The following is a 72,089-nucleotide window of genomic DNA, read 5'->3' on the forward strand; positions in this document are numbered from 1 at the left end:
CTCACCCCTGCTGCCTCAAAACTCAACAAGATAGCTGCTAATAAACAAAGCAGCAAGCTCTTTCAGTCTTCCATTGTTCACCAAACAAAACATTCTGCTGCTAACTATGCCACCTTCAGCTCCAATGCATAATTTACATAAACTAATGTCACGGTGTGTGCCTGTGATGGGCAAGCACCCAAATCTATTATTTCCCCTCACTCACTCCCTAGGCTCCCTAGGTAGGCGACACCCCCTTCTACAGGTATGCAAAGGTGGGGGGCCACCTGTTGGGGCTGGCTGGCAATAATTAATGTTAACAGAACCTCGGCTTGCTCTGCATTATAAAAGCAAGGCGCGGAGTTTAGTCCTGGGTCCAAAAAGAATGTAACGAGACGTGTGGTAGAGTAGGAGGGAGTGGCAATCAAACGGGGTGATATGATGCGCCCCCGGGGACTTTCAAGAGGAGCCTGGAATTCTGCCCTTCTGATCTTCATGCTGAGGACACCGCGAGAAAGAACTGCCCTCACTCATGCGGCATCCTCACTGCCGCACCGAGCTTGTGTGCCGTCCGTGCACATAGGGTTGAACCCGAATTAGATATATAAAGAAAACATTTCAACACTCCAATACTGAAATCTCTTAAAGCGAAAAAAAGCACAAAACAACCCTCCCCCCACGTCACATTGTAACTCTAAAAAACAAATTATCATGTAACTCACACGTCATTAAAAATAGACAAAATAATAACAAAAAAATAATGATGAACACTGCACAAGTTTAACACAGTACTCTTACCAGGAAAAACGTAAACATGGCTGTTTAAGTAAAAAAAAAATAATAATAAAAAAGGCTACTTTCCGGGAAACTGAAGTTGTGTATTGAAAAATAAAAAATACAGTGTACTATGTTGTTTTTGGCAAGCTGTCTATTTTACCGTGCCTCTTCTGAGTTCTAAGAGATACAGCAATGTAACAAAGAAAAGCTTGTAAAATGGAGTTTATGTAAAGTAGGATTAAAAGGCACAGAGTAGTTTGCATAAACTGAGTTGCCTGGAGAAAGACAAATAAGCTGGTTTAGCACCAAATGTAAAAGGCCTTTTTTTTTTACTTTTTATACGCTTTTATCTTTGTTTTTTTCTGAAGTGCAAAAATGCTATGCACTAATTACATACAATAGACAGGAATTATTAGACATTGCTAATTCACATGGCAAGTTTAAATACACTGGTTTCATACCACCAGAAATACAATCCTTTGTTTACACCAGCAGCCATCACCACCCCCAGAAAGGCCCAGATGCACCAACCTGAAGTGAACAAGCTGATCCAAGGAGAGCATTTCGGAGAAGTTGTCACAAGCATGGAAAGAGGGGAGGTCTCCATGCTAAGCTAAAAGCTTGCACCAGCTGGCCACTGCTACGCAGACAATTAACGGCCAATATGAGCTCTCTGGAAAACAAACTGGATAAGCTAAGAGCCAGGATTATAACACAGCAGGAAATAAGAGAGTGCTGCACTCTAATTTTCAGCGAGACCTGGCTTTCAGACAAAGTCCCAAAAAAATGCTGTTCAGCTAGAGACTCACTCCGTATATCAGGGAGACCAAACCACAGCCTTCAGTAAGGCTAAAGGAAGAGGACTGTGTGTGCTTATTAATAACTCGTGGTGTAGAGACATACAGACTGTTTATAAGCACTGTTTACCAGATGTGGACTTTCTACTGTTAAAATGTCGTATCTATATCTGAGGGAATTCACTGCTGTGTTTTTAGCCGCTGTTTGGGTAAGGTTTTTTTTTTGGTTTCTTTTTGTTGTGATTATATTTTTCGGACAATTAATTTTTCATTTCCTGAGTGGAGGATTGTGAGTAGGTCCCCGAATTGCAGCTGTGATTCTGTGAATATTAATTTTGAGGATATAAAGCTTGAAATTTTTGTTTTATTTAGAATTGATAGACCTTCTAGAGGAGGTGGAGTTGCTATATATGTTGCTGCTCAGTTGAATTCTGTGTGTGTAACTCCGTTGATATCACCAGTTGAATGTTTATTTAATATTTTTTATAATAATAAACAGTTAACTATACAGTAGGTTGCTTGTATAGACCACCATCTGCCTCTGTTGATTCCACAAAATGTATTTTGTTAACTATTAATTCTTTAGGAAGGCATACTAAACTCATTATCTTGGGTGATTTTAATTGTAACTGGTTGGATCTTGCTTCCTCTAATGATAAACATTTATTTAGTAGTATTAATCTCACTCAGTTAATCGATGAGCCCACTAGAGTTAGTTTAAATTCATCATCTCTGTTGGATTGGATATTGGTCATGAATCCAGATAGATTTATTAAATCAGGTGTAATGTCAGATTGTTTAAGTGATCATTCTGTTATATTCTGTGTTTGGAAAATCAAAATGCCTTGCCTTCCTTCAAAATATATTACAATTAGACAATATAAGAATATTAATTACGATTATTTCATTTATGATTTAGTGTCTATTAATTGGAACAGAGTTAATTCCTTCCGTTGATGATGCCTGGAACTTCTTCTATTCTGAAGTCATCAATGTAATCAATAAGCATGCTCCTCTGGAAACAATAAGAGTTAAAGGCAGGATTAACTTAGATCTGATTAATCTTTTTAAACAAAGGGATAAGGCTTGGACTATATATCGTAAAACTAAATTGTCAGAGGACTGGGAATCTTATAGACAGCTTAGGAATATGTACAAAACCAAGACAAGGAATGCAAAATCTAATTATTACAATGACTGTTTTTCTCAAGATTTTCATAACCACAGACATTTTTGGAACCATTTAAACAACGTCTTAAATAAGAGAAACAAAACCTCTTTAAAAGAGTTAATAAACAATAATGAACATATTTCCGATCCTATTCAGATATTTTTGCATTTAATAATTATTTTACCTCCATAGGTTTTCACCCAGATGAGGATGGGTTCCCTGTTGAGTCTGGTTCCTCTCAAGGTTTCTTTCTAATACCATCTCAGGAAGTTTTTCCTTGCCACTGTCGTCGTCGTCCTAGGCTTGCTCATCAGAGACAATCATATAATTTTGATTCATACACTTTCACATTTCATACAAACTTAATTCTTTTGATTGTGTAAAGCTGCTTTGTGATGATGTAAATCGTTAAAAGCGCTATACAAATAAAATTGAATTGAATTGAATTCTACTATTAAATATTCTAATACTTTCTTTTCTAGTAGTTGTTTTCAGTTATTTTTTTTCAGCAAAATTTCTCCTTCTAATACTTTTAAAGCAATATGTGGGTTAAAAGAATATAGCTCGCCCGGTCCCGATGGTCTGGAAGCTAACTTTGTTAAACTTGCTTCGAGCCATCTGAATTGAACAATTACCGTCTAATTTCTATTATTTGTACTGTAGCAAAGGTTTTTAAAAATAAATTTTTAATCAAATATCTATTTATATTAATCAGTTCAATGTTCTGTCCCCATTTCAGTCAGGTTTTAGACCTAATTTTTCTACCCCTACAGCTTTAATGAAATTCACCAAAGATTTGTTTACTTCTTTTGATACAGTAAATGTCAAACTACCGGTGCTCTCTTTATTGATCTTTCTAAAGCATTTGATATGGTGGACCATTATCTTTTGCTTGATAAGTTATATTCTATAGGTTTTGATCAACAAAACCAAAATGGTTTAATTCTTATCTTCATAATAGACGACATTATGTTTCATTTCAAGGTTTAAACTCGGATTACTTGGTTGTTGATAAAGGTGTTCCTCAACGATCAACACTAGGTCCTTTGCTTTTTTGTTTATTTATTAATGACCTTTCTAAAATCTGTTTAAATTCATCTATTCATCTTTATGCAGATGATACTGTTTTTTATTTTTCTCATTCTGATACTTTATATATTCAGTCCTCCCTGCAGTTAGACTTTAACTCTTTACAGTATTGGTTTTATAAAAATAAACTTATTCTTAATAAAAATAAGTCTTGTAGTATGGTGTTTTCTAGAAGATGTCATCGTCCCTACTCTAATTTAGATATTATTTTTAAGATGGGTCACTTTTATTAAATGTCAATCGATTCAAATATCTTGGTCTTTGGCTTGATCCTGAATGTTCTTTTAAATATCACATTGACTTTATTAAAAAAAAAATTATATGGGTGCCTCAGTTCTCTTTATCGTTCAATAAATTGTTTTTCATTTTAAATTAGGAAAAGATTAATCTCCCAATTAATTTTTTCTATTACTGACAATGTAGATATTATTTATCAAAATACTTCTGATACTAACTTAAAACCTCTAAACATTGTTCACAATTCTTTATGTAGGTTTGTTTTAAAATGTCCTTTTTTATTTTCCTTCTTATTTAAAACAGTTTTTAGTTTCATCTACATCTATTTATTTTTTTCCGTCATACGCAGTATTCACATTTTTCTATTCCTAGAATTTCTACTGAAGTTGGTCGAAGGTCTTTTCAATATAAAGCGCCATATGATTAAAACAATCTACCTCCTTCCCTTAAATCAATCACATCTTTTCATATTTTTAGAATTAACTTAATATCTCATATGAAAACAACCTGTTTCAAATTCGAATTCAAATTTTATTTGTCACAGACACAGTCATACACAGTACAATATGCAGTGAAATGCTTTGACAACTGCTCGTGACCTTATGATAAAAGACCTTAAAATAAAAGACTAAAGAATAGGAAATAAATATAAAAAATGAAAGGAGGGAAATTTAACTAAAAAGATTGAAATAAAATATAAAATTAAGATGAAATAACATAACTGTACAGAAAAATATACAATATAAGAAAAATATGGGAAAAAATAGAAAAATATGAGACAGCTAAACAGAATATACAATATAAGAAAAGTATGTAAAAAATATAAAAAAAATAAGAACAGTTGTACAATAAAGATATATGGAATTTTATGGACTTTTGTGTGGGAATGAAGTTGAATATAGATTGAATATAAATGGAAACGTCACATATGTAAAGTGTTTAAAGTGTCTTGTGCATCCGGGTAACAGAATGTCCAGGGGGTGTGCAAATATGCTTGAAAGTGGCATATTTAAAGTGACCTGTCATAGGGGTAATTGTGTAATTTAACTAATGACCACAAATGGCAGTGGCCACTAGTGGTTATTGTAAGTGAATGTCCAGAATGTCCATAGTGAGTGCAAAAACCATTTGTGTGCATGTGCAAAATGTATCAGTACTGTGTTGAGAGACCGTATCGCCTGCGGGAAGAAGCTCCTCCTCAGTCTCTCTGTGTTGGCCTTCAGGGAGCGGAATCGGGGTGGCTAAGGTCCCTCATAATCTTTGTCAGATCCTTTGTCTAGCTGATGTTCAGGAGAAGGTTGTTCCTTTGGCATCAGTCCTTTAGATTCCTAATCTCCTTCATGTAGGCCGTCTCATCATGGTCCGAGATCAGGCCCTCCACAATGGTGTCATCAGCAAACTTAATGATGGTGGTGGAGTTGGAAGTAGCTACGCAGTCGTAGGTGTAGAAAGAGTACAGCAGGGGGCTCAGAACACAACCCTGGGGGCTCCAGTGCTGTGGTGAGGGAGGCTGAGACATGTCTGCAAATCCTTACTCTTGGTGATCCACTGACACATAGATGGGCTGAGTCCCAGGTATCAATCTCTTCAGGAAATACATAACACCATAGTTGTTGTTACTGATGGATTTAATTATTACTTAGCGCATTTCATGGGTAAAATCCACCGTCAAACTATACAAATACACACATTTGTTGACATAAACAGACTATAAACTGAATATAAATAATAGCTTGCTGGCTGCTATGGGAGTAATTTTTATATAATATAGTATAGTATAGTATAGTATATCATAGGAGTATAGTTTTCTTATGGATCTGGTTCTAGTAACACTAGAAGCGCTGCGCCAGTGTCACCTACTTATAACGCGTTTCAGCGGTCATTTGACCGCCTATTGTTTTGAATGGGAAGCTGTTGCTGACACACAATAATCGCTAGATTGTGCTTTCAACCAAAGCAAATAGTTTAGCTCCAAAATCAACTTGCACTTGGACAATGCACCATTCATTCCCACGTTGATAATCAGCAATATTTTTTTTTATATTCAACTGAGAAAACCTACTACAGCGTCTCTAATGGGACAAAGGAAGAAAAAAAAAGGCAGAAGAAAAAAAAAGTCATGTTTTGCATTATAACCAAAAGTTTTTGGCATGACTTTGTTCTACCGTTTTTTTCTCCTCCTTTGTCCATCTAGGGGATTCATACTATAACAAAAAGGAAAGCTCTACTTAATTTTATATCGTTTGGAAAAACTTATTAGTTTGGCCATTCTATTTGAAGCTTCTGAACTTCTCGGATGGAGCTGGAGCAGCGATTTAGTTCTGAACTCGCTTTCATGAAATTATCGCTAAAACATTATTGGGATTGAATAAATCAGATCTACCACAGCAGATAATAAACTATGCTATGTCATAACCGAAGCAAACACCATGATTATGCCTCGTTTCGTTCAGTGTGTTGCTAGGCAACAGACCACGCGCCTAATTGGCATAAACGTGGTTCACTTGTCCATGGTGTACTATAAACATGCGGAATGTTTAACTGTTTATGCTCACATAAGAATCATGTAATAAAAGCAAGGGAAATGTGGAAATGATGTGTGGCCACTCAATGAAAACTAAACCAAAGATTTGGGTAACTACACTGAGTGTAACATCTGCATAGTGACACTAAACAGCTGAACAACTTCACTTTTCTGTTTACCTCTGGAAAAAAAAGCTGTATTTTGTTTGGTTATATTTAGAATTTTTATAACAGTACAAGTGCAGACACACACACACACACACACACACACACACACCTCCCCTCAGCCCTCGGTCTCCAATCACTGTCTGTATGCAAATGAGTCAAGACGTAGCCTAACGTAGTGTCAGATTTCAGCGGTCACGGAGTGGAAAGACTTTGAAGCAGTTGCAGCATTTTTTCAGTTACAACAAGTACAGCGATGAGTCCACGTTGTTTCACTGTTAATGACATAGTGACACTAAACAGCTGAACAACTTCACTTTTCCGTTTACCTCTGAGAAAAAAAAACTGTGTTTTGTTTGTTTATATTTTAAATTTTTATAACAGTAGAAAAAGGTAACAGTTTGGTCTGTGTATATAGCGCCTTTGTAGAGAATAAATAAATGAATAACACCTTCCAACAACCTCTCATAGTCCATTGTTAGTTTTAGTGACTTGGCAGAAACTAATTATCACTACATAAGTAACCTAACACAATGAATATTAGTTTCAGCTGAAACTAATTTTATACATGTACCAGAAAATGTAGACGCAGATTCCAAATATATAATGATGCATGCTATATAAAAATCACATAATTACTCCCATAGCAGCCGTCTTTGGTTGTAGTGTAACGATGGTCCAATGTCCTTTCACCCCTGGTAGGTCAGGTTATATGCTAATAAAGGTTCGGTGTTGTCAGATAAAATGTCCGAGTGCTGTGTGAGTGCCTCATGCAGCTCGCATAAGGCAGTGTGCATGTCCGCTTTTGGTGGTATATAAACGGTGCTCCAGAGGAATTTAAAGGTCAGTAGCTCCAGGTTGGGTGTGTGAGGAAGAATGCTTACAGTGTTGCACCAGCTGTTGTCCATCACTAAACACATGAAGCCTACCCTTGACTTCCCCGATTCTAGTGTGCTGTCTATGCGGTGAACCAAGAAGAACTTGGCGGGCTGAATGGCGTAGTATGGCACTGCTGGGTTCGGCAAGTAAAGCAGAGGAGATTGCAGTCCCGAATGTCTCTCTGGAACTTTACCCTGGCACTGAGGTCATCGAGCTTGTTTTCGAGTGAATGGACGTTGGCGAACAGAATGCTAGACAGTGGTAAGCGGTGTGCATAGGCTTTCAGCCTGTTCCTGATGCTGGCTTGTTTCCCTCTGGGCTGCCGCTTCGGGTCACGTCATATGTTCTCTCTCAGGGTCTCATTTGGCCAAATTGGATCCAGGGTTAAAAACTTCGAATTGTGAGTAGATTGTAAACCAATAGAAATAAGAGTATCTCTATCATACTTAATGGTAAATGTTTTGCCAATTGTAAGTACTGAAATTAAGGTTAAAAGACAAAAACAAAGAAAAAGAGGTCGGGGCAGTTGCAACGGCAGCCGACCTCACTGGAGGCACCTTGGATACTTATGTGGGGATGGCCCCTTCCTGTTTCAACATGATTGTGCAACAGTCCAAAAAGACATAGATGAGCAAGTTTGATGTGGAAGAACATTCGGCCTGCACAAAGTCCTGACGTCAACCCGATAAAAAAACCTTTGGATGAATTAGAGCGGACTTCTCAACCAACGTCTGACCTCACTAATGCGCTTCTGTAAGAATGTTAAAAAATTCCCATAAATATACTCTTAAACCTCGTGGAAAGCCTTCACAGAAGAGTTGAAGTTGTTATAGCTGCAAAGGGGGTGGGCCAACATTATATTACACCCTATGTATTAAGAATTGGATATTACTCAAGTTCATATGCATGTGAAGGCAGGAGAGTGATACTTTTAGCAATATTGTGTGTGTGTGTGTGTGTGAGCAACATGCTTTTTAATAAACACTTAATTAAAGTCAGGACTAAGTGTCTGATAAGCAAGTCTTGTATGAGTTTAGCTCCAGTATGCAGTATAATGAGATTCCTATGACATACCAGGCTCACCTGGCTTCTTCAAAATTTTTACATTTTGCTTTGCATAAGGAAAGCAGTCAGTCTGCATAATGTAGTTGATGAATTAAATGCATATCTTTTACCATCTTTTTTCATGTTAAAAGAGTTTCTTTTTATTTCACATGATTTACATTCCCCTTTTCAGAAACATTTCAGTGTAGTGTTATGGTCTTGTTTAAAACTGCTTTAGAACTTTTTAGAGTTAATAAACATTATTTTATCTTATCATATGACACTAAGGACTTCAGCAGATTCTGGCCTAAAGTTGCTGAGACACTTTGCACTTTGCTTTTCCTGTGTGATGTGCTTGATGTCCATGATCACTTGGGTATTCGCACACTTAAGACTTTTCTATTTCCTAGATTCATGTGTAAATACATTCCTGTGCAAAAGTCTTTATAATAAATATTATTAATTAATAATTAATAGTTAATTATTAAAGGATACGTGAACAAAAAACTGTGACAGACTGCAAAATACCTAAAGATACGACTCAAAATGGCAATGTCTCGGTTTAAATGGTATTGAAATTAATTTAATTTCCTGATAGTAGGTATCTGATAGTGTTAACTATGTGAATATCCTGATTCGTGAACATGCCAACATATCTTATTTAAAATGTAAAAATGCGTCCCCATCATCAAAAGACATAAATTAACTAATATATATATATATATATATATATATATATATAATTTTATCATATTAAGTAAATATTCTTTCATGAACACAAAGTGCTTCAGGCTTTTTAGAATAATAATAATCATGTTTTTAGCTGTTTGTGTCTGTAAGGGACTGCCCCTAAAGGGCACTGTGGGGGTCATTGAATTTTGTTTGTAGTTTTGTTGGAAGACCCAGTTTCTCAGAAGGCACCTCGGTCAGGTGAGGAAGGAGCTCACCTGCGCCGAGGCAGCCAATTAGAGACGTTATAAAAAGCTGTTAGTTCTGGGAAACTGGGTCGAGCATTAACACTGTCTAGTGGGCTTTTGTTTTGTTTTATTTTATTTATATTCAGATTTATATTGAGCTGGCTCTGAAGGCTTGTGTTCTGTGTACTTGAAAGTATCTTGTGAGTATTGTGGAGTGTGATTAGTGTCTTATTATTTCCAGTTAGTCCTGTTTGTTTCTCACTCGTGTTTCTAGTGTCTCTTCCAGTAGTTAGTCAAAGCTTGTGTGCGTTCTAGGAGCGTGTGTGTGTGAGTGTGTATCGCTCATAGGGGAGCGTGGGTGTGTATCGCTCATAGGAGAGCGTGGGTGTGTATCGCTCATAGGAGAGCGTGGGTGTGTATCGCTTTTAGGAGCGCGTGTGTGTGATCGCTCATAGGAGCGCGTGTGTGTATTGCTCGTAGGCGCATGGGTCTTATCCCATCTTAAAGAGCTTAAAGTTTATGTCAAACGTATGTGAGATGGTATGTTTTCAAGCTAGGGTCACCAAATAGAGCTTGTGTAAAACAAATGTCTAAGGGTATTAGAGCCTGTATGTGTAAAAGCCTGTGTCACAACATAGCGCTTTCGTTAAGTGGCCCAGGTATTAGAGCCTGTCTATGGTCTGTCCAGCCTGTGTTATGACCTTAAGCTTCAGTCCTGTATGTATTATGTTTTTAAAGCCCTCTTTGTGTGTTGTTTCTAGAACTCTCGTACCATGTGTTATACTTGAACTCCTGGACGTGTATGCTGAAAGAGCCAGTGTTTTGTTTATGGTTTTGAGTATGGTTTGTTTGTGTTAAACCCCCCTGCGTTTATGCCTGCCATCCTTATGCCCACGGCGATTACAACAGCCCGTCGCACCCGTCATCGTGACAGTGTCCAGCATTGAATAATTATTTCATCCATTATTTGACCACGGCTGGAAATAATAGCTGGAATGTGGTTGTGAATTTATGACTGAAATAAAGCTGTTCATCGCCGTGCGGAAACCCGCGGCTCATACCTTCACTTTACAAAAGGCAGCGTTTTTATCAAAAGGCTGATAAACGCGTGTTGTACAGTGTATACAACACGACAGCGCGCTCAGTTACTATGATCCCTCTTCTCACCTTTGATGTGAAGTTATCAAACCGGTTTCGCGGATGGAAAAATTGACAGAATTGAGGTGTTTAAAACTATTTAACAAGACCGAGCAGACGTCTCTGCCTAAAATGTATTTCTCCAGCAAAACAAAGAATAAATAGAAATAAAATGTTTAATGTTACTAATCAAATCAGACTTCATATTTACTTTAAATGTAATTTACAAATTTACAAAAAAAATTATGTTTTTATGTGTATACAGTATGTGTTTGTATGTGACTATATTATAAAAGCATGTGTTTGTCCGCGCATCTCATATGTGACATTCATAAAATGCAATTTGTGATAAGTGTATGGTGTTAAAGTATTTGTGGATATGTATGTAACGACGCGGCTTGCGCAGGGGGCAGAGCCGCGCATAAACTGTTCAGAACGAGCCAGGTCGTGATACCGCGACACTCCGTGTGATCATTCGGTCGCACAGGTAAAAGGTGTCAGGGCCAAAGACAAAGCGTGCTAAAGAAGACACAGGCCCAACTCCTATTTCACTGACCCCCTCTAAAGTCTTGCGTCAGGGCTCTTATAATCAGTAAAACATCCCTTGGTGCGGATCTCCACACCGCAGTCCCTAACACTATAATTAGGAGAAAAATATAAATTAAGGATGTCTTCAAACATAATGCAGTAACTCTTTATTCATTTGAACACGGTAAAGGTGTTAATGTTTCGTACATTTCTTCATTTGTTCTTTCTGTTTGTTTCACTGTTTTCCATATACATACAACGTTTGGCCAACAATGTTCCGGAAGGGATATTAAATAAGGAAAATGCAAAATTTTGTTTAAATACACTTTTATTAAATATAGAATATTTTTATGTTTTGCTGACGAAAAACATTTTAGGCAGAGACGTCTACTGGGTCTTGTTAAATCGTTTTAAACCCCCTATTTCTGTGAATTTCCCCATCAGTAAAATCGGTTTAATAACTTTACACCTATGGTGAATAAAAGGTAAGAAGGGGGATTAAAGTAACTGGGGGGTTCTGTGGGTGTCACCTCGGAGCGCACTGCCGCGTTGTATTCAGCAAATAGACAAAAAAAAAAATCATGTTTGCTTCAGCATTGGAAATAATATTGTATTAGGCTAACAATATTTGAAAATTATACACTTTTGTATTCTTTGTATTCATCTTTTTGCACACATGCACGGGCATCTTTAAATTTGAACAGAAAATAATAGTGAACTGGTAGAAATGTTATTTTTCATATAACTTAAACAGCTGAATTAAGTTAAATAAACACAATAAATTAATAAATGTGTTTGCTTTACATTTAAGCACTCGTGTAAATAGCTTTTTCATTGCATATATACTACCATATCATATATTTGTGTCTAATACTGTTTTTTTACAACATTACAAGCACTTTGTAATTTACTTGCCATTGTACTTTTAAAATGTAACTTACGTATCTACAGTATAAGCATATTTAACTGCTTCAGCAGTGAATAAGAAATTTGGTTGGTCTGTCTTTTAGATAAATATCTTATTTAATATAATTTTATTATTTCATTAATTAACTTATTATAAATATTATTTTTATTCTCTATGTTCTTGTCGAGTATAGTCCTTCAGAGCAAGCATTGTGTCAGAAGATTCTGCGAAATCTCTTCTCACCATTTATTCACGATAGGTGTGAATTTATCAAACTGTGTGCGCTGTTGGCAAGTACTGGGGTTTTAGATGAATTAAGAAGACAGAGCAGACGTCTTTGCCTAAAATAGATTTTTTTTTTAATTTAAAAATGTGTAATGATAACAATTGAATTAGACTTAATAGTTGGATTTGATACTTTTCTTTTTATTTACTGTATGGACAGTCGTATTATGCTTTCTCTATGTTATTTCTCTCTATATATATTCTCTAATTATTCTTTAATTATGAGTTTATACACGCCAATGAATGAATTTTAGATGGATTTTAAAGCATCTTTTTAGGCCCATATATTCATTTTTTTTTATGTCCAGGTGTATTACGGAGTGAAGACCTGTTATTCAGTTGTTCTCTGCACGGTGTATCTGCATTGAGAGATTGTGTGTGTGTGCACGGAGAGTTTGTGTGTGTGTGCACAGAGAGCTTGTGTGTGTCCGCGCGCGTCTCATACTGTATTGTAGGTGTGTATGCACGGAGAGTTTGTGTTTGTGTGTGTGTGTGACATTATCTTCGCTTTCAAACATGCTTCCAACCAACCCTGGCCTCCAAACTCAGAAGGCTACGTGTCATACCCTATAACTGCTTTTTTGATCTGCTGGTTACAGCGGGGCATCGACTGCTGATCAACGGATAGTAACCTGTACAAGCCAAGCTCTTCCCCAAAAATAGTGTTAATGTCTGCAGCAATCACTAACCATTAAAATGTTGAATTTGAATTAAAATGCCACTTATATTCGTGTTTAATAAAATTCCTAAATCATTGTGTTCACCCATGGGTTTACTGCATAAACACCGGAACAAAAGCGAGAAAAAGTTTCTTTTTCCCTTTTTTTGCCTTGAGTTTATTCATGCAGCACTTTAAGTATTTATAGCAAAAGCAACCCCACAGTGTGATTAAAGTACCTGAAATAACAGATTTTTGACCCAGCATAAACAACCTAACGATGTGTTTACAGAAACCCAGCATTTTTTTTGTGTACTACTACAGTACTAAAAAATGGACAAAGCGCAGTCAAAGCCCGGGGATTCAGCATTCAGCATCACCAGTATATAAATCAATGGCCTGTTCATCTGTCATTATCTGCCCGCTGTTTCTCAGTGGTTCATGCTTTAAGTTAAATGGTTTTATGCTTGAATGATTCATAGGTCACTGTGTAACTTCAAACCCGCCCCTCAAAAAAGCACATTTTTCTAAAACTACTACCATGGATAATGCATTTGTTTAAGAAAAAACAAACAAACAAACAATCAATAGATTCTGTTAAAACCCACAGCAGACTGATCAGGATCATTGTAAATAAATCAAGAAAAACTGGTGAGAAACAGCAGCAAGGATTTCCTCAGGCATCAATAATAATTACTACGTTCAACTAGAGCACAACAAACAGAGGTACGGTGAGAGAGTAAACATCCCTTTTTGCAAATTAAATGAGCTTACTATTTGCTTCTTTCAGGCAAATTGACTCATGCACACTTCTCTAAAGCTTTCCCTACTTTACATAAAAACTTGGGCACAACAAATCAGAGTTTGGGTGGAAGTGTGTAGTCAAGTTAAGAGATGGCTGCTGTAGCACATCCACATTCAGGATTCCTCCAATGCCTAACATAATAAACAAAACAAAAAAAGAAAACAAAAATGAATACAAACAAAAAATTATAACTTTGCAGCTATACAAACTTTAACCTTCTTTGGATTTTAAGAATGTTTGTATAAATGTTCACACCACAGTCATTATTTTTTAGTCATTAAATTATTCAAATCACTGATAGATAGGATCTGCCACAGATTCTAATGATGCGCGTGTGTCTTAAGTCAGCTCTTCAAATAAGGATGTTAATAATGTACTTGGATGTCTTCTTAACACTCGTAAGCTTGAGTCGAGTGTCTGACAAAAAACATTACTCTGAAACTACTTACATAGTTAATGCCATTTAATGGTTCAGAAAAAAACTAAACAAAATATATTTTGTAAAAACAAATTCCAAAAACCTTAAGAAATACCCAAAGCAGACTGGGCAGGATAATTGTAAAGAAAAAAAAATACTGGTAAACAGCAGGAAGGATTTCCTCAGGCATCAATAATAATTACTAGGTTCAACTACAGCACAACAGGACACTGGTGTCTCAATGGTAGGTGTTTCGTCTGCCATACAGAGGGCATGGGTTTGGTTCGCAGCCAGTGCCCAATCTCCAGCCACTGCATGCAGTGCCTGTCCTAAGCCCGGATAAAATGGGAGGGTTGCGTCAGAAAGGGCATCTGGTGTAAAACCTGTGCTAAGCTTGTATGTGCGGACCAAAAAGTCCTCTGTAGCAACATCAACTAGAGCACCAAAGCACAACTAACAGAGCGAGAGAGTAGACATGTCTTTTTAAAGATAAATGAGCTTACCATTTGCTTCTTTCAGTCAAATTGACTCATGCAAACTTCTCTGAACCTTCCCCTACTTTACATTAAAGCTTAAGCACAACAAATCAGAGTTTGGGATGTAGTATGTATACAGGTTAAGAGACAGCTGTTGTAGCACATCCACATTCAGCATTCCTCCAATTCCTAACAAAATAAACAAACAAACAAAAAACAATGTACTGTATTGTGCTATACAAACTCAATTAAATTTAAACCTTCTTTGGATTGGAAAAAGGTGTGTATAAATGTCATTATTTATAATAGAAGGGATCTGCCATAGAACATGATTATGCGCTTGTGTATTTAGTCAGCTCTTTAAATGATGCAAGAATGAAAACTATATTTTTAGTTAATTTGCACTTTATAGCAGTAAGATTTGGATTTGGCTGTGCAAGCTTTTAGTGACCGAGTTGTATTTGGATGTCTCAAAAAAAAAATTAGTAAGCTTGACTCAATGCCTGAAATGCCCAATAGCTGCCGAGTCTATGACTAGTATTACATGGACTTTTTCACTAGGTATGTCTCAAGCTTGCAATTTGTAGTTATAGGTGGTTACTAGTGTACTAGAAAATTGTGGAAAAGTGGAAAATGGCATTGTAATGCTCGGCTTTTATAAGACACCTAGTTACACTAATTACGGGCTCCCAAATATAACTTCTGGTGTTGCGCATTTATACGGCAAAATATGGGAGAAAGAGAGTTCACAAATGGGAAAATTCATACATTTACACAGGAAAAATCACACTTTTTTAAGGGAAAAACACATTTTCAAGGGACAAAAAGCACATTTATTTTTCCCTTGTAAATGTGTGCTTTTTCCCTTATAAATGTATTTTTCCCTTAAAAAAGTGTGATTTTTCCTGTGTAAGTGTATAAATTTTCCCATTTGAGAACTCTCTTTCTCCCATATTTTGCAAGCTAAAAGCTAAAGCTAATGCGCAAAGAACTATGGGATTAAGGTCAAAACGCAACTGAACACAGAACCTTTTCGGATATCAGCTCCAGGACTCAACATCATGGAATATACAGTGAATTATAGCGTGATAACATTATAGTTTTTCCCAAATTTTCAACTAGACACACTTACCAGGTAATGTTTAATATATAAAATTAATCAGATGTTACTGTTTTAGGCACTAATGATAACTTTGTAGCAGTGTTAAAACTATTGAAGTGTTTGGTGGAAATGCTGCGCCGAGTGTAAATGTCAGTTATTAACAGGAATATAATCTCATTTAAACCATTAAACACTGATGTAAACCATCAGCTCCATAGCATCTCTGTAATATACATCTACATATGGAGTTAAAAGTAAGTTAATATCACTATGCTCACCGCTAGTGCTAAGCATAGGGAAACTAGCTTGTTCATTAATGTATATAAATTTAATAGTGTATTTTGACACATACATGATGTAAATAATTAGCTTGATAGTTTCTGTAAAATGCCTGTCCAAATATGGATCTATAAGCAAGTTTATATAATTATGCTAAGCACAGATGGCGGGGCGGCAGTAGCACGCAGCAGCTGCTCCAGAGCCAAAATGGTGCTATGTTGTTTACGTTTTATGTGTAGCGCATTTCATTTACTATGTGTATGGATATCGTCGCAACTTGTGTCCGTACATACAATAGCCAGACACTTTTCAACCCAAATAACCCGGTTAATGATATCCACGATGAGCTGCGGGAAAAGCTACGCGACCTCGGCTTGCTGCGTGAACCAGGCCTCGAAGACTCGGCGTTGCCTGATGCCGGAGGCCGGAGGTAGGGTCATCGGAAGCGGTGCGCGAGGAAGCGGAAGCGCGGCAAGCGGGCGGGAGTCTGTGCTAGGCTAAAAACAAACCCTAGCCCGCCGGCTCTCCCTTCCATCATCTTATCTAACGTCTGCTCCCTGGACAATAAACTGGACTACATCCGACTCCAGAGGTTAGAGATTGCTGTGTCGTTGTTTTCACGGAGACATGGCTCAGCGACAGAGTCCCGGGCGCCGCTATTCAGCTAGACGGGCTAGCCTTGTTTCGCACCGACAGAAATGCAGCTTTTTGTGGTAAGACTCGCGGTGGTGGGTTGTGTGTTTACATCAACACGAAATGGTGCAAGAACTCTGTGCTAGTTTCTAGTTATTGCTCATCGCTAGTGGAGTTTGTGACTGTTAGATGCAGACCACGTGAATTCACCACTGTTTTCATTATCGGAGTGTACATTCCATCTAGCGCTAATGCTAAGAAAGCGCTATCGGAACTGTATACAAAGATCAGTGAACTGCAAAATACACACCCGGATGGACTGTTTATTGTTGCTGAAGATTTCAACCATGCAAATCTCAAGTCAGTGCTTCCTAGATTCCATCAGTATGTGGACTTTGCAACGAGAGGGGAAAACACGCTGGATCACAAACATCCCCGGCGCATATCGGGCAGAGCGCCGCCCCCACCTCGGCAACTCAGACCACATCTCTGTGACGCTCTGTTGACACTTTAAAACATTTTAATGCCACTTTAAAACATTAAAAAAATTTTATATATATATTCCCCCCATATTCCTATATTCTATATTTTGTGATATTTTTACATGCCCTTATTTGTACAGTTTGTTTATTTTACTAGTTACATTTATTTTCCTTTATAGTTTATTTCTTTTTATTAATATTAATTCCTTATATATAGTTTTTTATTTTCTTTTTAAGGTCACCGGTGGTCGTATAAGCATTTTCGTACTGTGTATGACTGTGTATGTGACAAATAAAATTTGAATTTATGCTAATTCCGGCATACAGACCACTCGTCAGGCGCTCAAAACCGGTTCTGAAGCACGTGAAAACCTGGCCAGCAGGAGCCATCTCTGCTCTTCAGGACTGTTTCAGGTGCACTGAATGGAACATGTTTAGGGAGGCTGCAACTTACGCCGACTTCACTGACTTGGTGGAGTACACGTAATCAGTGACCAGCTACATTAACAAGTGCACCGATGACGTCACTGTCTCCAAGAGCATCATCTCACGACCCGACCAGAAACCGTGGATTACTGCAGAAGTGCGTGCACTTCTGAGGACCAGAGACTCTGCCTACAAAGCGGGAGACAAGGTGGCCCTCAGAACAGCAAGGGCCAAACTTTCTCGAGCCATCAGAGAGGCGAAGCGCGCACACGCCAAGAGAATCCACAATCACTTCAGGGACAGTGGCGACACACGGTGCATGTGGCAGGGCTTACAAGCCATCGCTCTCTACAGGACGACATCACCTGCCTGTGACAATGACGGTGTGAGCACTGAACAACTTCTACGCTCGGTTTGACAGGCAGAACGACGTGGCGGCGAGAAAGACCACCCCTCCTCCGAACGACCAGGTGATGTGTCTCACTACAGCAGAGGTGAGGAAAACACTACGCAGAGTCAACCCACGTAAAGCTGCTGGACCAGACAACATCCCAGGCGTTGTGCTCAGAGAATGTGCTGAACAGCTGGCAGATGTTCTCACCGACATTTTCAACATCTCTCTGAGCAGCGCCGTCGTTCCCACATGCTTCAAGGCCACCACCATCGTCCCCGTGCCCAAGAAGTCTACTGTGTCCTGTCTCAATGGCTACTGTCCCGTTGCACCTACACCCACCATCATGATGTGCTTTGAGCGGCTCGTCATGAGACACATTAAGACCCTGCTGCCCTTCTCACTGGACCCACTGCAATTTTAAACCGTCCTAACCGCTCAACGGACGACGCCATCTCCACTACACTACATCTTGCCCTCACACACTTGGACAAGAAGGCCACATATGTACGAATGCTGTACATAGATTTCAGCTCAACACTATCATCCCTCAACAACTGATTGGGAAGCTGAACCTGTTGGGCCTAAACACCTCCCTTTGCAACTGGATCCTGGACTTTCTGACCGGTAGGCCTTAGTCAGTACAGATCAGGAACTGCACCTCCAGCACCACCACACTGAGCACTGGGGCCTCACAAGGCTGTGTGCTCAGTCCCCTGCTGTTCACACTGCTGACTCACGACTGTGTGGCAACACACAGTTCGAACCACATCATTAAGTTCGTTGATGACACGACTACGGTGGGTCTCATTAGCAAGAACGACGAGTCAGCGTACAGAGAGGAAGTGCAGAGGCTAACGGACTGGTGTAAAGACAACAACCTGTTTCAAAATGTTGACAAGACAAAGGAGATGGTTGTTGACTTTAGGAGGACACGAGGCGACCATTCTCTGCTGCGCATCAACGGCTTCTCTGTGGGAATCATCGAAAGCACCAAATTCCTGGGTGTCCACTTAGAGAAGGACCTCAGCTGGTCCCTTAACACCAGCTCCCTACACAAGAAAGCCCAACAGTGTCTCTTCTTTCTGAGAAGAATAAAGAAGGCCCAGCTTCCACCACTGATCCTGACCACCCACTATAGAGGAACTATCGAGAGCATCCTGAGCAGCTGCATCACTGTTTGGGAATTGTGCCATATCGGACCGCAAAACCCTACAGCGGATAGTGAGGACAGTGGAGAAGATTATCGGGGTCTCTCTCCCCTCTATTGAAGACATCTACACCATGTCCTGGAGGAACGTTGTTTCGTTTCACTGTGTACTAACTGTATATGGTTGTAATGACAATAAAGCCAACTTGAACTTGAACACTAGCTTACTAAAAGAGCTAAGATAGCAGACTGTTAACTATTGCTAATTATCCCTGAGCTGCTCCTGTTATGGGTTAAATGTTACAGATGGTTAATGAATTGTTGTATGTAGTTTATGCGAGCGCCTGAGTGCCATATAATGTATACTGCTGTATAATGTAGTGGTTTTTATCATAGCTAGAGTGTAAAGCTGAATAGTTAGTTTACAGTGCTTACACAGTGTATGTAACAGTTAAGAGAAGAGGCTTTTGTTTGGGTTCTATCTGTTCTATAAAGTCATTAAATATGTGTTTATACTCTTTATAATATGTTTGCTTATTTCTACATCCTGAGCAGAAGGTAAGTGCTCAGAAATATTTACCTCTCTTTTCAGTAACACCACTTTTTTCTTCATGGACATAATGTATGTTTTAATGTATGCCTTAGCGGGCTACAAGTAAATACACAAACACATATTTTAACCTTCGTACTTACATGCGGCCTGACAAAAATATTCCGCATTTGGGTTTATGCAAACATAGTGCTGTTTAGCAGTAGCATCGGTTTTTAGCCTTTAGCATCAGTATTTAGCATCAATATTAGCTTCGGGCTGTGGTATGGTTGCCATTACTTAGGCCCAGTCTCTTTTCCTCTTTTATTAAAATTGCCTAATTAGCGGCCGCAGCGCCTCCGCTGGCCACGAGCTTGTAACTAGGCAACTGCCTGTTACACCCTCTCCCCCTCGGAAAAAGGCGTGACTTCGCCATAGAAGCGTTTCATGTTGGCCACATGGACCGTAAATGGCCTGGCCTGATTAATCGTTTGCACCTGACAGTTCACCTTGTTAAGGACTTTGATAACTTTGGCAGGCCCCTTCTATTTTAGAGCTAGCTTGGCCATGTGAGAATCCTCTGCCCGAGGAAAAGCACAAACCCAGACAAGGTCGCCCTCATGGTATGTGACAGCCCGTCGTCTGAGGTTGTAGTACTTTGCCTGTCGTTCCTGGGCACGGGCCACGTCGCTCCGGACAGCCTGGAACAGTGCTTCCTGCCGCTCCACTGTGGAATAGGCTGGACAGTCAGGTGAGATGTTTTGATGCAGCATTCTTTCCAATGGCCCCTTAAGTTTACGTCCCACTGCTATCTCAGCTGGGGTTTCAGTGCTCAGTGCTTTCCTGCCAGGCTGTGTTGATAGCAAACCGGAACTGAGGAAGCCATTGGTCCCACTGTTTGTGATTTTCTTTGATGAATGCTGCCATCATGAATTTTAATGTCTGGTTAGTACATTCTGTGATGTTGGTTTGGGGATGATATGCGGTGGTGAGCTTCTGGGTGACGCCCACTTCCGGCAGATGGTGTTGAGCAGCTGGACTGTGGACCCCTATCAGAAACCAGGTAAGCTGGTGTGCCTCACCGTGTGAAAATCTCCTTGATTAAAATGTTGGCTATGTTGTGAGCCTTTGCTATTCTCATAGGGAACATCTCGACCCATTTGCAGCAGTAATCTACGATCACCAGCAGATGTTTGTTGGGATGACCGTGGAAAAGGACCCATGAGATCCACTCCCAACATAAAACCAGGTTCCACCACGGGTGTGCTTTGTAGTAGACCTGCCAGCTTACTTATGCGGGGTTTGTACTTCTGACAGGTGGTGCAGTTCTTACAATGTTCCCAGACATTCTGGCGTATTTCAGGCCAGTAGGCGACCTCCAGCAGCCTCCCAGGGGTCTTCATCCGCCCTAGATGACCACTGAGAGGGTTGTCGTGGGCGTACTGCAGATAATGAGGACGTAGAAAAGGAAGCTAAAGGAGATTACACCCAGCCTGTTTGGGGATCTGACGATACAGGAACTGATTAATTATACGATAATGTATTTTTTCCACATCAGGTTCTAACCTTGCCTCTTTCCACAGTGTCTGAAGCGTCTCATCTGCCCTTTGGGCCTTCTCCAGCTCCTCCCAATCACAGGGCAAACCCCACTGCAGATCATTGCCTCTGAACACGGCCAGAGGGGCGTTCGTGGTTTCTCCCTCCCAGCGTCGTGACAGGGAATCAGGTACGATGTTGCATTGGCCATTTCGGTATTGGACTACAAATTCAAATGCTTGTAAAGGCGTGCAAAGGAGCAGCACTCTCTGAGAAGTGGGGTATAAACCGGTGGTACCAACCAGCCAGCCCTAGGAAGCGCTGTAGCTCCTTCAGGTTGCAGGGAACGGGGTAAGTGGTTTGCTGCCACTTTGGCTTCTTCTGTTTTTATGCCTTCTGCTGATATCACGTGGCCCAGAAAGGAGAGAGATGACTGACAGAAGTTGCACTTTTTTAGATTGAGTGTGAGACCAGCAGCCTCGAGGAGTGAGAATATCTGTCGGAGATGATCAAGCTGAGAAATGGTCTCTTTTGAGTAGATAATAATGTCATCTATATAGACAACAGTATTTTCCAATTGCTTCAGCTAAAACTGAGGTAATGAGTCTTTGAAAGGTTGCCCCTGCATTTTTTAGGCCAAAGGGGAGATGAAGGAACTCATACTGATTGCTCTTTGTGATGAAGACTGTCTTGGGGATGCTATCTGGGTGCATTTCCACCTGCCAATAGCCGCTGCGCAGATCCAATGAGCTAAACACCGTAGACCCGTATAGCGCCTCCAAGATTTCGTGGACCTGGGGCATAGGGAAGCCATCCAGTGGTGTCTTGCTGTTGAGGGCTCTAAAGTCCACACAAAAATGAGTTCCACCGTCCCTCTTACCCACCAGCACAACTGGGGCAGCCCACGGCGAGGTGGATGGCCTGATGATACCAGCCTCCAGCATCTTGGTGACCTCCTCCTCTACAATCTGCTGTTTGTGGACAGATACAGGTTAAGCCCTTTTCCTGACTGGTCTCTCATCGGTGGTGTATATATGGTAAGTGATTGCCTTGGTGTGGCCAATTCGGTCGATGCACACTGATGGCCATTCTAATAATTATTCCTGTAACTTACAGATCTGGCCTTTAAAAAAGGGATCCCGCGACTTGTGAAAATGCCCTTCATTACCTGTAGGGGGCAGTCATGTTTCAGGCTGAAGTATTGTGTGTCTATTTAAGCCGAAAATGTGTTGTGTCTCTTTGGCGCCCATTGACAGCAAGCGACAGAGCTCAGAAACGTGTCAAGGTCAAACTGATATGTATTTATTTTTTATTTTCTCCATTCAGAATTATTATTAGTAGTAGTAGTAGTTCTCCTAATCTATTATTATTACTCTTATTATTGTAACGCACCCGTGTGTGTGCAAAAAGACTACAAAGATGTATGATATGTAAGCCTATATATATAGATATAGATAATATACAAGGGCTTCAGTAGGTGATTCGCCTGTAATGCGGAAGACCCGGGTTCGATTCCCAGCCAGTGCTCAAAGTTCTAGTGTTATGCGCTAAAATGCCTCCCTGCCACGATATTGCCATTACATTATCAAGTTATGCTTCAGTACTAAATGCATGTTTGCAATTGAGATTTTTTTTTCTTAAGCTATGAAACACATTTACACTCACGTCACAGTTGCTATAATTTAATGATAATCATAAGCAAAAAGTGTAAAACAAAGGATTCACATTTATTACATTCTCACTGCCCCTGACCTGTTATAGGCAGAATCTGTTCATTTGAAGCATTTCACAGCATTTACCTCTAAAGTGTTTTCTTATTTTTAGTTTACTTTAAACTTTTCTTCTTCCTCCTTTTCATTCATGGAAATTATTATTAATTTGCTCAGAAAATTTGCTGCATCAAGAAAGGATCAATATCTAAAAATTTTAAAATGCCCATGTGTGTGGACAAAAAATACAAAAGTGAAATCTTTAATAAAGTTAGCCTAATACTATATTGTTTCCAATGCTGAAGCAAACATGATTTTGTTTTAGTCTATTCATTAAATACAGGGTGGGAGGGTGGGAACCGCCACTGCCTATTTTCCACCACATCACGTACTTCCCGGACCTCGGACTAAACTCCGCGCCTTGCTTTTATAATGTGAAGCAAGCCCGAGAACATATTAACGTTAATTATCGCCAGCCAGAATGAATAGGCGGCTCCGTCCCTTTGCCACCTATTCAGGGAGCCTATGGAGTGAGCGAGTAGCGATAGTAGATTTGGGCGCACGCCCATCACAGGCGCACGCCGTGAGAGATCATCATAAGTTTCTTTAATAGTAGATAATGACCCCCGTTGCGCTGTACCACTGCTGGCAAAACCTTATGAAATACAAGTTAAACATTAAACGAATTTACAAAACTTTATGGGTGGTTAAGCGCTGATTCTACGTACAGTAGGAAAGCAAAGAGGAGCAGTGGCGGACTGGCCATCTGGAGCACCGGGAGGTAAGTACGCAAATATATGTATATTAAAAAAAATTACGGAAACCGTAATATTGCATCTCTTTTCTACGCATATGGATGCGCAAGTGTGCCGCCGACAAAGAGCTTGTGTTTATGTTACCGCGGATGTATATTTGTAAAACAAAGAAAAAAGGAAAGAACAATGAGACAAACATATAAAACTACTTATAAAAACAATATTTCCAGTATCTAGTAACACCAGTCTTACAGAGACCCAGGAGGCTTATAAACAGTTTGACAGCAAGATGAGACATTTTCGCAGTATTGTGATTTTTTTTTTTTCAAAAGATGCAAGACAATACTGCCAAAATGTATCATTTACATGCTGTTAGAAAATATTCTTTGCATTGTCTCTTATTGAGTCACAAGAGTGGTAAAGAGCATTCATCATTCAAAGTTATTCATATATCAGTGTAGTTAGTATGATTTTGAAAGTGCTATAACTCCACCTGGCACAGTTTAATCCCAGTGGAACAATCTGACTACATGTGCAGTGCCATAAAAAAAAGTATTTGTTTCTTTCTGATTTTTTTTCTTTGCACATTTGTCACCCTTGTATGGGTGGAATTTCACCTAAACACTTTATAAGGAAAAGACAGATTGGCCTTTTTTTGTGAGTTATCATGAACATTTTGCATTTCAGGGGTATCATCTTGATGCATTGTAAGACATACTACTCATCAGTGATGATGAACCAGTGCCTGCTGATGATGACCAACACGTCTCCCCTGATCTACCAGAGCAAAGTAAAGAAAATGGCAATCAAACTGAATAAAGTTAGTAGCAGCATTAACTTGTGCTAGTAATTATTATGGTAGTCAATATTAATTGAAATAATGTTTCTCAGCATTATTTCATATTAATATTGACTACCATAATAGTTAAAATAAGTAACTAGTTTACTAGAGTGAGCTAATGCTGCTACTGATTTTATTTCAGCTTACCTGTTCAGTTTTATTGCCATTCCTTTTAAAATATTGTCTTTATAGATTTATATGTTGTTTGTCTTGATGTTCTTTTCTTTGTTTCTTTGTTTTACTAATATGACCCAATATATGTTCAGTGATACAAATAATAGGCTATGTTTAAATAGCACTGATTTCTGTATTGTGTTATATTTTTATACTAGTAATTGGTGTTAAAAATGTATCTCTACATTAATGAACCAATGTATTATGGTGTGGGCTGCTGTGGGCCAGGAAGTCCAGGGCCACTTTTTGGTCCCAGTCCGCCCCTGTAATAATGAATGGAGAGAGCGCAGTCGAAGCCCGGGGATTCTGCGTTCCCCGGGAGGCCAGTGTGAATAGCTGACGCTCAGTGACAGCCAATGAAATTGAAGCATTTTTGCGGCTTTCCACGTGGTGAGGCGTTGCTTAAATAATAGTATAAAATTGTCCAGACCCTGGTTCGAATCCCGCTCTGGGTGAAAATGTAATAAATGTAAATCCTTTGTTTTACAGTTTTTGCTTATGATTATCATTAAATTATAGCAACTGTGAGGTAAGTGCTAATGTGTTTTATAGCTTAAGGAAAAAAATTTCAATTGCAAACATGCATTTAATACTGAAGCATAACTTGATAATGTAATGGCAATATCGAGGCAGGGGGGCATTTAACGCATAACACCGGAACTTTGAGCACTGACTAAAATCGAACCCAGGCCTTCTGCATGACAGTGCTCTTGTATATTCGAAGCGCATAAAAACAATAAAAGAATATATTTAGTCCTTTTGCACAGTCGCGCGGGTGCGTTACAATAATAATAAATTCGGAGAACTACTACTAATAATAGATAAATTAATATACTTCTGAATTGAGAAAACGCAGTCAAAGAAGTACCATCATTGAAGGAGAGAAGAAAATGAAGAATAAATACATATCAGTTTGAGCTTGACACGTTTATGAGCTCTGTCGCTTGCTGTCAATGGGCGCCTAAGAGACACAACACATTTTCGGCTTCAGTAGACACACAATACTTTAGACTGAAACACGACTGCCCCCTACAGGTAATGAAGGGCATTTTCACCACCTTGCCGCGCATAGCTGCGGCAAGTCGCGGGATCCCTTTTCTCAAAACGTGCGTTTTTAAAGGCCAGATCTGTACACCTGTTATTTTACAACTATATCATACCACTCATAACAGAAATACCTTTTATTTGGGGTTAAGTGACTGATGTGCCTTACAGTTTCCTGTAGATCATATATTTTAGCAGTATTGTCTTGCATCTTTTGAAATAAATAAATAAATAAAAAACACAATACTGCGAAAATATCTCATTTTGCTGTCAAACTGTTTATAAGCCTCTTGGGTCTCTGTCAGTCTGGTGCTACTTGACACTGAAAATATTGTCTTCATACGTAGTTTTATATGTTGTTTGTCTTAATGTTCTTTTCTTTGTTTCTTTGTTTTACAAATATGACCAAATATATGTTCAGTACTTTTTTTTTTTTTTCTTTACATCCGCATACGCGGTAACATTAACACGCACTCTTTGTCGTCTGCGCATTTCCGCATCCATATGCGTAGAAAAGAGATGCAATATTATGAAAAGCGGCATGTGAGTGGGGCGATGTGACGTGCCCCAGGGACTTTAAACAAGGATACTGGAATTCCACCCTTTGATCTGCGCGATGTGTATAAATTAATGTGTGTGTTTGTGTGTGTGTATAATATTCAATTTTATTTGATATAGGTATATATTAACTCATGCTAGGGTACTTTTACTATGCTAAATTCATGAATTACACTCAAAGTATCAAATCTAACTAGGAAGTCTGATTTAATTATTACCATTAAACATTTTATATCTACTTATGTTTATTATTTTTTTTATGTTTATGTTTTGCTGGCGAAATACATTTTAGGCAGAGACGTCTGCTCGGTCTTGTTAATTTGTTTTAAAAACCCCAATTCTGTGAATTCCCCCAGTAGCTAAACCGGTTTGATAACTTCACACCTATCGTAAATGAAAGGTAAGATGGGGGATTACGGTAACTGTGTGGATGCGTTTCACCTTGGAGCGCGCTGTCTCGTTGTATTCAAAGAATAAATTAAAACAAAATCACATTTGCTTTCGCATTGGAAACAATACTGTATAAGGCTAACTTTATTAAAGATTATACACTTTTGTATTCTTTGTAAAATTCGTCCTTTTGCGCACACGCGGGCATCTTTAAATTTGAACAGAAAATAATAGTAGGCTGGAACATTATTTTTCCTATACCTTAAACGACTGAATAAAGTTAAATTTACACAATAAATTAATGATTGCGTTTGCTTTACATTTGAGCACTCATGTGTAAATAGCTTTTTAATTGCATATATACTACCATATCATATATTTGTGTCTAATACTGTTTTATTCATATTTTACAACATTACTTGCGATTGTACTTTTAAAATGTAACCTACGTAACGCTGCCTTTTGTTAAGGCTGCCAGTTTATACATGCCGAGTAATGAATTTTAGATACATTTTAAAGCATTTTTTTAGGCCTAAATATTCATGTTTATTTATGGCCAGGTGTATTACGAAGTGAAGACATTAGCTTTACCTCTCCCCCAAAATTGTGTGAATGTCTGCAACAATCACTAACCATTAAAAGGTTAAGAATTTAATTGAACACAAATACATAAATTATATTTTCTTTATACATAATATTTTTGTTATATTGTTGCATTTTTCACTGAGTACAAACGTTTTCAAACCAATATATATATAAATATATATATAAATATATATATTTGTGTTTATTCATATTCTAAAATCATTGTGTTCACCCATGGGGTTACTGCATAAACACCGGAACAAAAGGTCTAGGGACATAACAGAGAAGTTTCATTTTCCGTTTTTTTGCATTGAGTTTAATCATGCAGCACTTTAAGTATTTACAGCAAAAGCAACATAACATTTGTGATTAAAGTACAAGAAATAACAGATTCTGACCCAGCATAAACAACCCAACGATGTGTTTACAGAAACCCAGCATTTTTTTAGCGTACTACTACAGTACTAACGAATGGAGGAAGCGCAGTCAAAGCCCGGGGATTCTGCATGCTGTCGCGTTGTATTCAGAGAGTAGCATATATTTTTATAGTAGCACATGTGTTTTTTTTTATATCATGTCTGTTGTTTTATCAATAAATCTGCTCATATCTGCGCACGCGTTTACCAGCCTTTTAATCAAAAATCCGCACGCGCAACTCACTTTCACTTTGCACAAGGCAGTGCTTAATGTTTAGTGTATATTTAAAGCACATAAACACAATAAAACAATAATGTTTTAGGCTAACATATCATACATCTTTGTAGTCTTTTTGCATTGAATTCAGCTAAATTATTTTGCCTTACATTTTTTACCATTTGGTCATGATAGTTTTTTCTTCTTTTTTTTGTTAATGGAAGACACATGGATGAAAATATGTATCTGTATAAGGCACGGTAGCTTGGTGGTTAGAACTGTTGCCTTGTACTTCCAGGTTCCGGGTTCGATTCCCACTCAGGTCTGTGCGCATGGAGTTTGCATGTTCCCCCTGTGTTTGGGGTTTTCTTCCAAAGACATGCAGATTAGGCTAATTGGTGTTCCCAAATTGTCCAAAGTGTGTGAATGAGTGTGCAAGTGCATGTACTGTATATGTGTGTGCCTTGGATGGATTAGCACCCTAGGACAATAGAGGGTCTTGATTACATTTGTAATACATCATTTTTTAATAATTACACTAATTAATTACAAAAATCTTTTTAAAATAAATAATTTGAGAATTAATTGTATATCAATACAGTAATTCAAAATAGCTCAATAAACAATTCTGGTCCACTTTTTTTTCTGTCTTGCCCCATAATTTCCTGATTTACATCCAATCTGTATTGTAAAGTAGAAAAAGGAGGAGGATGAAGTGGTGGTTTGCATCAAATCAACAAGTCAACAAAATGGAAAAGTTGTTACTCAGTTACAGCAGAGCATCCCTAAAGGACACTAAGATCTTTAAACTGGACAACACTGACAGTCTACCTCCTTCACATTTCAGGTATGTTTCAGTATTTTTATGATTGTAGAGTTATTATATATTTAACTTATTTCCTAAGCGTTGACGTGAAATAATTCATGTGCTTAGTGTATTTATGTAGTTTAGCACAGGACTGTTGGATCAGCTTCATAAACACAGACTACAGCATCAGAATCAGATTCATCAATTTATTTACATTAGACTGATGATAATGTGTGCACTTCTTAATTTGAGTGTTACATTTTAAAGTTTTTATATCATAAATATTAGAAAGTGAAAACAACAAAAACAGTTAATAATAAAGTACAATAAATAACTTATAAACAATGATTTACTGGAACACTATTGCTGAGTTTAGACCTGATTATTATTAATAATAATAATAATAATAATAATAATAAATAAATAAAATTCTACCAACTGAGTCTTAAATGGTTTTAAGTGTGTTAAGCTACACTCTCTTATTCACCAGTATAGTAACAGTCATTAGCACTTTGTTGTTAATTTGTCTATGATGTTAAATCTTTTATCTCATAAACATCATAAAGATGCAAATTTAAAATAGAAACTGAATAATTGAATCACTAGTTCTTATAAGCAGGGCTTGATTTGAGGTGGGATGTGGGAGGATGACATCATGAAAACTGTCATGAAAATAAAATATTAGAACTGTGTATGATCATCTATGAACAATAAATATCGGTGATTAGCCGATCAAAATTCAATATTGTAACGCGCTGCTAGTTCATGTCATTTTTTGCACTGTTCTCATTTTCGAATCGCCCAAGAGAAAATATAATTTTTTTCTCAAATTGTTTATCAATACAATAAATCAAGTTAATTCATGGCTTGATAAACAATTCTGTTAAATTTTTTTTCAGTCTCACCCCATCCATTTCTGATTTACATCTAATCTGTTTTGTAAAGTAGAAAAAAGGTAGGAGGGTGAGGTGGTGGTTTGCATTCAATTAACAAGTCAACAAAATGGAAAAGTAGCTACTCAGTTACAGCAGAACGTCTCTGAAAGACACGAAGATCTTTAAACTCCACAACACTGACTGTCTACCTCCTTCACGCATTGCTTTTAACATATATTAAAAAGAAGAGAATCAAAGGTATGATACATAAGCACAAATCCTCTCAGCAGAGACGTGATGAAAATGAATGGGTGATGGGTGATCTTTGACTGACAGCTTTAATGATTATAAAAGACAAGTTTTAGCCCAAAATTGTGTAATTTCATTCTCAATTTAAAGAAGAGGTTTGGTTTTTTCATTAGTTTTTGTGGCTTCACCTAAATGCTTGGGTGCAAAAGGATCAAATATAGATTTTTTAAATGCCAAAATAAAATTTAATGATTTGTGTATGTGTGTGTGTGTGTGTGTGTGTGTGTGTGAGAGAGAGAGAGAGAAAGAGAGAGAGAGAGACTGGTTTATTGTCATACAATAAACTACAATAACCTAAAATTTAATTATTTCATTATTAATGTAGATTTTTATTCTACTCATTTAATCCTCCCCAAATAAAAGCTGTGGAAAGGATCAAATGTTAGTTTTAACAATGCATGCTTAAATTTATGTGGTTTGTTTTGATGGCTCCAAGTTGATCTAGTTAAGCTTATATTTTGTTATTAAAACTGTTCTTAAAAAAGTGACATATATTGCAATCATGTTGTATAATTAGTTTGTAGAAAAAATACTTAGCCACACCATCCCCCTTTGGTTTTTTTATGTACAATTCGACCACTGATTATAAGTATATCATTATTATTATACTACAGTATATATTATATTCCTCTGTTGTACACCTCTGTCAAGTAGTGAGGCAAAGCTCAGAAGGTGAGCAAGTCAAGACCGTATTAAAGTAAAGTTTTTTTTTCATAAAGAAGAGCGAATATAAAGTGAAAAACAAAACCACATTAAATATGGCTACAGCATGGCTATAGGCTACAAATCTAATGCTAAAACTAACACAAGAATCCTGAGACATGACGTAAAACACAAAAGAAAAAAGAAACAGGGGGCGCAATCCAGTGTCTTCTTGTGCCAGCCCCAAGTCTGGATAAATGCAGAGGGTTGTGTCAGGAAGGGCATCCGATGTAAAACATTTGCCAAATCAATGATGCGAATCACAAGTATAATTCCCATACCGGATCGGCCGTGGACCGGGTTAACAACGACGGCCAGTGGTGCCGTTTACCTACAGGGTGCTGGTGGAAATTGGGCTACTGTTGGTCTAAGAAGGAGAGGAGGAAGGGAACAGAGGTGATGAAAATGTGATGGGCAGGTTTGGTCTTCAGGACAGGAATGTTGAAAGACAGATGTTGGTGGACTTTGCAAAGAGGATGGAAATGGTGGTAGTAGTAGTAAATACTTTCTTCAAGAAAAAGCAGGAAGATAGGGTGACATAAGAATTCAAAATTCAAATTCAAATTTTATTTGTCACATACACAGTCATACACAGTACGATATGCAGTGAAATGCTTACATGACTGCCAGTGACCTTAAAAAATTAAAAGCTTATACATAAGAAAATAAATATGAACAAAAGAAATACGTTAAGAACAAAATTAACTAGTAAAATATGCTGTACAAAAAATATACTGTAATAAAAGAAATATGGTAGAAAATAAGATTAACTAGTAAAATGAGAACAAAATATCAATATAACAGATATAGAAATAGAAATTTGTCAAACAGAAATTTAGAAGTATAGAAGTTTGAAATGGCTCTGGTGTGCAAATATGCAAAAAGAGTGACTTTATAAGTGTCTTATTTAAAGTGATTTGTGCAGTGGTCCATAGATGAAAATATAAATATGATAAATATGATAAATTTGTGCAGTGATCCATAGATGAAAATTTAAAAGTATAAATATATAAATATAAAAATATAAATATGAAAATATGAATGAAAATATAAATGAGAATATAAATATGTAGTGCAAAGTGTGCATAAATGTGTTCAGAGTGGCCATGGATGCCCAGTCAGTGTTAGATGTTGCAAAAAGATGTTATTATTGCTATGTTGTGTTGTGGTTGAGAGACCTTATCGCCTGCAGGAAGAAGCTCCTCCTCAGTCTCTCTGTGTTGGCCTTCAGAGTGGCCATGGATGCCCAGTCAGTGTTAGATGTTGCAAAAAGATGTTATTAGATGTTATTATTGCTATGTTCCTAGCTCCTCCTCAGTCTCTCTGTGTTGGCCTTCAGGGAGCAGAAGCGCTTTCCAGACCGCAACAGAGAGAACTGTCCATTGTTGGGATGGCTGAGGTCCTTCGCTATCTTCCTGGCCTTGGTCCAGGTAGATTAAGTGCAGGTCAGGGAGCTTGGTGCAGATGATTCGCTCAGCTGATTGCACCACCCTCTGTAGAGCTTGCCTGTCCTGCATGGTTGTGATGTTTCCCGTCAGGATGCTCTCTATGGTGCGGGAGTAGAAATTCCTGAGCACCTTAGAGGGCAGTCTGAAGTATCTCAAGCGTCTTAGGTGGTAGAGAGGATGCCGGGCCTTTTTTACCACGGTGACCATGATAGGTTCTGCGTGATATGTACACTGAGGTATCGAAAGCTGTCCACTGTCTCCACTGGGCTCCTGTTGATGATGGGGGTCTGGTAGTTCCTCTCCTGCTTTGTACAAAAGTCCACTATCAGCTCCTTTGTCTTGCTGATGTTCAGAAGGAGATCGTTTCTCTGGCATCAGTTCTCCAGATTTCTAATCTCCTCTAGGTAGGCCGACTCATCGTTGTTCGTGATCAGGCCCACCACGACAGTGTCGTCAGCAAACTTGATGACGGTGGTGGAGTTGGTAGTGGCCACAGTTGTAGGTGTACAGAGAGTACAGCAGAGGGTTCAGAACACACCCCTGGGGGGCTCCAGTGCTGAGAGTGAGGAAGGCTGAGACATGTCCGCCCATCCTTACTGACTCGATGAGCTGAGTCCCAGGTGCTCCAGCTTGGTGGTGAGTGTGGAGGGAATTATGGTTTTAAATGCAGAGCTGTAGTCGATGAAGAGCATTTTCACATAATTCCCCCTTCTAGTGTCCAGGTGAGTGAGTGATGTATGAAGGAGATGAGAGATAGCGTCATCCGTAGAGCGGTTTGGACGGTAAGCGAACTGTAGAGGGTCCAGTGTGTCTGGGAGTGAAGAAATGATGAAGTCTCAGTCCAGGCATTCAAAGCACTTCATCACTACTGAGGTGAGGGCTACAGGGTGATAATCGTTGAGGGAAGCAGGATGTGGTTTCTTCGGGACCTTTGAAGCATGTGGGGATCACTGACTCTGAGAATACGACCTGAGATGCTGTCTGGTCCTGCTGCTTTCCTGGTGTTCACTCTCTTGAAGGCTCTCCTCACGTCATGCTCGGTGATGATGAACGTGCTTCCGGTGCTGGCAGTGTCTTCCTGTCTGCAGCCTCAAAGCGAGCATAGAAAGTGTTCAGCTTGCCTGCAAAGTCAGGTCTGCGTTCGTCATACCGGTTGTTGTCGCTTTATAATCCGTTATTGTCCTTAGTCCCTGCCACAGGCTCCTAGAGTCTAGAGTTGTGACTCTAGTTTCCTCCCGTGGCGCTGTTTCGCCTCTTTCACCGCCTTCAGGACATTATATGATGCAGTCTTGTATGGTTCCATGTCCCCCGACGCAAGTCCCGTGTTGTAGCGACGGTGCGAGATCTCAAAGCGTCGCAGATGGTTTCATTCACCCACGGCTTCTGGTTGGGAAATGTTCTAATAGTCCTTTTCTCCACGGTATCATCCGCCAGTTTCCCAATGAATCCCACAACCGCTTCCGTAAACATGCTGACATCATCATCGGAGCTGTTCCTGAACATGTCCCAGGTTCAGCCATGTCTCGGTGAAGCAGAGGAGATTGCAGTCCCGAATGTCTCTCTGGAACTTTATCCTGGCCCTGAGGTCATCGAGCTTGTTCTCCAGTGACTGGACGTTGGCGAGCAGGATGCTAGGCAGAGGTGTGCGGTGTGCACGGGCTCTCAGCCTGTTCCTGACGCCGGCTCATTTCCCTCGGAGCCGCCGCTTCGCGTCACGTCCATTGTTCCCCCTCAGGATCTCACTCGGCCAGCCCGGATCCGGAGTTAAAAACGTTGAATTGTGAGTACATTTTATACCAATAGAAATAAGGGTGTCTCTATCATAACTAATGTACTCCATGGTGGTAATTTGACTGGTTTTAAAACGCAAAAAATTAACTTAAAAAACAAAAACAAAGAAAAGGTGGTCGGAGCAGTCGTTACGGCAGCGACCTCACCGGCGCCATCTTGGAGAAGTGAAGGGGCTCTTGTCAGAAGTGGAGGCAGAAGCACTCAGGTGGACTACATCTTGTGTCGACATTGTAATCTGAGAGAGATCAGTGACTGCAAAGTTTTGGTAGGTGAGAGTGTAGCCAGACAACCAGAATGGTGGTGTGTAAAATTCAATTCAATTTTATTTGTATAGCGCTTTTAACGATTTACATCATCACAAAGCAGCTTTACACAATCAAAAGAATTAAGTTTGTATGAAATGTGAATGTGTATGAATCAAAGTTATATGATTGTCCCTGATGAGCAAGCCTAGGACGACGGCGACAGTGGCAAGGAAAAACTCCCTGAGATGGTAATAGGAAGAAACCTTGAGACGAACCAGACTCAACAGGGAACCCATCCTCATCTGGGTGAAAACAGATAGCAGGGATTGATGTGCATAATAATATGCGAGACTGGAAGTTCAGTATAAGAGGAGATGTGTAAGATTAAAGTCCAGTTTGTTCCTGGAGGCTCAGGTAGACTGGGAGAAATTCCAGTCCTGAACTATTGAGCGACTGAAGTCACAGGTCCTCAGAGAACAGCTGTCTGCATCAGTCGAGGACAGGACCACCTTCATGGAAAAGTGGAACCAACCCCAGTCACCACACGCATTCCAGGCAGACCACACAGGGCCATCCATGTGATGAGATCTCCAACCAGAAGCAGGAATCCAGGATGAGTTAGAGAGGTCCAGCGGGCAGAGGGGGTCTGGATTACTGGCAGCTCAGGAGCGACATGTATAGCTCAACAGAGATAGGTAGAGGAAAAAGGAGAGAGGGAGAGAGAGAGAGAGGGGAGAGAGAAGAAAAGGGGAGAGCAAAGAGATGGAGAAATAACAGTTAGGTATGGTCACAGTCGAACAATGTAAAAAGTGAATGTATATTTAGTGCAGAGTGCAAGCAGAGACTCCGGCAGGACTAACTATGACAGCATAACTAAAAAGGGAGAGCCAAAAGGAAACACAAACAGGAGGGCTTCCAGAGATGTAAGGCAACCAATCACCTCACCATCAACAAACCTAAGTGATCAATGAGAGTGGGGAAGACAGCATCCAAACATACCAGTTCACCTAATACTCTACGTCCATGAGTCCCCCAGATCTGCTCCTTTACCTAAGGCTAATCTATTTATAAAAATGCTTGGCTAAATAAATAGCCTGGACTTAAACACTGAGACTGTGTCTGAGTCCCGAACACTATTTGGAAGACTATTTTATAACTTTGGGGCTTTGTAAGAAAAAGCTCTGCCCCCTGCTGTAGTTTTAATAATATGCGGTACTGACAAGCAGCCTGCATCCTTTGATTGAAGTAGGCGTGGCGGATTGTAAGACACTAGCAGTTCACTCAGATACTGCGGCGCGAGACCATTTAATGCTTTATACGTCAAGAGTAGTATTTTTAAATCGATGCGAAATTTCACAGGAAGCCAATGCAATGTGGATAAGATAGGGGTGATGTGCTCATATCTTCTGGTTCGAGTGAGGACTCTCGCTGCTGCATTCTGGACTAATTGAAGCTTGTTTAAGCACCTAGTTGAACAACCAGACAGTAAGGCGTTACAATAATCCAACCTAGACGTGATAAAAGCATGAACTAGTTTTTCTGCATCGTTTAGTGACAATATATTTCTTATCTTGGCAATATTTCTGAGGTGAATGAGAATGCTATCCAGGTAATATTATCTACATGTGCTTTAAATGAAAGGCTTGAATCTATAATCACACCGAGGTCTTTTACTGTTGCACTTGATGGAACAGAAAGGCCATTTAAAATTACAGTGTGATCAGAAAGCTTACTTCTAGCTGCTTGTGGTCCTATCACTAAAATAACTCTGGTGGTGAGGAAGGTGAAGAGGACAAAGGCAGAGCAGAGGACAAAGTGGTGGAAGCTGAGAAAGGAAGAATGTTACTTGAGTACTTGAGGAGTTGATGAATGAGGAAAAAGAGAAAATGAGTAGAAGAGGTGACTGTTGTGAAACAGGAAGTAGCAAATATTAGTAAAAGTGAGGTGAGAAGGGCATTGAAGAGGCTGAAGAGTGGAAAGGCTTTTGGTCTTAATGACATACCTGTGGAGGTATGGAAATACCTAGGAGAGGTGGCAGTAGAGTTTCTGACTAGTTTGTTTAACAAGATCTTGGAGAGTGAGAGGATTCCAGAGAAATGGAGGAGAAGTGTATTGGTGCTGATTTTTAAGAACAAGAGAAATGTGCAGAGCTGTGGCAACTACAGAGGCATAAAGCTAATGAGCCAAACAATAAAGCTGTGGGAAAGAGTAGTGGAAGCTAGGTTAAGGGCAGAGGTGAGCATTTGTGAGCAGCAAAATGGTTTTATGCCTAGAAAGAGTACATCAGATGCAGTATTTGCTTTGAGGATGCTGTTGGAGAAGTACAGAGAAAGTAATAAAGAGTTGCATTGTGTCTTTGTAGATTTAGAGAAAGCGTACAACAGGGTGCCAAGAGAGGAGCTGTGGTGTTGTATGAGGAAGTCTGGAGTGGCAGAGAAGGATGTTAGAGTGGTGCAGGATATGTATGAGAGCGCTACTTTCGCTTTACAAAAGGCAGCATTTTGGTCAAAATGCTGCTAATCGCGAACAAGTTATCGATAAAAATGCAGACATTCTCGGCCAAAAATGCACCAAAGACAAATATATGTACTGTATATAGGCTACTTGTGTTGTTTTCACGCGGGAAGGATTGTGTGTGCGTGCACAGAGAGTTTGTGTGTGTCCACATGCGCTTCTCATGTGTATGCATGGAGAGAGTTTGTGTGTGTCCACATGCGCTTCTCATGTGTATGCATGGAGAGAGTTTGTGTGTGCGTGTGCGCGTCTTATATTTGACATTCATATGGACATTCATATGAAATGTGTCATGCACACTCGGTCCACAACCGGCCCTAGGACCCAGGAGTAATTTGGTCGCGAACCAGGAAGCATAAAAAGAGACAAGATGGGGCAGCACATCACTCAGTCATTGAGTTTGCCCATGCTGCTTTGGATTCGTTCGCCGATTTGTAAGTGACTACATCTCCAATCGAGAGGTTTTTTCTCACTTGAAACCATTTTTGACGCTCCTGAAGCAAGGGCAAATATTCCCGCTCCCATCGCTTCCAAAATAGGTCTGCAAGGTACTGAATTTGCTTCCACTTGTGACGTGCATAAATGTCCTCTTTTTTAAAAAGTCCAGGAGGCAGGTTTGGCTGTCTATTCATCAGTAGCAGGTGGTTGGGTGTCAGGGCCTTCAGGTCTGTGGTATCATCCGTAGCAGTGGTAAGGGGTCGGTCATTCATTATTGCTTCCACTTCACACAGAAATGTATGTAAGCTTTCATCATTTAGTGTTTGTTCTTTTAGTATGGATCTCAGGATCTTTTTGACTGCTATTATTTGCCCTTCCCATATTCTACAGAAATGAGACCCAGAAGGTGGATTAAATATTCATTGTATCCCCTTTTGCATGAAAACGCCTTTAATTTTTGACTGATTCCACTGTTGGTTAGCTTTACGCAATTCAATACCAGCACCTATAAAGTTTGTTCCATTATCACTTCTCATAACTGACACCTGGCCTTTTCTGCACACAAAGCGTCGAATTGCATTTAAACAGAAGTCTGTGTCTAGTGACTGTGCGACTTCAATGTGCACAGCTCTTGTAGTTGGACAAGTAAACAATACGTTGCTGCGTAAGGTTGCTGCCTTAGCCAACAAGACTGCTCTGTTAACACCTGCCTTTTTTAGCCAAGCTGAGAATACTGGAGATGTTAAGGACCTTTTGGACGCTGCCGTCACTACGCTTTCGTGCTTGTTAGGAGTGAGCGTCTTAGACGACACCACTGATGCGCTGTCCATTGGGAAAACTTCATCATCGAATGTTTGAGACAACTTAGAGCGGTTCTTAGTTTCCGTAATCCACGACTCTATGTTCTTTGCGAATTCTGTGCAGTACAGCAATTTAAACTTATACAAGTTTGGCAGATCATGTTCGCAATCGTCTTCATTAGACATAATCGCAAGTCTCTATTGCTGTTAACAAATTCTTCTTACAGCACTTTTTAGTCCGTATAATACTTAGTTTCAACGTCAAACAAGTTATCGGCATTGTACATAAGCACCTCTATTTCATCAAATATGCAGTCATTTGATTCCACTTGCCTTCACTGGCGTTCTTTATTTTGTTGTTTAGTTTATGAATCTTTATTGATGAGGGCCCTCTCACGCTCTGTGACAGCAGCATTGTCCTCGCCTTCTGCCATAATGAGTTTTTAAAGCATGCAAATCCTTACTTTCGGTTTCAATTACTTATTAACACTCCCTGCGTGTTCTTCCAAGATCGCAAGCGTGTTCTTCGGTCCACATTCACATGCAGGTATAGTGCACCTTTAAGTAAACTGTCTTCGCTTGAACAACGGAGAAAGCTTTTGACTTTACATGTACGGGCATGTTATTCCACAAGTTCTGATGCGTATCTTACTTTTTACACTTGGTTACTTACGACTCAAGTCCATTGAATTCTTTGTCTCTTGTTTTATTTTCAACATCAAAGTTCAACAGTTCTTGCAGTTTCTTGCATAAATCCACTGTGGTTACGACAAGTCGTTTGCTGTGTCCTGTAGCTTACGGTCTTAAATTATCGTTGCAACAACTTATTTGTTGTATCTTATAGCTTACGGTATTACGGTCAAAAGCTTGTGTTCTCCACACTTCTGTATCTTAACAACAACTAACGTGCGACATAAACATGCAGCTTCACAACTATGGAATGATGTCACAGAACAAATTATAAAGTGTTCACAGTACAACTTACGAGTATCATACTTAGCTTAGCTAAGCTAATAAACTAAATGCTTAACTAATAAACTTAATGCGTAATGCGTAACTAATGAAATAGAAATAAACACAACAACAAATTTATAAAAATGAAATATGGCTCTTACAGTAAGTACTCACTTTCTTGGGTTTGCTTTCAGATTGAGTGTGTGTTTATAGGACGTGGTTTAGGTTGTGTCTATCCCTTGTTCCCCATTTGTGAGAGTCCTTAGATTAAATCGTGTGATTATCCTGTCTACTCATGTCACTCCGCCTTTGGGTTTACCATTCACGCTACAAAGGGCTAACCGCTAAATTCTACTTTTTCTGGTCAACACAGGTTAGTTCATGACAAAATGTACATCTTCGATACTTGTTGATAAGTGTAGGTTGATAAGTTGATAAGTGTATGTTGTCCAAGTATTTGTGGACATATAATTAGACAATTAAGGATGTCTTGAAACATAATGCAGTAACTCTATTTATTTGAACACGGTAAAGGTGTTAATGTTTCGTACATTCCTTTATTCGTCCTTCCTGTTTGTGTTTAGGTTTCACTGTTTTCCATATACATAAAACGTATGGACAACAATGTTCCAGAAAAGCGTTATTAAATATTCAATAAGAAACTAACATACACAATTTAGTTTCAATAAAGTTGTATTAAATATATAATAAAGCAGACAGTATATGACAAATGGTCACTCAAAATCTGTGCATAAGTAAGAGTATTAATTTATTAAAAAAAAAGAGGAAAACTTGATCTTTTTTTTCTAAGGAGTCCAATAATTTAATTAAACATGAATATCGTGTATATATATATTCTACCATTTAAATTAATGGTAAATAAATATTATTTAAAAAATTTATCAACATAAGTAAATACTGTACTACAGAGTAAAACAGGAAGACGTGTTCAAACCCAAGCCCAAACATCCTGTTAAAATTCATGTTTGGGGAGATATTTCCAGACTGGGACCAGGACCTATTGCCATCTTTGAAGGAATAATAGGCAGGTCTTACTTCGAAGAGGTGATTATTAAAGGAACTGCTGCCCCATACATTAAGGAAAACTTGGGTATTTATCACCGTTTTTTCCAGAACAATGACCCAAAGCACACTGCTGCAAGTGATCGCTGAAAAGGGAATTAACTGGGTGAAGACACCCGCCGAATCTCCTGACATGAATCCCATTGAAATGGTGTGGCATGCTCTGAAAGAATATATTTGAAAAGAAGCAAAACCGACTGCAAAATCCGATTTAATTACTGCCATTAATAAACTCTGGTTTGAATGCAACCACGGGGGGGGCGCAATCCAGTGTCTTCTTGTGCCAGTCCCAAGTCTGGATAAATGCAGAGGGTTGTGTCAGGAAGGGCATCCGACGTAAAACATTTGCCAAATCAATGATGCGAATCACGAATATAATTCCCATACCGGATCGGTCGTGGCCCGGGTTAACAACGACCGCCACTGGTGTTGTTGACCTACAGGGTGCTGGTGGAAATTGGGCTACTGTTGGTCGAAGAAGGAGAGGAGGAAGGCGTTTTCGAAAGCAGAGAGAGAAGAGGAAAGACAAGAGTTTAGGAGTGATAGTAGGGACTTTGAATGTTGGGACCATGACAGGGAAGGGAAGAGAGTTAGTCGATATGATGCAGAGAAGGAAGGTGGATATACTGTGTGTCCAGGAGACCAGGTGGAAAGGTTGCAAGGCTAGAAGCTTAGGATCAGGGTTCAAATTGTTTTACCATGGTGTGGATAGGAAAAGAAATGGAGTAGGAGTTATTCTAAAAGAGGAGTTTGTAAGGAATGTTCTAGAGGTGAAGAGAGTATCAGATAGGGTGATGAGTCCGAAGCTGGAAATTGAAGGGATAATGTTTAATGTTGTTAGTGGTTATGCCCCACAGGTAGGATGTGAGTTAAAAGAGAAGGAGAAATTCTGGAGTGAGTTAGATGAAGTGATGCAGAGCATCCCCAGAGGTGAAAGAGTGGTGATTGGTGCAGACTTCAATGGACATGTTGGGGAAGGGAACAGAGGTGATGAAAATGTGATGGGCAGGTTTGGTCTTCAGGACAGGAATGTAGAAGGACAGATGGTGGTGGACTTTGCAAAGAGGATGGAAATGGTAGTAGTAAATACTTTCTTCCAGAAGAGGCAGGAACATAGGGTGACATATAAGAGTGGAGGCAGAAGCACTCAGGTCGACTACATCTTGTGCCGACGTTGTAACCTGAAAGAGATCAGTGACTGCAAAGTGTTGGTAGGGGAGAGTGTAGCCAGACAACACAGAATGGTGGTGTGTAAAATAACCCTGGTGGTGAGGAAGGCGAAGAGGACAAAGGCAGAGCAGAGGACAAAGTGGTGGAAGCTGAGAAAGAAAGAATGTTGTGTAGTCTTCCGGGAGGAGTTAAGACAGGCTATGGGTGGTCAGGAGGGGCTTCCAGTTGACTGGACAACTACAGCCAATGTGATCAGGGAGACAGGTAGGAGGGTACTTGGTGTATCATCAGGTAAGGGGAAAGTGGACAAGGAGACTTGGTGGTGGAATAAGGAAGTCCAGGAGTGTATACAGGGAAAGAGGCTAGCTAAGAAGAAGTGGGACACTGAGAGGACTGAAGAGAGTAGACAGGAGTACAGGGAGATGCAGAGTAAGGTGAAGGTAGAGGTGGCAAAGGCCAAACAAAGAGCATATGAGGACTTGTATGCTAGGCTAGACAATAAGGAGGGAGAGGTGGATCTGTACAGATTGGCAAGGCAGAGAGATAGAGATGGGAAGGATGTGCAGCAGGTTAGAGTGATTAAAGATAGAGATGGAAATGTACTGACAGATGCCAGGAGGGTGATGGGAAGATGGAAGGAGTACTTTAAGGAGTTGATGAATGAGGAAAACGAAAGAGAACAAAGAGTAGAAGAGGTGACTGTTGTGAAACAGGAAGTCGCAAATATTAGTAAAAGTGAGGTGAGAAGGGCGTTAAAAAGGATGAAGAGTGGAAAGGCTGTTGGTCCAGATGACATACCTGTGGAGGTATGGAAGTGCTTAGGAGAGGTGGCAGTAGAGTTTCTGACAAGTTTGTTTAACAAGATCTTGGAGAGTGAGAGGATTCCAAAGGAATGGAGGAGAAGTGTATTGGTGCCAATTTTTAAGAACAAGGGAGATGTGCAAAGCTGTGGCAATTATAGAGGTATAAAGCTAATGAGCCAGACAATGAAGCTGTGGGAAAGAGTAGTGGAAGCTAGGTTAAGGGCAGAGGTGAGCATTTGTGAGCAGCAATATGGTTTTATGCCTAGAAAGAGTACATCAGATGCAGTATTTGTTTTGAGGATGCTGGCGGCGAAGTACAGAGAAGGTAACAGGGAGTTGCATTGTGTCTTTTTAGATTTAGAGAAAGCGTATGACAGGGTGCCAAGAGAGGAGCTGTGGTATTGTATGAGGAAGTCTGGAGTGGCAGAGAAGTATGTTAGAGTGGTGCAGGACATGTATGAGAGCTGTAAGACAGTGGTAAGATGTGCTGTAGGTGTGACAGAAGAGTTCAAGGTGGAGGTGGGTCTGCATCAAGGATCGGCTCTAAGCCCCTTTTTGTTTGCTCTGGTGATGGACAGGATGACAGATGAGGTAAGACAGGAGTCCCCATGGACTATGATGTTTGCAGATGACATTGTGCTCTGTAGCGAGAGCAGGGAACAGGTGGAGGAAAATTTGGAGAGGTGGAGGTATGCTCTGGAAAGCAGAGGAATGAAGGTTAGCCGCAGCAAGACAGAATACATGTGTATAAATGAGAGGGACCCAGGAGGATCGGTGAGGCTACAGGGAGCAGAGGTAAAGAAGGTGCAGGATTTTAAGTACTTAGGGTCAATGGTCCAGAGCAACGGAGAGTGTTTAAAGGAGGTGAAGAGGCGGGTACAGGCAGGTTGGAATGGGTGGAGAAAAGTGTCAGGTGTGTTGTGCGATAAAAGAGTATCAGCGAGAATGAAAGGAAAGGTGTACAGGACAGTGGTGAGACCAGCAATGCTCTACGGCCTAGAGACAGTGGCGCTGAAGAAAAGACAGGAGGCAGAGTTGGAGGTAGCAGAGCTGAAGATGTTGAAGTTCTCTTTGGGAGTGACAAGGATGGATAGAATTAAGAATGAGTTCATCAGAGGGACAACCCATGTTAGATGTTTTGGCGATAAAGTCAGAGAGGCCAGATTGAGGTGGTTTGGACATGTTCAGAGGAGAGATAGTGAGTATATCGGTAAAAGGATGCTGAGGTTGGAACTGCCAGGCAGGAGGTCTAGAGGAAGACCAAAGAGGAGATTTATGGATGCAGTGAGAAAGGACATGAAGTTAGTTGGTGTGAGAGAAGAGGATGCAGAGGATAGGGTTAGATTGAGGCAAATGATTCGCTGTGGCGACCCCTGAAAGGGAACAGCCGAAAGACAAAGAAGAAGAATAAACTCTGGTTTGAGATACTTACAGAAGAGGCATGTAATAAATACATAAATAGGTTGTTTAAAGTCCTTCCAGTCGTGGTTAAAAATCAATGTGGACACACTGGAATGTAACTGAACAATGCATTTATGACTCAAAAAATAAAAGCTTTGAGATGATATATTTCCCGTATGTTGTGTTTATTTGATTAAACTTAAATGTAAATGTAAAATGAATTTTAGAAAATGTTTAATGCACTGTAAACCCAAATAAGTTGGCAAAACTCAAATAAAAATTATAAAATACTCCCCAGGGTCTATTAATTTAAACTAATTGTTTAAGTTAACAGTACTTCATATGTGTCATGCTTCTAGTATTAATCAGAGGACGCAAACGCAGGTTTGTTAGAGTCAACACAGAGTCAGTCTTTATTTCTTTTAGATTACTCTTATTTTTCTTCAAGGGATCAGCTGAACAGTAACTTAACCCAAAAAGGCATAAACAATAAAACAAACAAAACCAAACAAAACTAGCTCCCGGTCACCCTCCTCAGGCCGGATCTGCAGGCGGACTCACACACACGCAGACACAGTAGATTAGTAACAAAGTCACAAGCAGTTTAACACAGGTGTGGCCGGCGTCTCGGCCTGCTCTTGCTCTCTCTCTGCCTGTCCCTTGACAGGCCTTCCCCCAACCCTGCTGACTCCAGTTAGTCCTGAGGAGGAGACATGTGGATATAGCTCGGCTTTAGAAGACATAAAACAAACAGGTGACACCAACAGTGAACGGACAAGCTTGTACGGGTTCGACTGGCTTAAATAGAGACACACAGGGGAGAGACACAGGTGCACATCATTAGTGATGGGGAGACCTACCACCTTACCACACTAGGGGGGGACAAAGCTGCGGCTCAGTATTCCGGAGACCCAGATCTTATTTCCCCGGACCGTGGTGGTACAGATGTGACAATATGTTTAATGATTTTGAGCACTAGGATTTACAGTGTGGTACAGAAGGTCTAGGAAGGAAACAGCTTTAGTTATTTTACACAGTCTGTATAGATTGTGTAAAATATCCAAGATGGCGGCGCGGCAGTAGCACGCAGTGGCCGCTCCGGAGCCAAAATGGTGCTACGTAGTTTACGTTTTGTGTGTAGCGCGTTTATTTTTCTATGTGTATGGATATCTTCACAACTGGTCTCCGTACATACAACAGCCAGACACTTTTCAACCTAAATAACCCGGTTAATAATATCCACGATGAGCTGTGGGAAAAGCTACGCGTCCTCGGCTTGCTGCGTGAACCAGGCCTCGAAGCCTTGGCGTTGCCTAATGCCGGAGGCCGGAGGAAGGGTCATCGGAAGCGGTGCGCGAGGAAGCGGAAGTGCGGCAAGCGGGCGGGAGTCTGTGCTAGGCTAAAAACAAACCCTAGCCGGCCGGCTCTCCCGTCCATCATCTTATCTAACGTCTGCTCCCTGGACAGTAAACTGGACTACATCCGACTCCAGCAGGCTACACAGCGTGAGGTTAGAGACTGCTGTGTCTTTGTTTTCACGGAGACATGGCTCAGCGACAGAGTACCGGACGCCGCTATTCAGCTAGACGGGCAAGCCTCGTTTCGTGCCATCAGAAATGCAGCTCTGTGCGGTAAGACTCGCAGTGGCGGCTTATGTGTTTACATCAACACGAAATGGTGCAAGAACTCTGTGCTAGTTTCTAGGTATTGCTCATTGCTAGTGGAGTTTGCAATTGTCAGATGCAGACCTTTTTATTTACCACGGGAATTCACCACTGTTTTCATTATCGAAGTGTACATTCCACCTAGCGCTAATGCTAAGGAAGCGCTATGGGAACTGTATACAAAGATCAGTGAACTGCGAAATACACACCCGTATGGACTGTTTGTTGTTGCTGGAGATTTCAACCATGCAAATCTCAAGTCAGTGCTTCCTAGATTCCATCAGTATGTGGACTTTGCAACGAGAGGGAAAAACACGCTGGATCTTGTTTATATAAACATCCCCGGCGCATATCGGGCAGAGCCCCACCCCCACCTCGGCTCCTCAGACCACATCTCTGTTATGCTAATTCCAGCATACAGACCACTCGTCAGTCAGGCGCTCAAAACCGGTTCTGAAGCAGGTGAAAACCTGGCCAGCAGGAGCCATCTCTGCTCTTCAGGACTGTTTCGAGAGCACTGACTGGAACATGTTTAGGGAGGCTGCAACTTACGGCGACTTGAAGGAGTACACGTCATCAGTGACCAGCTACATCAACAAGTGCACCGATGACGTCACTGTCTCCAAGAGCATCATCTCATGACCCAACCAGAAACCGTGGATTACTGCGGAAGTAATCTTACGTCTTACTTACTTACGTGTGACCAGAGACTCTGCCTTTAAAGCAGGAAACAAGGTGGCCCTCAGAACAGCAAGGGCCAAACTTTTTTGGGCCATCAGAGAGGCAAAGCGCACACATGCCTAGAGAATCCACAATCACTTCAGGGACAGCGTTGACACACGGCGCATGTGGCAGGGCTTACAAGCCATCACAAACTACAGGACGACATCACCTGCCTGTGACAGTGACGGCTCCCTCCCAGATGCGCTGAACAACTTCTATGCTCGGTTTGACAGGCAGAATGACGTGGCGGCGAGAAACACCACCCCTCCTCCGAACGACCAGGTGCTGTGTCTCACTACAGCTGAGGTGAGGAAAACTCTTCACAGACTCAACCCACATAAAGCTGCTGGACCAGACAACATCCCAGGCAGAGTGCAGAGAGAATGTGCTGAACAGCTGGCAGATGTTCTCACCGACATCTTCAACATCTCTCTGAGCAGTGCCGTCGTTCCCACGTGCTTCAAGGCCACCACCATCGTCCCCGTGCCCAAGAAGTCTACTGTGTCCTGTCTCAATGACTACCGTCCCGTTGCACTCACACCCACCATCATAAAGTGCTTTGAGCGGCTCGTCATGAGACACATCAAGACCCTGCTGCCCTCCTCACTGGACCCACTGTAATTTGCGCACCGTCCTAACCGCTCAACGGACGACACCATCTCCACTACACTACATCTTGCCCTCACACACTTGGACAAGAAGGACACATATGTTTGAATGCTGTACATAGATTTCAGCTCAGCATTCAACACTATCATCCCCCAACAACTGATTGGGAAGCTGAACCTGTTGGGCCTGAACACCTCCCTATTGCAACTGGGCCCTGGACTTTCTGACCGGTAGGCCTCAGTCAGTACGGATCGGGAACTGCACCTCCAGCACCACCACACTGAGCACTGGGGCCCCACAAGGCTGTGTGCTCAGTCCCCTGCTGTTCACACTGCTGACTTACGACTGTGTAGCAACACACAGTTCGAACCACATCATTAAGTTTGCTGATGACACGAAAACCCTACAGCGGATAGTGATTCAAGATTCAAGATTCAAATTACTTTATTAATCCCAGAGGGAACTTGCTTATGCTCGGTTACAGGTGCTCACAGTTGTTAACTAAGAAAGGTAATAAAGAATAAAGGTAATAAATAATAATAATAATAATCTTAAAAAAAAGTCTTAAAACAGTAAGTACCATAAGAATATGACTCAGGGCCACTTGTAAGTATTGCACAGTAATCTAGTATTGTTTATGTAATATTGTATTATTGTGTGTGATCTTGTATTACATATTTTCTCGGGAAGTAGTATAGCAGTAGTTATATTTTTAATATGGTATGTGATAATGTCCTGTTGTGTAACAGGTAGTGAAAAATCCACATACATGTGTGTATGAGTTACAGGTAGGAGTTGTAAATTTTTATGGCTGTTGGGAGAAAGGATCTTCTGTGGCGCTCTGTGGAACACTTGATAGTAATCAGTCTCTGGCTGAAACTGCTCCTCTGTTCAGCAAGGACACTGTGTAGCGGGTGAGAAGGATTGTTCAAAATGGATTGTACTTTGGATAGAATCCTCCTCTTTGCTACTACATCCACAGAGTCAAGCTCCATGCCTAGCACCGATCCGGCCTTTTTGATTGACTTGTCCAGTTTGTTCTTATCAGACACCCTAATGTTACCACCCCAACAGACCACAGCATAAAAAATGACACTCGCCACAACGGTTTCATAGAACATCCGCAGAATGGTGTTACAGACGTTAAAAGACCTGAGCCTTCGAAGAAAATACAACCGACTCTGTCCTTTCTTGTAGAGTGCCATTGTGTTGAGTGACCAGTCAAGTTTGTTGTCCAGATGGACTCCGAGATATTTGTATTCAGAGACCATGTCCACTGTCTCTCCCTTTACAGATATAGGAGTCACAGGGGTCTTGCTTCTCCTAAAGTCTACAACCATCTTCTTTGTTTTCCCCGATGTTTAGTTGTAGGTGGTTACGCTCACACCAGGAAACGAAGTCATCCACCACAGACTGGTACTTAGAGGTGTCACCCTCCTTTACACACCCAACAACCACAGAGTCGTCAGAGAACTTCTGCAGGTGGCATGACTCTGAGTTATATCTAAAGTCAGATGTATATAGGGTGAAAAGAAAAGGAGACAATACCGTCCCCTGTGGAGCTCCAGTGCTGCAGATCAAAGTCTCGGACACACAGTTCTGTAGTCGGACATACTGGGGACGGCAGGTCAGATAGTCCATGATCCAGGAAACCAAGCGGGTGTCAATGTTTATGTTCATTAATTTCTCCCCCAGTACTGCCGGTTGGATGGTGTTGAAGGCACTGGAGAAGTCAAAGAACATCATCCTTACTGTAGAGAGTAGGTACGATGTAGCAGGTGTATTATGGCGTCATCGACTCCCATGAACGGCTGATAGGCAAACTGAAGAGGGTCCAGAGAGGACTTCACCAGGGGACGTAGTGTATCCAGGATCAGTCTCTCGAACACCTTCATAATGTGCGATGTCAAAGCATCGCACATTATGAGGACAGCGGAGAAGATCATCGGGGTCTCTCTCCCCTCTATTGAAGACATCTACACCACACACTGCATCCGCATAGCCACCAGCATTGTGGCTGATCGGACACACCCCTCTCACACACACTTCACACTCCTGCCATCTGGAAAAAGGTACCGAAGCATTCGGGCACTCACATCCAGACTGTGCAACAGTTTTTTTCCACAAGCCATCCGTCTCCTCAACAAAAAGGGACTGGACTGATAAACACAAACACACACACACACACGCACACAAACATTAGCACACAGCTTAACTCAACTACCTCAAAATATTGGAACTGGACTGACTAATCAACACAAGTGCTGACACACTGACCTACACTACCAAACTATCGTACACACCAACCTGTAAATGCTTCACTGTTTATCTTTTTGCACAATGATCATTACTGGACAAATTTTTGCACTAATTCCTCAATTCTTGCTGCTGTTTTTAAAGAATGTTTATGTTTACCCACTACCTCAACACCATATTTTATGTTCTGTTATGTCGTGGTTGCACACTGTCACTTTGTTGTTGCTCTTGTTTGCACATTTGCATGTGCACTTTATGTTGTCTGTAAAAATGTTATACTTAGCTAGTTAGTTTTTCTTAATTTATGTTGTCATTTATGTTAGGTCTCTCTGTCTGGTCTCTGCTAGCCAGCTAACTAGGCCTCTTGGTTAGCTAGTTTAGTGTCTATGTTAATTTATGTTGTAAATTTATGTTGCATGTAGCACCTTGGTCCTGGAGGAACGTGTTTCGTTTCACTGTGTACTAACTGTATATTGTTGTAATGACAATAAAGCCTATTTGTACTTGTACTTGTAGATTCAGTAAATCTATGAATTACACTCAAAGTATCAAATCCAACTATAGAGTCTAATTTAATTGTTACCATTAAACATTTTATATCTACTTATGTTTATTTTTCTATTTATGTTTTGCTGCAAAATACATTTTAGACAAAGACGTCTGCTTGGTCTGCGTCGGTCTTGTTAATTTGTTTTAAACCACCCAATACTGCCAATCAGCGAAACCGGGATTGAAAAGTGAGAAGTGAGTTACTGGGGGGTCTGGCTGTCACCTCGGAGCGCGCTGTCGAGTTGTATTTAGCGAATAGACTAAAACAAAATCATGTTTGCTTCAGCATTGGAAACAATATTGTATTAGGCTAACTTTATTAAATATTATTCACTTTTGTATTCTTTGTTGAACAGAAAATAATAGTAGGCTGGTAGGAACGTTATTTTTCATATAACTTAAACAGCTGAATGGAGTTAAATATACACAATAAATTAATAATTGCGTTGGCTTTACATTTAAGCACTCATGTGTAAATAGATTTTTGAAGACCTGTTGTTCAGTTGTTCTCTGCACTGAGAGATTTTGTGTGTCCGCGCAAGCGTCTCATACTGTACTGTAGGTGTGTATGCACAAAGAATTTGTGTGTGTTTGTGACGTTATCTTCTTCTTCAAACATGCTTCCCCCATCAGCGAAACCGGTTTGATAACTTCACACCTATGGTGAATAAAAGGTGAAAAGAGGCATTACAGTAACTGGTGAGTCTGCGGGTGTTTACCTCAAAGCGCGCAGTTGCGTTGTATTCAGCGAATAGACTATATATTAATTGTTGCATTTCAGGGGGAGTGTGGCTGCAGTTTTATCGATAAATCTGGTCATATTTGTGCGCGCATTTATCAGCTTTTTGATTTAAGGCACTCTCTTTCACTTTGCAAAAGGCAGTGTTTATTGTTTACTGTATATTCAATTCAATTTTATTTGTATAGCGCTTTTAGCAATTTTCATTGCCGCAAAGTAGCTTTACACAATCAAAAGAATTATTTAAGTTTGTATGAAATGTGATTTGGAATGAATCAAAATGGTCAGTTTGTCCCTGGTGAGCAAGCCGAGGGCGACAGTGGCAAGGGAAAACTCCCTGAGATGGTAATAGGAAGAAACCTTAAGAGGAACCAGACTCAACAGGGAACCCATCCTCATTTGGGTGAAACAGAAAGTAGTAAATGATCTGCATTTATACAGTGTGGAGGGTGGGAGGCAGTTCAGCTATAATAATTAATGTTAATATGGAGTCCAGGTAGTTATTGAAGACCCAGGTAGACTTGTAAGAAGTTCCAGTCCTGAACTATCGAACTGTCAAGTCCCCAAAGAAACAGTTGCCAACACTAGTCAAGGCCAGAACCATTTTCTAGGTAGAGAGAATCATCACCATACACCAGACGCATCCCAGAGAGACACACGGGGCATCCATGTGACGAGATCTTCAGCCAGAAGTGGGGCACCAGGATGGGTCAGACAGGTCCGGAGGGCAGACATGTGTAGCTCGACAGAAAGAGAGAAAGAGTGAAAGGGGGAGACAGGAGGAGAGAGGAAAGAGAAAGAGGGGGGAAAAGAGAAGAAGAGGAGAGATGGCAGTTAGGTATGGTCACAGTCACACAGTGTATAATGTGAATGTATATTAACTGTAGAGTGCAAGAAGAGACTCCTATGACAGCATAACTAAAAGGGAAAGCCAGAATGAAACACAAACATAAGGACTTCCTGAGATGTAAATCAAACTGGTATTTTTCATAATACGCAGTACTGACAAGCAGCCTGCATCCTTTGATTGAAGTAGGCGCGGCGGATCATAAGACACTAGCAGTTCGCTCAGGTACTGCGACGCGGGACCATTTAATGCTTTATATGTCCAGAGTAGTATTTTAAAATCAATGCGAAATTTCACAGGGAGCCAATGCAGTGAAGATAAGGGGTGATGTGATCATAACTTCTGGTTCTAGTGAGGACTCTAGCTGCTGCATTCTGGACTAGCTGAAGCTTATTTATGCATCTAGCTGAACAACCAGACAGTAAGGCATTACAATAGTCCAACCTAGAGGTGATAAAAGCATGAACTAGTTTTTCTGCATCGTTTAGCGACAATAAATTTCTTATCCTGGCAATATTTCTGAGGTAAAAAAATGCTATCCAGGTAATATTATCTACATGGGCTTTAAATGAAAGGCTGGAATCAATAATCACACCAAGGTCTTTCACTGTTGCATTTAACCCTAGGATGCACAAGTGGGTCAAAAATGACCCGGAGAGGTCATTTTCTTGCAATATCTTTGTAATGAAAATTTGTTATCTTTTCATATTCCAGGTATTCCTCAAATAACATGTTTTTAAAATCATTCCATTAAAATGTTTAAGTTACCTCTTTTACTTTTTAAGAAATTATAATATTTGTATTACTACCCCAAGTTTCCATAAGTGGGTCAAAAATGACCCACATGCATTTCCCATACAATTTTATGGGAACCTCAAGTCAAGTCAAGTCAAAGTTTATTGTCACAACCATAGTTATACATGCACAACATGTAGTGAAATGTATTGCATACAACCATCAGCCTCATCTAACAATCTGACAATAACAATTATTACATGACCTGTTCCTATAGTCAACTGCAGTCAGCGATTCATTCCCAGTGATTGTGTCACTGTGGATGAACAGCTTGTGCCATTCAGGGGCAGGAGTAAGTTTTTGCAGTACATGCCAAGCAAGCCACCCCCCCCCCCCCCCCCCCCCCCCCAAGTACGGCCTAAAGATCTTCTGGGTTTGTGATGCACACATCCCATATGCGGTAGATGGGATGGTTTACATAGGGAGACAACCAGAAAAATCTGGGGGAGAACATTGTCCGGCAGTTGTGCAGTAGATTAAGAAACACAGGTCACAACATCACCACAGATAATTTTTTCACCAGTGTGCCTCTTGCGCAGCATCTCCTGAAAATGGCTCTCACTATTGTGGGGACTCTACGGCAGAACAAGCCAGATATCCCTCCTCTGATGAAGGGCTCCAAATCCAGGGAGGTTCACAGCACAGAGTTTGGATTCAATGGCAGCATTACTATGGCCAGCTACGTCAGAAAGAAAGGAATGGTTGTTGTCCTTCTGAGCACGATGCACCACAATAAAATGGTGGACGAAAACACCAGAAAGAAAAAACAGAAGTGATCACATTTTATAACAAGACCAAAGGAGGTGTTGACACCATGGACCAGATGGTTGGCACCTACACCTGCAAGCGACAAACACAAAGGTGGCCCATGGTGCTGTGGTACAACATCCTTGACATCGCCACCCTAAATGCCTATACCTTTTTCACGACTCAGCACCCTGAATTCAACAAAGGTATCACCAATGCACGACGACTCTTCCTCAAAGAGCTCTCAAAGGAGCTTGTCACACCACACATGAGGAGTCCACTGGAAGGCTGCCCACAACTGCAAACCCCGATCATTGAAGCAATGGGAAGGTGTGGAGTAACAAAACCCACAACCCAGCCAAAGGACAGAAGCAGACAGGGCCAACTGAAGAGAAAGAGGTGTCAGATCTGCCCAAGTAACAAAGATCGCAAAGTCAGCAATAGGTGTGGGAAGTGCAATGTGCCTGTGTGCAATGATCACAGACAGAAACAGGTAGTCTGTCACAACTGCATGCAGTGAGGACACAAGAAGGCAAAACAGGGACTATCACATCAAACGCTTTAGCAAACACGGAGACTTACCTGCAAGAGAATAGAAAAGAGTGAGGAACTGTCAATGACCAGACATTTACACACATACAAATAATGAATGTTGACATTGATCTATTGCTGTTCTGTATAATATTCGTTTTTTAATTATCAAAATGTTCAAAATCTGTAATAAAGTGAAAAATAATACAATTTCAAACATGAAATCATTTTTGTGTGGTCTAAAATGTAATACAGACTATGTTGCAATTCATTATTCACAACCAAAATGACAAAAATTGCATAAAACACATTGACTTTTATAGGTGGGTCAAAAATGACCCATTTATGGAAGAGTGTAGGGTCATATCACTTGTGCATCCTAGGGTTAATGGAACAGAAAGGCCATCTAAAGTTACGGTGTGATCTAAAATTTTACTCCTAGCAGTATGCTGTCCTATGACTAAAACTTCTGTCTTATCCGGATTAAGCAGAAGGAAGTTAATTAGCATCCAGAATAACAATGAAAACTAATACCATGCTTACGGATTATGTTGCCCAGAGAAAGCATGTAAGGGGAAAAAAGGAGTGGACCTAAAACTGAACCCTGCGGAACGCCAAACTCCACTAGAGAACATGCAGAATAAGGGGAGGACCAACTCTCCGTGTCACACACTTGCTGCAAGGGAATACCTCTTGCTAGTGCAATAGGTGAGGTGATCCCCCTCGTTGAATGAGCCCTGATTCCTAGAGGCAAAGTGAGCCCACGCGCCTCATAGGAGAGGGCAATAGCATCTCTCACGAAGCTTGCGGCTTCAAAACATGTAAAAGCTGCTCTGACTTACGCCACTGGCTAATGCAGTGGACATAAATCTGAAGAGCAAGTACTGGACACAGTAAGTGAAGTCTCTCCTGCTCCGAAACTGTAAAGGCGGAGGACAGAAGGCTTCAAAACAATAGGATGCATGTTGGCAAATGTGTGCGGAGAGGACCAACCCTCCACGTCACACACTTGCTGCAAGGGAATACCTCTTGCTAGTGCAATAGATGAGGCGATTCCCCTGGTTGAATGAGCCCTGATTCATAGCGGCGAAGTGAGCCCACGCGCCTCATAGGAGAGGGCAATAGCATCTCTCATGTAGCTTGTGGCCCCAAAACATGTAAAAGCTGCTCTGACTTATGCCACTGGCTAATGCAGTGAACATAAATCTGAAGAGCACGTACTGGACACAGTAAGTGAAGTCTCTCCTGCTCCAAAGCTGTAAAGGCAGAGGACAGAAGGCTTCAAAAACAATAGGGTGCACGTTGGGAATGGAACTTTTGGAAGATAGTTAGTGAGGATTAAAAATGGCCCTGACTAGCCCAGGGGCAAAGTCTAGGCAGAATGGGGAGACTGACAGATCTCCGATCCTCTTAGAGAGGTAACACCATTTAGAAAAACCATATTGAGGGTCAAAAATCTGATACTCCTAGCTGTATGCAGTCCTATGACTAGAACTTCTGTCTTATCCGGATTTAGCAGAAGGAAGTTAATTATCACCCAATTTCTTATGTCCTGCACACATTGCTCAATTTTAGTAAGCTGTTTTTTCTTATCAGGTTTTGCTGAGACATATAACTGTGTATCGTAGGCATAACAATGAAAACTAATACCATGCTTACGGATTATGTTGCACAGAGGAAGCATGTAAAGGGAAAAAAGCAGTGGACCTAAAACTGAACCCTGCAAAACGCCAAACTCCACTAGAGAACATGCAGAATAATCACCATTTAAGTCTACATACTGATAACGATGGGTCAGATAGGATCTGAGCCAGGAGAGGGCTGTACCCTTAATTCCTACTACATTTTCTAATCTGTGAAGAAGAATAGCGTGATCAACAGTGTCAAAAGCTGCACTGAGGTCAAGTAATACAAGCATAGTTACACAGCCCTGATCAGAGGCCAATAGGATGTCATTTACTACTTTAACGAGCACTGTCTCTGTACTGTGATGAGGCCTAAATCCTGACTGATACAGTTCATGTATGCCATTTCTATGTATATATGAGCATAGCTGCTCCGCTACTATCTTTTCCAGAATCTTAGAGATAAAGGGGAGGTTTGATATTGGCCTGCAACTGGACAGCTGACAGGGGTCGAGGTCAGGTTTCTTAATTATTGGTTTGATAACTGCTAATTTAAAAGATTTTGAAACATAACCAATGCTGAATGAAGAATTAATTATTCTTAACAGGGGTTCTGTTATTGCTGGTACTATCTGTTTAAGAAAATGTGTGGGTACATGATCTAATATACAGGTTGATAAATTTGCAGAAGAGATGAGTGAAATTAGTTCATTCTCTTCAAGGGGAGTAAAGTATTCTAGGTTCTGATCTGTCATGGCTAGATTAACATCTGCATCAATTACATTGTTCGGTTTCAAAGCCTCAATGTTATGCCTAATATTTACAATTTTATTATTAAAAAAGTATATGAAGTCCTCACTATTACATGATGTTGTTGTGGAGATTTCTGCAGTGGTCTTATTTCTGGTTAATTTGGCTACAGCATTAAATAAAAATCTAGGATTATTTTTGTTATTTTCTATAAGAGTGGAGAGATATGTTGATCTAGCTACACTAAGAACTTTTCTGTAGTTTAGGATGCTCTCCTTCCATGCTATTTGAAATACTAACAATTTAGTTTGACACCATTTGCGTTCTAATTTCCGGAGCGGTCTGTTTTAAAGTGCGCGTGTGATCGTTATACCAGGGAGCAAGTTTCTTATCTCTAATAATTTTTCTTTTAACTGGAGCTACATTATCTAAGGTATAGCGAAATGTCGACTCTAAATATTCAGTCGCCTGATCGAGTTCTGTGGGGTCAGACGGTGATCTAATCGAAGTTAGGAACTCTGGGAGATTACTGATAAAACTCTGTTTGGTAGTTGATGTGAATGTACGTTTTATACGGTAGCGCGGCGCTGTGTGTACATTATTATTGTGACACACTTGAATTGAGACAAGATAGTGATCTGAGATAACTTCAGATAGTGGAATTGTGAATAAATTTCTTATACTTAATCCGAATAATATTATTAAATCTAAAGTGTGACCTGCTTTATGAGTGGGTCCTACTACACACTGATTTACTCCTACCGAGTCTAGTATGGACATAAATGCTGTTCTCAGAGGGTCTTCTGGATTTTCAAAATAAATATTAAAATCTCCAGCAATTAACACTTTGTCTACAGAAATGACTAGGTTTGAGAGGAAATCTGCAAATTCACTAAGAAATTCCGAGTACGGCCCTGAAGGTCTGTAAATGACAATTAGCGGAATCGACTGAGCTGACTTAATATAGTTAAATACACTTATGTTACTATAAAGAATTTCAAATGAATTAAATTTGTGTCCGTGTTTTTGTACAATAGTCAAATTATATATATATATATATATATATATATATATAAGCGCTATTAAATTAACACTAAATAAACTCCTTCTTTATGCTGAATAACCTGGACATTTCTGGTGCAAGTGGCATGCTAATCTTGTGGAGAATACTTCCACTAATGGTCCAATTGTTTTTTTTGTTAATCAATCTTATTTTATTTTCACTCAGTTAGGTTTTATGAGCTAAAGGTTTTATTTTGGAACAAAGAAAAAGTGAGACAGAGAGAGAGAGAGAAAGAGAGTTTTACACACACTTTATTGTTACAATTTAAGGAAACAGACATTTTTTTGGATTTTTACTTTATATAAATATTTATATACAAACAAACATACACTCATTCATACATATAAACAAACTCATACATGCGCACACACTCATTACATGTGCACACACACTCACACACATACATTCATACATACACACAAACACACACAATGTATTAACATATTTACAATTTTTTTTTTAAAAAGGTACCATCCACCGCACCAACAACCCCAACCTCAAAGTGAATTTTATTCACTTTATTACATTTCATAGTCTGATTGTTTTTTTTAAATCATGAGTGTGTAGTTATATTGCTCTGATCCAGACTACTGTCGGTGTCCATGTCCTGTGTTTTTCCTTTGCTGGGATCAGGTTTCAGTTTCCTATTAGCTAATAAAAGATTTTTAAGAATTTGTTTTCTGGAAATAATGTGTTGACTACCTGTCTTTTATGTCTTTCGGTTAGCTGTTAAAATTAGTTTCTTTTTTTCCTTGAGGTCTCTTTGCGGTTCTCCCTGTGTGTGCGCTGTACTGCATCCTGCTTCTTCGTGTTCTTGGCTGTGGGTTTTCCATTTTGTGATGGGTTCTGTGGTGGGCATCTCATCTCTTTTTCTCCTAGGTTAAACTCTAGTGCTCTCTTTGGGTGTCAGTGGTAGTGTGCAGATTTGTGGCTCTGTCACACATTTACTGTGTCAATCATCAAATAACTAAATTTCTCAGACTGCCATGCAGCCTACACAGCAGATTCCACAGTATTAACCATTTACCCATGACAAGGTCATGTTAAAAAACTGTTTAATTATGTTACTCTACTCTATCATAAAAAACAAATAAACTCTAAAATGTTCTAATTTTAACCCTAACCCTAAGAAACGTCCCTTTTTCAGGACTGTGTATTTCAACAATAATGTTGTAAAAATCCAAATAACTTAACAGATCTTCATTGTAAACGGTTTAAACGTTTTCCATGCATGTTCAATTAAACATAATCAATTAATTAACATGCACCTGTGGAATGGTCGTTAAGACCTCAACAGCTTACAGAAAGTAGGCATTTAAGGTCACAGTGATAAAAACGCAGGACACTAAAGAGACTTGTCTACCGACTGTGAAAAACACCCAAAGAAAGATGCCGAGGGTCCCTGCTCATCTACGTGAACGTGCATTAGGCATGCTGCAGGGAGGCATGAGGACCGCTGATGTGGATAGGGCGATAAATCGCCATGTCCGCACCGTGAGACACCTAAGAAGACGCTACAGGGAAACCTCACAGTGGAAGACCACGTGTAACAACACCTGCACAGGATCGGTACATCCGAATATCACACCTGCGTGACAGGTACAGGATGGCCACAACAACTGCCCGAGTCACACCAGGAACACACAATCCCTCCATCAGTGCTCAGACTGTCCGCAATAGGCAGTCCATGAGGAGGAGATGCACTGCAGTACTTCAAGCAGCTGGTGGCCACCAGATACTGACTGGTACTTTTGATTTTGAGCCTCCCTTCATTCAGGGACAAATTGTGAAACATTTTTAGTTTATGTCTTATGGTGTTGACTCTTTTAGTGTTCATACAAATATTTACACATTAAGTTTACTGGAAGTAAAAACAGTTGAAAGTCAGAGGACATTTCTTTTTTGCTGAGTGTATACACACACTCTTATGAAATCATGACATATCTTTTAAATGGAAAAAAAATGGTTATTGGAATTTAACCTGGAGAACCTAGTAACACATTTTCAAACTATATGCAAATAATTTTTTTTTTTTGTATTACAGTATTAAGACTCATTTACTGTACTACACAATAAGATAAATTTTTATTTATCAATTACACAGACTTAAATATACATAAGCACTTAGGAGTGGGATGAAACCATTAAAAAGCTACTGGCACTTCTAAAATAAGATCCAGCAAAAAAGTATATTCAATTCAATTCAATTTTATTTGTATAGCGCTTTTAGCAATTTTCATTGCCGCAAAGCAGCTTTACATAGTCAAAAGAATTATTTAAGTTTGTATGAAATGTGAATTTGTATGAATCAAAATGGTCAGTTTGTCCCTGGTGAGCAAGCCGAGGGCGACAGTGGCAAGGAAAAACTCCCTGAGATTGTAATAGGAAGAAACCTTGAGAGGAACCAGACTCAACAGGGAACCCATCCTCATTTGGGTGAAACAGAAAGAGTAAATGATCTGCATTTATACAGTGTGTAGGGTGGGAGGCAGTTCAGCTATAATAGCTGATGTTAATTGATGTTAATATGGAGTCCAGGTAGTTATTGAAGACCCAGGTAGACTTGTAAGAAGTTCCAGTCATGAACTATCGAACTGTCAAGTCCCCAGAGAAACAGTTGCCAACACCAGTCAAGGCCAGAACCATTTTCTAGGTGGAGAGAATCATTCCCAGACACCAGACGCATCCCAGAGAGACACACGGGGCATCCATGTGACGAGATCTTCAGCCAGAAGCGGGGCACCAGGATGGGTCAGACAGGTCCGGAGGGCAGAGGGAGTCTGGATCACTGGCAGCTCAGGAACGACATGTGTAGCTCGACAGAGAGAGAGAGAAAGAGTGAAAGGGGGGGACAGGAGGAGAGAGGAAAAAGAAAGAGGGGGGGAAAGAGAAGAAGAGGAGAGATGGCAGTTAGGTATGGTCACAGTCACACAATGTATAATGTGAATGTATATTAACTGTAGAGTGCAAGCAGAGACTCCGGCAGGACTAACTATGACAGCATAACTAAAAGGGAGGAGCCAGAAGGAAACACAAACATGAGGGCTTCCTGACATGTAAAGCAAACAATCACCTCACCGTCAGCAAACCTGAGTGATCAATGAGAGTGAGGAAGACAGCATCCAAACATACCAGTTCACCATAATACTCTACGTCCATGAGTCCCCCAGATCTGCTCCTTTACCTATGGCAAATCTATTTATAAAAATGCTTGGCTAAATAAATAGGTTTTTAGCCTGGACTTAAACACTGAGACTGTGTCTGAGTCCCGAACACTATTTGGAAGACTATTCCATAACTTTGGGGCTTTATAAGAAAAAGCTCTGCCCCCAGCTGTATTTTTCATAATACGCGGTACTGACAAGCAGCCTGCAAATAAATACAATAAATACAATAAAATAAACTGCTACACAAAAGTACTATTAATATATACATTTATGTGGGGAGGTAGTGTCATGTTTCCATCTTAAACCACCATTATTTTTCCTTTTTTCCCACGCTGTCATGTCCTCTCTCTCATGTGCTTATGCTTTCCTCCTGGCTGTCATGCTCTTTCACACACCCGCCCCCTTAAACACCCATTCATCCCATTCACAACTAATTTCTCCTGGGATTTAAGGAACATTTTGCTTATATCTTGCTGCCAGATTATTGCGTGCCTTCAGAGGCCAGTTTTCTCGTGACCTTGCTTGTTCTCAGTATTCGCTTCTAGTCTCTCGTTTTTGGATCTCGTTCGCTGTTTATCTCCCTGCTGGTTTTGACCTCTCGCCTCGGTTCACATTTATGTTTACTACCTTGACAAGTAGTATGTCAAGGGAGGACATATTGTTCATACAGTGTGTAAGATTGTCCTGCAGCTGTAAGAATAAACATAAATTAGTGGCAGATTCACAACATCAGCAACAAGGAGGTTGACAATACTCCTGCAGGGACTCATTAAAGAGCCTAATTGCTGCAGCTATATAAGATTTTACACAGGTTACATATGTCACATAAATTATACTGTATGGATTTATGCAATAGCTAATATTTTGTGGTGTGTAGTGATGTGGTACTTATTTCACCAGGGTTCACTGGAGTTTTTTAACCACATTTCTTATTTCTTTATAGCGAGTTTTACAATATAATTTATGGAGCGGCATCTGTTTATACTCCTGCTTTTTACAGGTGAGAGAAGTGTTTGTGTGTGTGTGTATGGTAATGGATTTGCCAGCTTTACACTTGGTGACCTTCATCCTACAATTGTAGCCCTACTGTTTAATAAATAACACCTCTAGAACCATGAATCATAATGTTTATAGAAGACTAGGACTAGGCACTGTGTTTACTGGGTTTAGCTAGTTACAAATATATAAATTTTATTATTCATGTTAATATAAACTGAAATTAAATTTACCATTTGATGTTTTATATTTAAACAAATTGAAAACAAAGTTTCTAACACAGCACTAACACATAAATCTCTCCACCACAGGAGTTTTTCCCCTCATTCTGTCTGTCCCCCGTAAGTACTATCTGATCCAGCAGGGAATGAACTGGGCTAATGCTCAGGCTTACTGCCAAGCGGAGTACGCTGACCTGGCTATCATCAACAGTAATGACAATGTTGACAGACTTCAGAAACAAATACAACAATGGAATTTCGGTTCCATGGCTTGGATTGGACTATATAATGATGTCAAAAGCTGGCGGTGGTCTTTAGATAATACATCACTGGGAAATGTGACACTGTGGTATACAAAAACACCCAACAATGCTGGGGGAAAAAGTCAGTGCGCTGTGGTAGGTCCGTGGGGTTGGTACGATTTTTCATGTACTGACTTACGTGGCATTATGTGCTATGACGGTAAGGAACAGCAGTTGTTTTCTCAATAATATTTTTGCTTTTTATACGTGGGTTCGCCTTTTACAGAGCATCTCAGTAAAGAAGGCTGTCCCAATAAAAAACACTGTAGATTTTTGTGTTGTTAGTGTTCTCTAAAAATGCAACTGTGATCTAGAAATAAAACATAAAACGTTCATCCAAAATACCACAGAATGCAACATAATCTCCTTTGAACAGTTATCCAGTAATATTGAGACATGTTGTCAGACAGGGCAGAGATTTGAGGAGAACTAGAGGATCAGAACCCAAGTTCAGATTACAGCGCAAAAGGGGCGTGGTTCAGGCGTGAACTTGAACGAGGGAGGTGTGGCATGCCAGCAGTCGAGCACTTCCGTGTTTCGGGGGGGAAAGTCCTATAACGTAATTCAGAGCCGGTGCAACAGGTCAAAAAGCCAGCAAAATCAGTCAGCGGTTCGTGAATCAAAAAGGGATGAAAACGTGACAGTTGTTACATCTGCCATGGAGACTCATACCTAGTCGAGGTGAACTTTGGAAAAAAAAAAAAAAAAGGAAAAACAACTCATGACAGCTTTCTGATAGTTTTTATATTTTGACTAATGCATGAGCTTGCTTTTCTGCATCAGATATAGATATTAAGATGTCCTTGAATACCTAATTACAATGTGTTATTTCATAGTTTTAAAATCTCCAGTATTGTTTTAGAATGTAGAAAATAAATCACCAAAAAAAATAAAATAATAAATTCGATGGTGTGTCGAAACTTGACTGGTACTTTAAATTGCAATGTGTGATAAAACTTCATTACAACCTATAAACTATAAACCTAATTTTTTTTTAATGCATGTTCTCACAGGAACTAAAATTGGAAATCAGAGGTACATTTATGTCTCTACTACTATGATGTGGTGGGGAGCTCAGGCTTACTGCAGACAGCATTACACAGATCTGGCCAGTGGCAGAGATTCAGCAGAAAATTCTGTTATTATAGGAAAAACGCCTGGCTGGACTTGGTTTGGTTTGTTCAGAGACGGCTGGAAATGGACGGATCAAACCAACTTCACTTCTAGCCCTATCAGCTGGATGCCTGGAAAGCCTAATAATGCACTGGGGAGTCAAAACTGTGCTTATTTAAATAACAGTCAGGTCTATGATGCACAGTGCTCAAAGATACTTCCTTTCTACTGTTACAAGGGTGAGTTTAAAATTAATTTAACCTGCTTTCATCATGTAATTTTGTGTTTACATTTTTTGTTTAGTTTTTTTTTTTGCCTTAATAAGTAATCACAGGACAACAACAAATCATAAGGGTGAAGGTGCAGTCCAATCACGATGCAAACAATGCTGCAGTTATGGATGCCATTTTGAAGCAGGTGAGTGAAACATTATAATTAAACGAATTTATAATCACAAAACTAAAATTACAGTACAAATTTAGAATTTAAATAAAATTTTATATTTTTAGGATCGAATTTAAGCAACGTAAACGTTAACACAGTAAGACTTTAGATTTTATCATGTGTAATTAGAAAAGCTTCCCATGTAGGGTTTTGTGTCATCTTATATTTTGTGTTCTTTAAATTTGTAGTAAATTTATTAACTAAAATAAATGAAACTAAACGACCATAATATTAGAACATTGTCAGATTAATGTGCAAAAACTATATAGTGAAACTATATAAGCTACCAAGCCTTTATAAAAGTCTACTTTTATTTAGGTGCACTCACAATGATAAAAAAACGGTATGATTTTGTTAAATAAAGAAAGTAAACAGGGTGCGTTATTCTGTATTGTTTTCGGTGAACTTGAGTGCATCAGAAAATGAGCCAATACTCCGCATATACTTGCCCCACAGACGTGAAAAATATATGCTTATAGAAAGCGAAATGTCTGCTTTTATATATACTAATGAAAAACTAATTTTTGATTATGTAATTCGTATGAAAAGTGAATTATAGGCAGGTTTCAGGCCGAAACCAAAAAAATCACTAATTCATTAATGACTTATTAAAATGTTCAGAGTCAGCATTCATAATCATTAGTCTACGTCTGCCAGTCCGCTCTGGAAAACCTTATGCTGTCACAAGATAAACCGGAGACCACAACAGACAACTTAGCAGTTTAGTCCGTGTAGCGTGGATGGTAACCAAAATGCGGAAGCAGCGCGAAAAGCAAGAAAACCACACAATTTTTTTTTCAGAACTCTCTCTTAATGAGAGCAAGAGTCTACACAAATAAACTTGCGTTCTTACAACACACGATTCAGCAGGTAAATGTCGGGACCAGCATGGGCAACTTAATGTCTGAGCGATGTGAAGCACCATCTTGCCTCCTTTTATGCTTCCTGTGTCGCAACCGTATTACTTCCGAGTCCTAGTGCCGGTCGCAAAGCAAGTGCGCATGACATATGCGTGCGGTTGAGCACTAATTAGACTACGTAGGAAATTAAAGAGCAGGATCACAATGCTCAACATCCCAGAGCCCAAACACCATTTAAATTAAATTAACAAATATTTGAAGTAGACAACAATTTAGAAAAGCATTTTTACTTAGACAATAAAAAATAATCCTGCATTTATTTTTAAGTGTGCCAGCTGCCACTGTTCTTATACGGCTCTTTATCAGAGTAAATCATTCAGTAACAGGCCTGTAAATTTCCATGTAAAACAGGTACATCTGTATAAATAAATTGATATGAAGAGCTATTGATCAGTGATTTATGTAAACGACTCAGATTGTAAGATGTAAGTAAATGTTTATTGCTGCGCTGTTTGGGGGAGAGATGTGCTGACGTTTGGTCTGCTTTCTTTTTGTTTCTTGTGTTTTGGTGCATGTGTGTGTCTGTGTGTGTTGAGACGTGTCAATGGGTAGTTGATTATTTAGTGAAACAGAACCTCTGCTAAAAAAAAGAGTTAGGCACATCAGTTACTTTACCCCAAATAAAAGGGGGTAAAATTAACCAACTGAGATGCGTGTTTCTTAGCCCCACCTGCAGGACCACTGAGCTTCTGGGATTCTAAAATTTACATTGTTACCATTTGTACGTGCATGTTATTCACAAGTTCTGACGCGTGTCTTTTGTTACACAGTTTCACTGACGACTTCAGACTTTCGTTGATTTCTTTGTCTCTTGTTTATTTTCAACATCAAAGTACAACGGTTGTTACAGTTTCTTGCATAAATCCACTGTAGTCACGACAAGTCGCTTGCTCTGTTCTGTAGCTTCGATAGATTACAGTTACAACAACTTATTTTACTGTATTCCTTTTAGCTTACTCTCTCACGGTCAAAAGCTTGTGTGCTCCACACCTTTCTGTATCCTTCCGTGTCTTAACAACAACTAACAACTAACGTGCGTGATAGTCATGAAACTGCATAACTGTGGGATGATGTCACAGAACAACTCATGAAATTATGTCACAATACAAATTAAAAGTATGATACTTATTGCTTAATGCTTAACTAATAAACTGAAATAAGATAAACATAACAAATCACAAGAATGAAATATGGCCCTTACAGTTCCAGCCCCTAATTGACAGGCAGGAAGACTGACAATTGCACACATTTTTTTGTTTTGTTGTTTTTTTTTTGTTTTTTTTTTACAATTGGGCCACAACATTTACTATTGGATTAAAATTTGAATCAGCTTTCTTAACACTTTAAACATTTGTTAACAGTTTAACTTAAGGTATTTATATCGCTGCGTACCAAATTAAAGGAACATGACTACTTTATAAGGTAATTAACAATCCATTTCACATATGAGGCAGAGCTTATCGATGGGTCTTTCCAGGGTACTGGTTTTAGTTCTGACCAGTACACGTCTCACAAGTCCTTTTTTTATCAGGGAACACTTTCGTGATCCATCCAACGACCCATGAATTTCTTGGAGAAGACTTATCAATTAGTCTCCAGTCGAGAGGTTTTTTCTCACCTGAGACCATTTTTGGCGCTCCTAAAGCAAGGGCAAGTATTCACGCACCCATCGCTTCCAGAATAGGTCGGCAAGGTACTGAATTTGCTTCCACTTGCGACGTGCGTAAATGTCCTCTTTTTTTAAAAGACCAGGAGGCAAGTTTGGCTGTTTTTTCATCAGCAGCAGGTGGTTAGGTGTCAGGGGCTCCAGGTCTGTGGGATCGTCTGTAGCCGTGGTAAGGGGACGGTCATTCATTATAGCTTCCACCTCACACAGGAATGTGTGCAAGCTCTCATTGTTTAGTGTTTGTTCTTTTAGTACAGACCTCAAGATTTTTTTAACTGATCTTATCTGCCTTTCCCATATTCCACCCAAGTGAGACCCAGCAGGAGGATTAAATATCCATTGTATCTCCTTTTGCATGAGGACGCTTTAATTTTTGACTGGTTTCACTGTTGGATAGCTTTACGCAATTCGGTCTCAGCGCCTATGAAGTTTGTTCCATTATCACTTCTCATAACTGACACCTGGCCTCTTCTGCACATGAAGCGTCGAATAGGACGCTGTATCTAATGACTGCGCGACTTCAATGTGCACGGCTCTTGTTGTCAGACAAGTAAACAATACTCCATATCTTTTAACATTACTTCTACCCCGTTTGACCTCGAAGGGTCCAAAATAGTCTACCCCTACGTTAGTGAACGGTGGGTGATCTGGTGTTATTCTACCGCGTGGCAGTTCTGACATTTTTTGTTCACTATTCTTCGCTCTGATCTTTCTGCATGTCACACAACTGGACAGAAACTTTCTCACAAGGGAATTTGCTGTCGGAATCCAGTATTTCTGCCGCAATTTTGAAAGCATATAATTCCTTCCACAATGTCCGACTTGTTCGTGAGTGTTTCTTAGGATTAGAGTTGTAATGTGTAAGTCTTTGGGTATAATGACAGGGTGTTTTGCATGCTCAGGCATTGCAGACCTACCAAGACGTCCTCCAACTCTTAGCACTCCATCCTGCAGTACTGGATCTAGTTTGGAGAGACAACTGTTTCTTTTTACGGATGCATTACCCTTTTGTAACATGGAGATTTTGTCTTTGAATTTTTGGTTTTGAACGAACTTAATGACTTTGTTTTCTGCCATTGTTAAGTCCTTAATTGTTAGAGACTTATGGTGTTCTGTTATTGAGTTGTTTGCCTGTCCCTTAATCCTTTTTGTTCTCTGTTTAAGCATGTCCTTAACGCAAAGGATCCTGGCAACGGATCTTTTTAACTTATACCAGTCAGAGTGATAGTTAATCAGTTTACTCACGGCATCTGTGCTCTCTGTAGTCTTTACGAGATTCACTGAGATCTTCGTTGACAGATCGTGAATGTTCTCAGGCCATTTAACCTCTGGTGTTTTAAGAAAGGGGGGACCATGGATCCAATTGTTGTTTTTCATGAATTTTTCACAGGAGACTTCTCTGGAAGCAGCGTCAGCTGGGTTTTTTGAAGTGTTGACATACCTCCACTGCTGTGGCTTGGTTGACTCTCGTATGATGGAGATTCTGTTAGCGACAAAGGTTTTAAAGCAAAGTTTTTCATTAACAATGTATCTCAAGACAGTTGTGCTGTCGGTCCAAAACACAGAGTCCAGCAGTTCTATTTCCAGTTGACCTTTCAACATTTTGTCGTTGTTTACAGCAACCACTGCCGCTGTCAATTCCATTCGGGAGATAGTAGTTTGTTTCAAGGGCACTACGCGAGAATTCCCCATCATGAATGCACAGTTTGTGAGTCCATCAGCATTTACTAACCTGATATATGAGGAACTCCATATCCCATTTCACTTGCACCTGAGAAGTGGTGAAGTTGTGCTGTAGTTGTGACTCCAAAGTCAACTGGTTTTACGCATCTTGCTACACTAAACTCAGACAATTGATGCAACTCGTGTAGCCAGGCCCTCCATCTTTTTATAAATTGTTCGGGAATGTCATCGTCCCAAGCGAGTCCCTCTTTACATAACTGCTGCATTAAGATCTTAGCTGGCAGTATGACTGGTGCAAGGAAGCCTAAGGGGTCATAAATTGAACTAGTGACTGACAAGATTCCTCTTCTAGTCACAGGCCGCTCTTTTAAACTAATCTTGAACTTGAGCGTGTCTGAATTAATACACCACAGCACCCCTAGAGCTCTCTCAACAGGGAGTGCGTCTTTACTCAAATCTAAGTCCCTCATGTCTTTAATTCTCTCACTCTCAGGGATGGAAGCTAGCAATGTACGACTATTACTTGCCCACTTGGTGAGGTGAAACCCTCCACTTGCGCACAGTTTGGTGAGATTACTATATAGCGCAACTGCTTCACTATGACTAGAGACAGACTTCAAGCAGTCGTCTGCATAAAAGTTTTTAAGTACTGTGTTGACTGCCTCGGCAGATGCATTGCTGCGGTTTTCTTCTGCTGTTTTCCTAAGGGCAAAGTTGGCTACACTTGGAGATGATTTTGCACCAAACAAATGAACGACCATTTTATACTCAACCAAGCCCTGACTCACGTCTCCATTCGGTCACCACAGGAAACGCAACAAGTCTGTGTCGTTTTCCGGAACTCTAACCTGATAGTACATGGCTTCCACATCTGCCATCATGGCAACTTCTTCTTGTCTAAAGCGTGCGAGCACCCCAATGAGTGAGTTTGTCAGATCGGGTCCCTGCAGAAGCTCGCTATTTAATGATACTCCCTGATAGCTGGCAGCACAGTCAAAGACTACCCTTAGCTTTTTCTTTTGAGGATGGTACACACCATGGTGAGGTATGTACCACACTTTCCCGTCTTGTCGACTTAGGTGGGGTGTGGGGACCTTGACTGCATGACCCTACTGAAACATGTCGTTCATAAAGTTTAAATACTCTTTGTGAAAGGAGCGGTTATGCTTAAACTTTCGTTTGAGGTTCAGTGCACGCTGCATGGCTGCGCTTCGGGTATTGGGCATTTGAATAGCTGCTTTCTTAAATGGGAGACCGATGTAAAAGTGATTATCGGTAAACTGCAGAGAGTTAGTTACAGAGTTTAAAAACTGATAGTTCTCCTGTGACAACTCAGCTTTGTCATCACAATTCTGTTTAGGAAAATCATGATTGTACTGTTGTATCAGCATTTGTTCTACGCTTTCGATGGAAACTTTGTTGACTGCAACGCTCACTTGCTCATTGTCACATGTGCCTTCCTCGACCGACTCTCAAAGAGGTTCATTTATGGTCCATCCAAGAGCGGTCTTTACTGCGTATGGCCCATTGTGCCTGCTGTTAATTACTCACCATGGTTCTAGGAGCCTGTGCTCTTTGTTACTTATGAGAATTTCAACTCCAGCATTAATGTGAGGCAGTTTTACTTCGCTGAGGTATGGCCACTTATCGATGTCGTGCTGTTGTGGAATGTTTTCCACTGAGACTGGGATACTTTTTTGTGTAAACACCTTGGGAAGTTCAACAAAGGTGTTTTCTTCCAGACTACTAACCTCTAGGTCAGTAAGCACGTAACTTTCTACTTGTTTCCCGGCGTTCATGGTGCTTAACATGATGTAAATTTTTTTACCTTTACGTTTAATCGCCTTGCTAATGACTCTGTACAAAAGGTAGCAGAGCTACCTGGGTCCATAAAGGCGTATACTTTTACTGTCTTTTTGCCTTTCTTGGACTTTATTTTAACAGGTACTATGGAGAGAATACAGTCATCTCCAGCCCCGATACACGCACTCGTTTCATGACTCGCTGTAACAGGCAATGTTTGAACTGGTTCGGTTTCGTCAGCCTTTACGATCGCTTGAGCTGTGTCTTTTGCTGCAATGTGTAGCATGTGAGGATGTTTCTTTGAGCACAACTGACATGTAATTTTCTTCGTGCGGTCTTTGCTTAAATGTCCTTTTACTAAACAGCCAAAGCAGAATCCATTCTTTTTTAGAAAGTCCAATTTGACCTTATATGTCTCATTGTTAAACTGATGGCATCCATCTATGGTATGATCTAGTTCACAGGATGCACAAGGTTTAGTGAAGGCACTAATAACTAATGCACCACTACTCTTTACTGTAATTGAGTCTTTATGATTTTTACCAACCTGTTTTACGCCGGTCGCAAAGCTGCTACATCTCTTTTCTTCCATTTTTTGCTTGAATCCTGGAGGGGATTTGTTGCTGTGTTTTTTACCACTAGTCGAAACGATCAGGTCTCTAAAAAGTGGGTTGGACATTACCTTTGCTTCTCGTTCTATGAATTTCATCAGCTGCACGAACTTAGCTCTTTCCTGATTGTGCTCCTCGTACTTGTATACGTGGCTTCTCCATTTTTCACGCAATTTGTAGGGCAGTTTTGAGGCAACACTCCTCAAGTTGGTAGCATTGTCTAGCTCATCCATGTAATCGATGCTTGACATGGTATTGTAACATTTTACTAGGAACAGGGAAAAAGTTTTCAGCGACTTTCCGTCCTCTGACTTTATTTCCGGCCAGTTGAGTGCCTTTTGCATCAGCGTTGTAGCGATTATTTGTCTATTTCCGAAATTGTCATGTAACAGTCTCATAGCCTCTGCGTAACCACGATGTTCTGGCATGAGCTGGCAGCTTGTCACTAGGTCCCTAGGCTGTCCTTTAGTATACTGCTCAAGAAAGAACAGCCTTTCCAGATCGCTATCAGTTTTGGTTTTGATGGCATGTTTAAAGGCTCTTACTAAGGACGTGAACTCAAGAGGGTCACCATAGAAGAAAGGAACGTCGCGCGGAGGTAAGGAAAGTTGCCTCTGACTCTTTGCAAACATTTCTGTAAGGTCTGCCTGAATTGGCATCCTACCCTGAGGCTCCACTATGTCAGTGTTGTAAAGTGAGTGTTTGTTACCTTGGGTGGGTCGTTCCATTAGGGTGCTTGACATTATGGGTTTGGCACTTACTGGCATGCTTAAGTGGGTTGCTCGGAGGCGTGATGGCAGCTCGAGGTATTCCGTTGCCGAACTGTGGTCGCAGTGGTCGTTGTGCTCCGGTTCCGGGGGGCATGCACCACTCGTTTCGACGTCCACGCTCCGTCTGGCAGGATGTTGTTTTTTACGGTTCTGGTAAGAATTTAGTTCAGCATCGGCCATTGCAAGTGTCGTTTCCATTTCCAGCCTTTCCTTTTGTGCTTTTAATTGTGCTTGTTTAGCCTTTAGTTGTGCTTCCTCCAGTTCCAGCGCCTGCCGATCTCTCAAAGTTGCTGCTTTAGCCAGCAAAGCTGCTCTGTTGGCTTCTGCTCTTTTTACTTGAGCTTCGGATGCTGCTGACGTTAAGGACCTCTTGGATGCCGCTGACGTTACGCTTCCGTGCCTTTGGGGGGCGGGCGTCTTGCGCTCCAGCATTGACACACTGTCGTTTGGCGAAACTCCATCGTCACCTGTTTGGGGCAACATAAAGCGATTACTAGTGTCCGCGATCCACGACTTCACTCTTACCATGAATTCTGAGCAGCGTGTTAATCTAGGGTGAAACCAGTGGTGCTGATCGGTTTCACGCTCTTCATCCTTTGCGCACGATCGCACTGTTACATTGCTTTCAATAAAATCATTTAGCAGCGCTTTGTATTGGCGGCGCTTGGCTTTAACGTCATGCAAATTACAAGCATTGTCCATAAGCGCTTCTAGTTCATTGTATAATACAGTCAACTGACTCCACTTGCCTTCTCTGGCGCTCTTCAGTTCGTCGAGCACCATTACCTGCTCAGATTCGGCGATAGCTGCGTTGTCCTTGCCGTGTGACATGGTGAAGTTTAAGGCAGGCAAGTCCTCTTCTCGCTTTCGGTTGCTTGTTGGCAGTCGGTGTGCGTTTTTGAAATCGCACGCGTGCTCTTCATTCCACGTTCACACTCTTAATTCACTTATCTTCATTTCTGCGGCGGAGCAAGCTTTTGACTTTACATGTACGTGCATGTTATACACAAGTTCTGACACGTGTCTTTTGTTACACAGTTTCACTGACGACTTCAGACTTTTGTTGATTTCTTTGTCTCTTGTTTATTTTCAACATCAAAATACAACGGTTGTTACAGTTTCTTGCATAAATCCACTGTAGTCACGACAAGTCGCTTGCTGCGTTCTGTAGCTTCAATAGATTACAGTTACAACAACTTATTTTACTGTATTCCTTTTAGCTTACTGTCTCACGGTCAAAAGCTTGTGTGCTCCACACCTTTCTGTATCCTTCTGTGTCTTAACAACAACTAACAACTAACGTGCGTGATAGACATGAAACTGCATAACTGTGGGATGATGTCACAGAACAACCCATGAAATGATGTCACAATACAAATTATAAGTATGATACATAATGCTTAATGCTTAACTAATAAACTGAAATAAGATAAACATAACAAGTCACAAAAATGAAATATGGCCCTTACACCATTGTTTAATTGCTGGAATGGAAGAAATAGAAAGTTTCCTCATCATAACATGCCTTGTTTTAAATCACTCTATACACAACCTGTGATTTTTATGCTATTTTACAAATGAAAAATACAAATGGAATATTTTTTTGTTTTTCATTTTTATTTGTTATAAAATATACATTTTTAATATTTTATAAAAAATACCAAGGAAAATGATTGTGTATACAGTGATTACAAACAATAAAATTTATGTTATGAAAAGAAAAATCTCCATGTCTTTCATTCCAGGATTAAAAACAGTAATAATGTCAATTTTAAAATCTAAAATATAGAAGATAAACTTAAATTTAAAAAGAGGCCTGAAGCACTGCAGTTCTTCAGAGGAGCCTCAGATCCAAGAGGGTCCTAAAGTGGGGAGAGGTGCATTTCAGTTTCTCTTAATGTAGAGGTGGGAACAGCTCATTAACACCTGTTAACATGTTTGGGGGGCGGGGGGGATTGTGATTTATTTGCATTTGAATGTTGTCTGACATTGCAAAGCACACACAGTAACATTGAAAGAACAACAACCTAAAATAAATAGGAATAAGAGGCTCTGATTGTACTGCATAAATATTATTAGGTACAACAAAATTCCCCCGCGCTCCCGAAAACTTATTGCGTGCGTTTGAGCGGTGATTAGACTATG

This window comes from Clarias gariepinus, chromosome 15 (genome assembly GCF_024256425.1).
Source record: "Clarias gariepinus isolate MV-2021 ecotype Netherlands chromosome 15, CGAR_prim_01v2, whole genome shotgun sequence".
NCBI lineage: Eukaryota > Metazoa > Chordata > Actinopteri > Siluriformes > Clariidae > Clarias > Clarias gariepinus.